Raw genomic sequence first — 59369 nt, forward strand, 5'->3', positions numbered from 1 at the left:
TTTGTCTCACTCTTGGAACGAACTTAAAATAAAGGCTGTTAAGCGAGGCTGGAAACAATTTTTTTAAGCAAAAGCAGGAGTTATATTCACCTTTTTGGAATTGTACAGATGTAACCTGTCTAGAGAATAAGAAGGATAGAAGGGGCGTCTGGGTGGCTCCGTAGGTTAAGCATCTGACTTTGGCTCAGGTCATGATCTCCCAGCACATGAGTTCGAGCCCCACCTCAGGCTCTGATCCTGCTTCAGATTCTGTGTCTCCCTCTCTCTCTGCTCCTCCCCAGCTTGTGCTTTGTCTCTTTCTGTCTCAAAAATAAATAAACATTAACAAAAATTAAAAAAAAAAAAAAAAGGATGGAAGAGTGTAGTAGATGACATTAGAAGAACTCATACAATGGCATTTTAAAAAAAAAATACTTTGGTCAGTTTAGCATTAAGAAAAACAAGGACACCTGGGTGGCTCAGTTGGTTAAGCATGCAAATCTTGATTTCAGCTCAGGTCTTGATCTCGTGATCCGTGAGTTCAAACCCCACATCGGGCTCTGGCCAACAGCACAGCCTGCTTGGGATTCTCTCTATCCCTGTCTCTCTGCTCCCCCCAAAAATAAATAAAATTTTAAAACTTAAAAAAAGAAAAGAAAAACAAAGGGTAAGCGTTTTGTGATTTGTGTATGCATGTCTGTGCGTGTAAATGATAAGTCTATTTCCGTAGGTCTTACTGTTTCTTATCTCATACACACACACCAGAGGACTTACCTATATAAGGTCCATACAGAAGTGGGTCTGACTAAAGATGGCAGAAACTTCCTCAGGGTCTACCACATCGTGCCTCTCCTTCCTGCCACTCACTAAACATGATTTACAAAATGGACGCTTTCAAAAATTCTTCCGTCCCTCCCTTTTATAGGAAATAGACAATTTTCCTAACACATAAACACCTCTTACCCCAAGTTTACAAGAACGTGGATCAGGAGTCTGACCTATCTCTTTTGAAAAGCTGCCCATCTTTCATATGGAGCGTAACAGATGAAGTGCAAAAATAGTAATGGAGACCACTCTAGGCGATCATTGATGCTATAAGGAGCGAGGAAAGGAGAACCTCTGTGAAGAGAGAATTGGAAGAAACAGTAGAATTCGCTCTGTTTTTAAATATCCTAAGTGAATATGGTCTAAAAACCACAAAGCATAGTTTTATCCTCAAAGGATGTAAAGGAAATAGAATCTTCAGAAAAGAAAGGCTGATTTGTGCTGGAGAGAAAGCTGAAAAGAACATTTTATAAGAAAGTCAAACTTCAGCCAAGCCCTTAGTTTTTTCAGCCTGAGGCCTGAACTATAAAAATTGGAAGGAACTCTCTCTTTAGGACTAGACCAAAGAGTTTATATTATGGATCCTAGCAGCTAACTTTGTGTTAACTACTTCTCTCCCGCTATGCTAAGCCTGGTAATGGGATTAGGATGCTTCTACTCTGGCTTCCTTCTTCCACTTTCCTCTCTGCTAGGAAAAACTAGGACTGTTGGGCATGGACGACGGCACTTGTTGGGATGAGCACTGAGTGTTGTATGGAAACTAATGTGACAATAAATTATATTTTTAAAAAATAAATAAAAATTTAAAAAATAAAAATAAAAATCTAGGACTATTATTAGCATCATTGCCTGATGATTGGTAACACAAATAATTATTGGCAAATAACCAAAACTGAAAAAAAAAAAAGTTTAGCAACAATATACGAGACATTGTTCTGTTCCATATATCCAGACGATTTTAAACTCAGTATCAGATAATTATAACGTGTGACCTGTAGAACTTGAACGTTTATGCTGAGCTTGTATCAAATTTATCCAAGTTGAAACAACTGAGTAATGATGTCAAAGATTCATACTTAATAGTTGAATTGTATTCCCTTTAAAACTTAAAGGTGAATTGAAAATTTAGGAAAAACTATGAAATTCTTTTTTTTTTTTTAATGTTTATTTTGAGACAAAGATAGACAGAGTGTGAGTGGGGGAGGGCCAGAGACAGAGGAAGACACAGAATCGGAAGCAGGCTCCAGGCTCTGAGCTGTCAGTACAGAGCCCAACACCGGGCTCAAACTCATGGACCATGAGATCATGACCTGAGCTGAAGTCGGACACTCAACTGACTGAGCTACCCAGGCTCCCCAAAAACTATGAGATTCTTAAAGCAGGACCTGTTTCTCCCTACGGTATTGCCATTCAAATTGAAGAACTGAACTAATATAAGTAATGATGCATCTGTCACTAGAGGGGGTTAAAGCATTTCTGTCCTCTGTTGCCCTGGGGAAAGAAAGGTTCTAGAGATTTGTCCTTCCTCCCCCTTGGTATGTGTGGGAGTATTAAACCCCAAATAGAAGAGTGCTAAACTTTTTTTTTCATATTTTGTTTTTCTATAAACAAACTTTATCTGTGGCCTTGTAGCAGACAGTCAGTTCCAGGAAACACACAGCAACAATGTCATTCCCCTTGCATTGCACATAATATAAAAACAGAGTTTAAGTAAATATTTGAATTAGGACAATTTGAAAAATTTGACTTTGGAGTATCCTTTCCCTGGCATGTATCGATCACTCCTTTGCAGAGTGGCTGTTTCGGTAGATTCAGTATGCAAGAGCTGCACCATTTAAATGAAGCTGGTTCAATGAAACATAGCAAATACTAGCAGGGTATCGTCTTAAAAACTCAGCATTTGCAGAACAGAACTCAAATTAGGAGGCTCAGCTCCCGCTGCGTATCAAAGAAATCTGACTTTAAATAGCGGTAGAGCAACACCTAGTGCTAAATGTAGATATAGCAGAAAGATCAGTGGTCACAACTGGCTTATTAAATTACGTTAAGGTTGCAGTTAGACAGCTTTCTGTATTGGTATTTTGACCATGGAATTAGTCTGTGAAATGACAGGCATGGACTGGCTGATCTCTCAGGTCCCATTCCATTCTGCAATTCTCTAGTTGGGTCATTACTATGTACTTTTCATTCCTATTGCCCCACATGTTTTTTAGTGAACTTGTCAGTTGGGTAAAGGAGGCTTGCTTAGGCCGAGCTTTTATCTTTAATGTCAATTAGCTTTGTGTGGATCATGAGGAAGAAATAGAAAGGCTTATGTACTGGGACAATGAGATGGGGCAGTATCTAGAAATGCCTTTTTCTCCTCTTTAAAATAAATATATAAATAAATAAAAACCAGGGCAGGGTATCTGCATTGTTGAAAAGAGAAAGGAAAGTGTGGGCCTTTGTGTACACAAATGATAGCATCATCTGGTAAAAGTAGGTGTTTATACTATGCTACCCAACTCCTTATGTCAAAAGGATGCACTTAGTTTACCAGTTGTCCTATCTCAGGAAAGATCACAATATCATCTGAATGGAAATATGCTACAAACATAAATTTGTATAATCCACTTCTCATGAGTACAAATTTTCATATCTTCACTATTTCATTTTTCTGTAGAGTAGGAGAAGACACTTGTTATCTATGAAAAGTAGCCAGATAAGTCGATGAAACCCTTGAATAGACAGAGATGCATAAAGATCATTCAATTAGATAGATCCCTGTGAATATGAGCCGCTTCCAAAGTTGGCATCACCGTGGATTAAAAGGCACATTCGAGCTTTCTCCCAGAGGCGGAAGTTCTTGCTAGACTCACGCGGTTCGTCTGTGGCCTTGTTTCTTCCTCTATTTAACACAGAGTCATGTGGATGTTTGTCACATGCTGGTAGAGCAAGGTTAAAATAATCCCAGGATGGGCACACCTCTCCTATATATTCACATACAATGCACATGTATCTGCAGTACGGTCTCACAGCTCAGAGAGTCAACCTGGAAGATTTTCTTCGTGTTTCTATGTGGATTTTCATGGAGAGGGAATGGAGAGATTTTAAGGTACCAAGATATTAAATGTTTCCAAATGAAGCCCTGAGGAGCCAGCTTTCTCAGCAAAATGGTCTAGATAACAGCAGTCATTCATTCATTCATTCATTCATTCATTCATTCATTCATCAGTACTTCCTAAGCATCTACTATGGGCCAGGTATTATTCTTGGCTCTGGAATGTAACAGGGAACAAAACAAAGTCTTTGCCTTCATGGAGCTTTCATTTTAGTCGAGAAGACACACAGCTAACAAATAAGGCAAGAGCTATGAAGAATAAAGTCAGGTGGTAAAAATTAAGCTCAATAGAGGGATGGGGGAAGAGATTGATGAGAAAGGTCTGTGATGAGGGGCTTTTTGAGCAAAGACCTGGATGAATTGTGGGAATGAATCAAGTGTTTGTACCATCCTTAGCTCACCTTGCTTTCTTGTATTATGCGCATACAGAAAAGTGAGGTTCCTGATATTTTAACCATTGCTTGGAGAGTAAAGTAAGGACTCTGTTTCCTGGCCAATCAGAAGCTGGTTTAGAGAGGTTAACCCTACCTAGCCGCTCTCAGCTAGTGGGTGGGGATTTATCTTTGAGTTCTCTGCATGTCCAGAGCCTCACTTAATTCTCATCAATCTGTTTATCTACACGAGGTACTCCATGGCTCCTAAGGGTACCAGTTGCCTCCCGGCTTTTCATCCCTTTTCAAGGAGCTGGAAAAGAAGAGCGATTTGGCTTTACGTTCCTTCAATCCTTTCCCTTCTTGGCCTCTGCTGTGTTGGTTGACAAGTTTTAATTATTTTATGACACAGTCACCAGGGCTGGGCTGAGATCACCAATTTGTTACTCAAAGGCTGTTAATTATCCAGCTAGCGGATGCTGGCTCAGGGCTGTCTATTGGTGTGCCAGGAGGGCAAAGTGAGGCCTCCGTAGAGGAACTCTAGGTGAAATCTCTCCAGCAAAAATCCAATTGGCCAATAGACAGTGTGCAGTGCTTGGTTTGTTCCCTTCGCTTATACCAGACAGAAGTGGATCTAGCTGGTGGTTCCCAGCCCTCAAGGAGATAGCATTTTTACTGATAAAGGCTTCTTAGAGACAGGCATTTGGGCCACGCAGGCAGTTTAGCTCCCTTGGGATTTCTTTCAAGTCACGGCATCTGAGATATGGAAGGAATCTTAAAAATTATCTAGTCTAACCTCCACATGTTGCCGAGAAGGACATCAAGATGGTGAGAGGTTTTGATTTACTCAAGGTCACACAGCCGTGGTCTTTCCCTACCGCATTATGCTGCTCCCCCATCTTATTCATTTGTTTTAGCCTCCACCCTTGGCCAGCCATTCGGGAACAATGCGTGCAACAGCCATCATCTCCACACTAAGGGCAAGAGCCCCCACGTGAAGCACTGAAAGATGGAAAACAAGGCACAGCAATGCTCTAGATAGAAATTCGGATTTCTACTTCAGTACATAGAAATGAAACTTTGGTTTCAGTTTTCCCCTTTGTTCTAATTTTATAAAATGAAATAACGAAGAATCTCTCGCTCCCTCCCTCTCTCTCTCTCTAACTGGGAGTAGAATCAGCAGTTCTAAAACTGTCTCCCCTGTGTATATGCGGCATCATCTACCTTCCTATTATGTTCTTGGTTTGAGTACAGCCCTGGTATACAGCTTTGGTATACTTCATGGTTCAATTTTCACATATGCATGTATGTTTTACAAGATGTAGTACATCTGTAAACTGACCTGGTGGTGAAGAACAAAAATTACCAGCTTCGGAGTCAAGCATCCCCAGATTCAAAGCCAGGATTCAATGCTGATTGGTTGTGTCACCTTTGTTATTTAACACCTCAGAACCTCAGCTTTGTCATCTGTAAAATGGGAAAAACAACGACAACGGTAGTGAAGCCATCCTCACCGTTCCTCCCTCTCTTTTGCTTATTGCATGGATATAATTGGATCCAAACGTGGGTTTAGTTTCTCACAGAGCAATTTGGTTCTTTCCTTTTTCAAAAATGCCAAGAGAAGGGACTAAATGAGTATACATTTCCTGTCTAAGAGGATTTCAAGGTCTGTCCCTGAAATCAACTTAAAAACAAGCATAATCTGAGAACATTTCAGGTTGCATAGAGTTCCTTCTCTCTCATTCTGCTCCTTTGCCCTTTCTCTCTATTTATTTCCCTTTTGTCCACCCTACAAATATCTTTTGTAAAATGTACATGAATGGCCCGTGGTTTCCATCGGTCCTCTGTCCTGGAATCAACTCTGTCCAGACCCAGGCTTTGGATCTGTGAGTGACGCAAGAAGCTGTTTTTGGCTTCGGGAATGTTTTCTTCTATGTTCTGACTCCCCTCTTGTTGTCCTTCTTTCCTCTCCATCTTCTCTCCACCTCTCTTCCCCAGACACCCCCACTGTTTCTCTCTTCCTGTTTTCTTAGTTTCTTCCCCGCTCCTTGGTGGCCAAAGCACCAATCAATCACAGCCGCTGCCACAATCTCAGTTCTATCTGTGGCTCCTCTGTCTCCATGATTAAACAAGATAGGAGCAGCCTTTCCAAGGACAGACCATCTCCACAGTAGCCTGTGGGAGCCTGCCTGGCGAGGTCAAGCCTGCCAATAAGAGCATTTCCTTGCAGCTGCAAGGCTCGGGAGAGCAAACTGACAGCGAGCTGCACAAGTTTGCCGCGACACACTTAAGTTGTTTTGCTCTGCAAAAACATGGGAAAATTCTGATAAATTCCAGATGATTTCAAAACACATTCGGGGGTCAGATATACAAAAGGCAGATAAAATCTAAATTAGGTAAGTACAAGTTGATGCACAAATCTCCATTTGGGTCCAAACATCTTGCAGATTGGAAGGCTTTAAATTTGACAATTCCCAGTTAGGGATGATAAAAATTGAACTTTGCTCTCCTTAAACCCCAAGCCATTATGAGAAGAGAGGGTTCACTCAAAGTTGAAGTCAAATGGTTAGTAAAAAGCAGAAGCAAATGAATGATCATTAGGAAGGTTTTTATGCTGTTAAGACACTTGAATAGCTGGAAAGACAAAAGAGTATATAGAAGATACTCATCACTGGGTCCTCATGAGCGATATATCTTCACAGTGTAAGCTAACACACCTGTTCCATTGTCCCTGTTCTAAGAAGACGGGCTCCATGTTGATGTTGAAGGCAGGCAGTGGATTTTTCCTTACAGTCCTTATACTGTGACCTGCATTCATCAATACTGTCAAGGATTATTGAGCCAGTTGTAGCCATATGTCTGAATAAAAGTTAGACCTTTCATTTTACGCAGTTAATAAATTTTCTTTTTTTTTCCTCACTGTTCAATTAAAAATTTTTGTACCTATAGAAAAGCTGAAAAAAGCATAAGAAACACTAAACTAGTTTCACCAATGGGACATTCTTTTATATAAGTATCATGCTATTCATACTACCAAGATACTCAGCATTGATACACTGCTATCCAATATTAAATGCGTATTTAAATTTTTCCAATTGTCTCAGAAATATTTTATTACCTTTCATGACATGGACATTTTTGAAGAGTCCAGGCTACTGCTTCGTAAATGTGCCCGTAACCCGAATTTGTCTGATTGTTTCTTTGTGATTAGATCCAGGCCAAACATTTTTGCCCAAAACACTATTCAGGTGACAGTGTAGACTTCCATTGCATCATATCAGGAGGCACTGATGTCAATTTCTCCTGGTATTGGTGATACAAAGTTTGATCACTTGGTTAAGGTGGTGACTGCCATATTTTCCACTGTAAAAGTATCCTTTTCCATTGTGCTTGAATCCCAAGCACAAGGGGGGGTGGGTAGCAGAGTGTTAATTTTCTAATTTTGTCATTCCTTTTGTACATATTAGATGGAATCTTTAGTATCAAACCCGGGTCTTTCTGATGTCAAAGTTCATGCTCTTTCTGCTACAGGAGCTACCTCTCCAATATGTAAACAAATGAAGCTAATCATCTGAAGCTGCTGGGACAATAAAGCATTTTAATTTCATCTCTTGTTTAGAGGTCTGTTTTCTTTTACCTTGACAAAAACAGTCCCCTTTCTGTAAGTTTGAGACCCACTTAAAAAAAAAAAAAAAGAACAAGATGCATGCAGAGCTATTTCTAGGGCTCACATGTAAAGAGGTAGAGAGTGTCCAAATCAGCTTCTCTCCTTCAGCATTGCTGACATTATCCCACCCTTTGGGGGGGATTTAGGTTACATTTCTTTCTTTCTTTTTTTTTTTCAGTGGCAAAGCTGGATTGAAGAGGAGTTTGGCACAACCTCTGCCATTCTTTCCTGAGCAAAGACCGCTGGATCCCCCTAGGTAAGGGGGAAGGTAGGGTCTGCAAAGCAGCCTCCAAGGAGGATTGATTGCACACCCCCTTCCTGTGGTGCCAAATGGGAGGCAGGGGGCGCTGGAGGGGGACAGGAGGTGGCAGGGGCCCTGTGAGCCTTGCTGGCTGCAGACACCGGGAACACAGAAGACATGGCCCATCTGAGAGGAAGCCCTGGTCACAAGCAGAATTACACTCTCTCCTTTCCAATTAGCTGCCTTCTCTGCAAGTCTCTTTGCTTTAAGGAAGCTGGTGCGGGTAGATTCCTGAGGAAACGTGTGGCTGGGAAAATACACAGCGAGAAATCCCTGGTTCTACCTCTGTCCCTTTTCTTCTTCACATTAAGGGGCAACAATTCTTCTAATCACGAATAAATTCAGGTTTATAAGTCACACTGGCAGTATCAGGGTTAGCCTGCCAGTGTTACAAACCCTAAAAAAGCCCCCCCAGATTAAAACAAAAAATATTCTCTTTGTTTGCCATCTTTGTACTGTTTAACATGAGTATTTCAACAGTCTTTATTTTCCAAACACGCAAACAGGGGAGAGTGATCTGACCCACAGTATATTGACATACCATGTAGCTATAACCTTGAGATAAAAAGTAAAGGAAAAAGTCAAAACAGCCCAAACCAGATACTAACACAAACAAGTCTTTCCTCAGTCCAGACCCCTTCCCTCTGTAGCAAGGGCAACACTAGGATTAGCACAGAGCGGCTAGCACTCTGTGGTTAGCACTATGTGTGGCATAGTGGACACACTTACCTCTATGCTGGGGCAGACGCTCAGGGCCCAAGTGCACAGCTACAAGGTCCAAAGTATTAGTTCATTTGTTCAACAAATGTGTATTAAGTATCTATTCTGGGCCAGACACAATTCTAGGTGTTGGGAACATCTTACACATCTAGGGCTTGTAAAAGACTTGGAAGGCCTCTGCCCTTGTGGAACTTACCTAGTGGCATTAGGAACAAAAGAGAGAGAGAATATCCTCCCACAATGTTGACAGAAGATGGAAAATAACGGCTATTGCAGAAAGCCTGTGCTGATTTCCTGGATCCTGTATATCCAAGAAAGCCACTACTTCAAAATCTGGGTTGCACTGTGGAATAGCTATAGAAGGCCAAAACATGGAAAGAAAAAGGCAGAGAATCAGAGAGAAGCTTCCCTCCTCACCATTCATGGAAGGATCCTTTAGGAGTTTTACCATATTGATCAGGAAGAGTCAAACCCAATGTCTGTAAGTTGATGCATAAAAGCAACAGTAATGACTGTGCCTCTGTCCCATGCTGAAAGAACCCCAAAGATGGACCGCCCAACGTAATAATAGGGAGATAACTAAGCTTCTTTGCTATACAGAGCTCGGTGCTGAGAATTTTACATGTATTGGCTCATTTACTTTTTTTAATCACCACTTGGCGAGATATACACTAATTTTATTCCCATGTGAAGAAAGACCCAGAAAGTTAAGTAAATTGCCCTTGCCCAAGGACACATACCTGGCAGATAATGGATCCTAACTCTGTCTCATACCAAAATCCATGTTCTAAACCACTGCATATCCATTCATAAAATTATTTTTCATCATCTCATTCAAAGGAAAGAGTATTCGTTGAAAAAAAAATAAAGGAAAGAGTATTAATATAGAACAGGAAAATTATTCAGCTATCTTCAGAAAACGGTCTGTATTTTCAGATTATTATCTTAGAAGAAACAAACGTGTCCTATTAGTCAAAAGCAAATACATACCACTTTCTCAAATACATGAGAAATTAAGAGATAAGCCTTTTACAATCGCTTCAATGTACATAAGCCCAACGTCTAATTATTGAATTGAATTATGATTCAAGAATGATTGGAGAGTAGGAGCCGTGGCGGCTGCGGTCATGGTGGTGGTTGTGAGGTGAGGCAGGCCGAGGGGGGGGCAGCCTGAGGAGGGGGAGCCCGAGGAGGGGAGGGCGGGGGCTGGTGGCAGCGGCGGGTGGACTCGCGATAAAAAAAAAATTAAGAAAAAAGAATGATTGGAGATTGGTATTTCATCCGACTAATAAGTTACTGCTCAAAGTGCATTTTACAACCGCATACACTTCCACCTTTGTCCTCTACTTGATAATTGAATTAATAATAAAACAACTAAAATGAAACTGGTTTCGAGAAAACAAGACAGAACTCCATGATGAAGCGTATGCCCCTTTGGGAATGAAACCGTGTCAAAAATCTTTATCAAAACTTCAAAAGTATGGTAATAGAACTGAACTTTGAACAATGGGGAGAGGTCTTGCGTTTGCTTGAAATCATTGAAATTAAATGTAATGAAAAGTGATCAGAGTGCTTATTTTTACTTTGTTTTGTGGGAAATTGTGCTGGGAATGTGGATCTATTGTGCACAAAGGATGTTGGCTTTATGCTGGAACTACCAGGCAGGTTGAGTTGAGAAACAATTAGCTCAGTCAGCAAGCCTTTGAATCTGATTAAGCCAGGAAGCGGGCCCTCCCCACGACAGGGCAGAATGAAGGGAATGGAGGCCGAAATCCAAAACAAGGAATGACTTCTCCCTCTCCCTCCCTCTCTCTCTCTCTCTTTTTCTCTTTCTCTCAGGAAACTAGTATTAGAATTAATTGTATCAAATTTATGTCAAGGATTACTTCATTACAATTCACTATCTTTGGTGAAACAAATGCAAGCTTGTTTCCAAGTAGATCAACAGTCCACATGCGTCATGGCTACTGTCTCCAAGAAACTTCTGTTTACTGAGGCCTGACATACCCTCATGTTTTGGTAACAAAATATCTTTGAGATCCAGGACCCAAGTCACAGAGGAAGATGCAGAGCCTATCCCAGGCTGCTGGCCGAATTCTCATTTCTCTGGGGACTCTCAGTGTATTCTCTGGAGTTATCGCTTTCTTCCCTGTCTTTTCTTACAAGCTTTGGTTCACAGGATGGAATGTCTGGATTGCTTGCCCCATCTGGAATGGAGCTTTGGTAGGAAAATATTTTATTACATATATTGAGAGAGTATAGAAAGAAGGGAGGGAAAGAAGAAAAAGAATGACGTGTCTTTTTGGGGGTGCTCCTGGGTGGCTCAGTCAGTTAGTTGAGTGTCCGACTCCGGCTCAGGTCATGATGTCATGGTTCACTAGTTCAAGAGCCCCACACGGGGTTCTGTGCTGACAGCTTGGAGCCTGGAACCTGCTTCAGATTCTGTGTCTCCCTCTCTCTCTGCCCCTCCCCCACTCATGCTCTGTCTTTCTCTCTCAAAAAATAGACATTAAAGGGGCACCTGGGTGGCTTGGTCGGTTAAGCGTCCGACTTCGGCTCAGGTCATGATCTCACGGTCCATGAGTTCAAGCCCCACATCAGGCTCTGTGCTGACCGCTCAGGGCCTGGAGCCTGTTTTGGATTCTGTGTCTCCCTCTCTCTCTGCCCCTCCCCTGTTCATGCTCTGTCTCTCTCTGTCTCAAAAATAAATAAATGTTAAAAAAAAAATTAAAAAAAATAGACATTAAAATAATTAATTAATTCATTTCAAAAAAAAAAAAAAGAATGACATGTCCTGTTTAAGTTTTGCAACAATACAAATTCTACAGAAAATTAGATGACTGTAGAACATATATTTCTATTAGTTGTCTCTTAAATGTACAATCTTTCTTAATATCAGTTTATCATATACACTATCACGTGTACTATAATGAAATGCTGTTCAAGAAATTCTTAAAAAGTTGTTTTAATCTTCTCACCTTGGTTTTCTGAGAAATTGGAATCTATCTTTTGAAATTTGAATTTTATTGTTTTAAGTGTTTTTTTTTTTGTTTTGTTTTGTTTTGTTTTTAATAATCTCTACCCTCAACGTGGGGCTCAAACTCACATCCCTGAGATCAAGAGTCACATGCTCTCATGACTGAACCAACCAGGTGCCACTAAAATCTAAATTTTAGAAAAAGAAATATGTAAACCATAAAAAATAATGTAAAAAAAGTGGAGAACCGAGTAAAACCATCTTCAGATGAATGCTTTCACTAGAAATACTCAGGTGTGTTGACATGATCCAAGGATTTGCAAGCCCCAAACCTTAGTTCTCCCACATCTTTCTTTGCACGCAACTGTTTGAACTGCAAATAATTCAAGAATTTAGGTGATGTACTTCACTAACTTCACAGTTCATTAGCAAGTGTGCATGTGCCAAATATAAGTAGGCACCAAGTAGCTGCTCCATGTCTATTTACTGAATGACTGTACAAAGGAAGGATTAGACCAGTACCCCAGCCCTCTGCGTCAGAGAAATGAACACACCTAGCCTTGTGAGTAGGTGTCTTCCATGGCGGTATGATTTCAGAGGAGTTACAGAGGCTTGCAACAAATCCTTCTCTCATTGTTTCCTGTGATGCATGACATTCACCATTGAAGACTAGACAATTAGACTTTAAAGCCTTTTGATCTGAAGGAGTTTTCTATTAAAATGTAGCCAGTCTTGGGAGAGGCAACACTTTAAATCTTAAAAAATCTAACTGTAACTAAGATATCACCTAAAAGCAAGACCCTATAAAATATCATTTTAATCTATTTATTAAGTAAATATGTATTGATAACCTACTACATGCTTGAGTTAACAATGGGGGAGAAAAAAAAAAAAAAAAACAAGGTCTCAATTTTTAAAAACTCCATCTAGTGGGACTTAATGATGGTGAGTAGATGGGAGAAAGCCAAATGGTGCGAGTGTGGGACTGAACAAGGAAACACTTTGATGATGTTTTCCTTTTTTCTTTTCTCTTCCTAATTTTTTAAATGTTCATTTATGTATTTTGAGAAAGAGAGAGCAAGTGGGGGGAGGGGCAGAGAGGGAGGGTGAGAGAGAATCCCAAGCAGGCTTTGCACCCTTAGCACAGAGCCTGATTGCAGGGCTCAAGCCCATGAACAGTGAGATCATGACCTGAGCCAAAATTAAGAGCCAGACGCTTAACCGACTGAGCCACCCAGGCATCCCCTCTTTTCTTTTTTAATACATTCTTTTACATCTACCTCCCAGTCTTGCCGGTCTGCTCTTTTCCCCCATCTCCTACCTGAAACCATACGTTCATTCAAAGAAGCAGTTATTAAACATTTACCAGAATGCAAAAATGACAGTGACATTTATTCAAGCAGCTTCCACACTTTTTGTTGATGACCCAGAGTAAGAAAAACATTTTACATCCAGCACCTAGAATGTACATAGTTGCATGTATATAGTTCTCTCTAGATAAGTAGTTAGATTTTGATACATATATAGAAATAGAACAAACAGCTTCAAAAAAAAAAAACAATATTTTACCTTCTGTGTAAAATGAATTGATATTTTCTATTCTATTAATTTTTTTTAATTCTGACTACAGAACTGACCCAGTGTTTAATAAAACCATAATTATAGTCCAACTCTGTATTCCTTTCTTGTAATTCTTTGCCTATCCCTGCAGCCTATCATAGAACATTCAGCAGACACTGAGAGTTGATTAGGATCACAAATTATTGAATATAGATTTGCTCTATGCCAATATCTGTTTTATCAATTACTCCCAGAGAAATGACAAGGTCTGTCTCCAGCATACAGCTAGTTGGTGGCTATTTGATTTTGAGACCAATGGCATAGGGAATTGGAATCCGAAAGGTAGGATTTGGGGAGACGGAGCCTATGTTCAAGTCCTGATTCTGACATTCTTGGTATATGGTCAAGAGCAGGACCCTCACTCAGCCAGTTATGCACTGCTTTACCTATAACATGAGGAATTTTGTAGGTAAAGAGAGTCCATGCAGAGCTGTCTAACCCTAAGATGCTCAGTGAGAATGACCAAATTTGAACAAAGACTGTGTAATAAAGAGCTTCCCCAGTTTTGAAGTTCTACACACATGCTAGTTAATACATGCCTTTCGTCTGTGCTGTGAGTGAGGAAAATTTCTACCCTCCAGGTGCTGGGAGGGTACCCTTCACATGGGGAATTCATTTCCTGATTTCAGGGGCACAGAGGAATGTTCTGGCACCAGTTGCTTAAGTAACTTTAATTCAAAGTAATCAATACACCAAAGTGGCGTATTTGGGGGCTGCCTGCCCTGAATCCCATCCGTGCCCAATATCTGTCCAAACGCTTTGATCCTAACCTCTTGCTGCCTGCTCACTTGCCCATTCCATTCCCTGCCGAGTGGCTGAATTCCCCATCCTGTTAGCTTTGGGACCTCATCTCCTACCACTCTTCCCTTAGCTTATTCCATTCCCTTAGTCATCACACTGGCTCCTTGTTGTTTTCAAATATTCCAAGGTGTGTTTTTGCCTCAGGGCCTTTGCACTATCTGTTCTCTGCCTGGAGCTTCCTCCCACACAAGGTTTATTCTCTAACTTCCTTTTAATTCTTTGAAGAAATATCACTTTCTCATTGATGCCTTCCTTCATTACCCTCATTTCCCTATTTAAAATTGTAAATCTCGGGGCGCCTGGGTGGTGCAGTCGGTTGAGCGTCCGACTTCAGCCAGGTCACGATCTCGTGGTCCGTGAGTTTGAGCCCCGCGTCGGGCTCTGGGCTGATGGCTCAGAGCCTGGAGCCTGTTTCCGATTCTGTGTCTCCCTCTCTCTCTGCCCCTCCCCCGTTCATGCTCTGTCTCTCTCTGTCCCAAAAATAAATAAAAACGTTGGAAAAAAAAATTAAAAAAAATAAAATAAAATTGTAAATCTCAGGGTGCCTGGGTGGTTCAGTCAGTTAAGCATCAGACCCTTGATTTTGGCTCAGGTCATGATCTTATGGTTCTTGAGATCTAGACCGGCATTGGGCCCTGCCCTTGACATCGCAGAACCTGCTTGGGATTCTTTCTCTCCCTCTCTCTCTCTCTGCCCCTCCCCTGCTTGCTTTTTCACTCTATCTCCCTCAAAATAAATAAATAAAACTTTAAAAATAAATAAATAAATAAAATAAAACTGTAAGTCTCTCCCACAACTGGCATCCCCAGTCTCTCATTCCCCACTCTATCCTTTTCCCGATGGTCCTTATCACCATCTAATATACTACATAATGTACTTATTTATTGTTTGTTAATACCCCTCCCAACAAAATGTATATTGTACAACGGTGGGGATTTTTTTTTTTTCTATTTTGTTTACTGCTGTGCCTCCAGCACTTGGAACAGAATGAGTCACATACTAGGTGTTCCATAAATACTGTTTGATAAATATGGTTGAATAAGGGAATGAGTCCGTGCTCAGGTGGTACAAAATGCATCATATCATTGAACTCTCATTAGGTTGCAAGGACTAAAAGTCAAGCCAGTATTCACACTAAAGCAGGACAAAATCGTCATGAAAAGGAAAGCAATAAGAGTGCTCACTCTTTCAGTAATGTCTAAGTTTGGAACAATGTGATTTTTTTTTTCTTTTTCTAGCGAGTTTCCTAGTGAAGCACAGCTCTGTCTGATCGGGGTCAACTACAAAAGGTCTCTGACTCGTGCCACAACTTTCCTTCCTTCCCACTTCTCAATGTGCCTGAAGAGTGAATCTTCCTTTGGTGGAAAGACAATGTGTGCATTTCAATCCTATTGACATTTCCTTTTGCAAATGACTCCATATCCCTTCGGAGACTTAGAAAAGATAGATTTTTACAAGCGGAACAGAACTTTGCATTTGTTCAGTGCCTTCATTTGAGACTTTCTGAATTCTTCAAAGTATCGGTCCTCAGAACTCTCCTCACTCTACTCTGATAGCCACAAGATAAGCAGTTTTCCTAGGATTTCTGAACTAGGTTATTTAAAGGCCATCAGCTGCCAGAAAGTATGCAGCAAGATCACAGTGCCTGATGGACTGGGCTCTACTTGAATCCTGGAAAACGTGGCTTGGCACCCTCCAGTGACTTAGTTAATGGCAAGCAACAGTGCTGTATCCGGAAGCCTACCTGGAGACAGGAACTTGGGGAAAGGTGGGCAAGATGTCCCGTGCAGGTCCCAGTTTCCTCCTCTGTCAGAGAAGGGACTTGATTGTACCATCATCACTCAAACCTCTTATAGCTTCAGTGGTCCTGACATTTCCAAACACCTGATGGCCAATTTCCACTTAGATATCCTAAACTTCTGTAAGCCCGGCTTGTTCCCCCAAAACCATCTCACCACCAAAAGCAGTGATTTCTTCTCCAGACTTTCCTGGCTTTGAACTAGATTTCAAACCCTAGAGTGACTTTTGATTTCAACCCTTCCCTCCAAACTAGTGCTTCTTAAACTGAAATGTACATATGAATCACCTGGGGATCTTGTTAAAATGTACACTCCGATTTAGGAAATCTGGGGTGAGGCCGGGCGCCTGGGTGGCTCAGTCGGCTCAGGTCATGTTAGAGGGTTCGAGCCCCATTTTGGGTTCTGCGCTGTGCTTGGAATTCTCTCTCTCTCCCTCTCTGCCCCTCCCCTGCTCGTGCTCCCTCTCTCTCTCTCTCTGTCTCTCTCTCTCTCTGTCTCTCTCTCTCAAAATAAATAAACATTTTTTAAATTTTATTTACAAAATCTGGGTGAGGCCTGAGACTCTGCCTGTCTCACAAGTTTCCAAGTGATGTCGATGGTGCTGGTCCTAAGACCACTCTGTGCCCTAAACCAACCCACCCTCAGCCTCACTCCTACCCCACCGTATCCAGTCAGTTGCTAGCTAACTTTTATTTTTCCCGTGAGGCATATCTTTATCCATTCTTTCCTCTCATGCTCACTGGGCACCACCTCCCCCTCAACTCCTTACCACTTCCCACCCCCACCCAGGTTTCCATGCCTACATGACTTTGATAGCCAAACTGTGGGAACCCATTCATTAATGAATCATAAAATCCATCTATTGCATAGCTAGCAGCATTTATAAAAGAATAGAATAGAATAGAATAGAATAGAATAGAATAGAATAGAACAGAAATGGGGCACCTGGGTGGCTCAGGTGGGTTGGTTAAGTGTCCAACTTTCGCTCAGGTCATGATCTCGCAGTCTGTGAGTTCGAGCCCCGTGTCGGGCTCTGTGCTGACAACTCAGAGCCTGGAGCCTGCTTCGGATTCTGTGTCTCCCTCTCTCTCTGCCCCTACCCTGCTCATGCTCTCTTTCTCTTACTCTCAAAAATGAATAAATGTTTAAAAAAAATTTTTTTTGAAGACCCAATTCTGACAGAGACGCCTAGGCCTCACCTCATTCCTACCCAGCACACACTTGAGCACAGGCTTGTCTTTCTAGACCTCTGCTGTGTCAGTCAAGCTCCTCCTTCAAAAACCTTCAGTGTTGCTTCATTGTCCAAACGAAGCTGAGATATGTTAGCCTGAATTTTGAGGCCCTTCTCAACCTAGCCTCATGTGGCTTTCAAGCCTGATTTCCTACTCTTTTCTACCAGGAACCAGAGCTCCTGCCCCTCTGGGCCCCTGTCTCACTGTTTCCCAAGGCTGGCTGCCACCTTCCCACCTTTACACACATTTCTCCCACTGCCCAGACTGCCCTTCCCTCTGCCATCTCCTGCTGAAATCACACCCATCCCTCAAACCTGCTTCGGGTCCCGTTTCCCCCATGCTGCTTTCTTCCACGATCGTTCCCCCTGGAAGCGGTATCTTGTCACTGGGCCCTTCTCACACGGAGTGTACTCACTCTTCCTGCCTCATTTTGTGGACTTCTTACACGCACATTACTTTCACATCTGGACTGCAAATTCCAATGAAAGTTGGAGCCACTGTGTGTATGATTATTACTTGGTGAGCTTGCTTGTCCTATTTATCCTCTCTGTTTCATCTTCTAAAAAGTAGGAGATGGGGCGCCTGGGTGGCGCAGTCGGTTGAGCGTCCAACTTCAGCCAGGTCACGATCTCGTGGTCTGGGAGTTCGAGCCCCGCGTCAGGCTGTGGGCTGATGGCTCGGAGCCTGGAGCCTGTTTCTGATTCTGTGTCTCCCTCTCTCTCTGCCCCTCCCCCGTTCATGCTCTGTCTCTCTCTGTCCCAAAAATAAATAAACGTTGAAAAAAAAATTTTTTTTTTAAATAAAAAATAAAAACTAGGAGAAGATCAGGGCACCTGGGTGGCTCAGTCGGTTAAGCTTCCAGCTCTTGGTTTGAGCTCAGGCCGTGGTCTCAGGTGGTGGTGAGATCAAGCCCCATGTCAGGCTCCATGCTGAGTGTGGAACCTGCTTCGGATTCTCTCTCTCTCCTTCTGCCCCTCTCTCCCGCTCATGCGCACTCCCTCTCTCTTTAAAATAATAAATAAATAAATAAATAAATAAATAAATAAATAAATAAACAAACTTTTTAAAGTCGGAGAAGATCTCCATCATTATAAGGATTAAATGAGTTATCACATGTAAAATGTTTAGTGTAGTGCCTGGCATACATACAGTAAGGGCTCAGTAAATGTTAATTTATGCTATTATGCCATCTGCAGAGTGCCTATCACATCCCTTGTTGGCAGTAGACTCACAACAGATGTTTATAAGTGAATAAATTAGCCCATATTAAAATGATTCCTCTAGGGGCACCTGGATGGCTCAGTCGGTTAAGCATCTGACTCTTGATTCCAGCTCAGGTCCTGGCCTTGTGGTTCGTGAGTTCGAGCTCCATGTCAGGCTCTGTGCTGTCAGGCTCTCTCTCCCTCCCTCTCTCTCTCAAAATAAATAAATAAAGTGATCCCTCTAAAAGTTTCTATTACTGTTGTGATGCCTCCCCACTTCCTTCAATTCATCTGCTTCTGGGAACCTTTAGTCCTTTACGTCCTTTACAGGGGGCAATTTAAAGATCCTGTGGGAGGGCCCACAATTATCATCCGACCAGAGTGTTAGTTGCTACCGTTGCAAACCCCAAGCAATCTCTCTGGAACTGCCTGTGGAGCAGAAAGCTAGCCTGCTAAGAAGAGTAGAGAGAGAGCAGAGTGCAGGACTGGGCCTTCTCTCCGGGCTCCTATCTCCCCAGGCACCTCCTCTGGGTCCTTTCTGAAACCTGACTGCCCTGTTGTGCCCAGCTCTTGCCTCTCAGACACCGCCTCTCACATTTCCTTTTCCCATTTGACTTCTCTCCCCTACCCTCAAAACTCTTCCTTTTTCTTTCTTCCCTCTTCCCTGTCTAAATACAAGAGTTTAAAAAAGAAAAGAAAGCAAGAAAACAGGAGGCTATGACTCAGGGGACACCCGCCCTCTGTCTCGCAGGCATGCTGGACAGGGGCACCAGGGAAGATGGGTGTGCTCGCCCCTGAGCCACCTCCGTCCACAGGGTGGGTTTCCCAAGTTACTGAATGGCATTCATACACCAGCCTACTCCATGAAAGATCTTTTCAAAGTTTTGTGTAAACAAAGCAAAATTCAAGCTGGCAGCTACAACCAAAATATCAGGCGACTGCAATTCGGCTGCATTTTTCAACTTTTGAAAGGAAAGAAACGGTTCATGCCAAAGTGGTTAAGGCAACCTGGAATCTAAGCGTCTAATAATGTCAGCTCTCTCCTTGGAGTTATACCAGGAGAGGAGTGTCCCCTTTGCTTTTCTCTTGTTTGCCCCTGTGTTTCTCGCCCGTAGAGGAGTAACGTGCCCATTGGATGCCTTTGCCTCTGAAAGCGTAGACTGGCCCCCGGCTCAGCATCAATGTTCAATTGCTCTTAATAATTCTGTTTTGTTGTGCTATTTATGCTGGCTCAACCTCCACAGGGTCCCTTGGAAACTTTCCTCTTGAGAATCAAGCCAACCTCTTTCGACTACAGATGGTTCTGTTTTTATCCACGGGAGTTTTATGGTGTGGCAATGCCACGTCCGGAATTTCAGCCTGAGCCACACGAGAAGTGTTGTGTGAACGTACATGTGCACACTTCTCCCCCACCTCTCTCAAATTCTCCAAGTCGGGCGTTCAAGATAAAATATGCCAGGAAAATGAAAAGCTGGATCTAAAAAAAAAAAAAAAAAAAAAACCAGGCTGGACACAGAAGCTACAAAAGCAGCATATCACAAAACCATATTGGTAGAAGCTCTGATTTCCACCCCCTTAAATTTGTTGATACTATATATACAGTCATGTTTATTTCTCTGTCAAAAACCTAATTCGTAACTGCTTTTACTCCTGCCCTCATTCTATATCTGGTTTCAGGCACGTCTCTTCCTGGTTGTCTCTCTCAACCTCAAAACATTCCCTGACCAGGAACAAATGATTTATGGGTCAGGAATAAGCAGTTTCCAGGCTCAGTGACCACAAAAGGTCTCCTTCACCAGACCCGGAGCTGAATCAAAGATGAGCCCAGAATTCTTTTTTCTTTTTCATTATATATTGCCCTGACACCATTCCCTCCTTTGTTGAACTATTTTCATTCTGCACTTTGGGTCTTTTTCCCTCAACGGAGGCTATTAAAAAAAACAAAACAAAACAAAACTTTTGAAAAGCTGAACACCAGTGCACCCAGAACAATTAATGTCCCACCATGCATTCACTCTAATTATAATCTTTGTTACTTGAGAAACGGAGATCACATATTTGCATCCCACCAGTAGGCTGAGGCTCCTGAATCTCAAAAGAAAAGCAAAGAGTAAAAGATAATGCTGTTGCTGGGCAAGTTTTCAGGGTTCTGTGACACATTTCCTTTCCGGTTCCTCCCATTTGTAATTTTAGCAATTTGTGGGAAAGATGAATGATAGACAATTAATCAAAATAAAACATATGGCAAGGGTTATAAAGCCAAGCTTTTATTGCAGTGACACCTTACAGTAGGGGAGGTTATAATTGCAATGGCAAAGGCAACACAGAAAATAAAAAAAAAAAAAAAATGAGCTTGTATGAATCATGTCTTTATGACACTGATGGCTTTTTTCTTCATTGTCATCCCAGATGAGGAAGAGATCAGAGCCATAAATCCATTTAGCCATTTGCTGTTCTTTCTAGTTCATAATAAAGTTGTCAAACCGTGAGACAGATTGAACTCTTTCCAGAGGTACATTCTATCATGGATATTATTTTTCCATTTTCCTTTCACAGGCCATCATGACCGGTATACTTCTGCTGGTGGCTCACAAAGAGTGGACCAAGAGATACCTGGTAAATATATAGACCTTGAGTAGGATGGTTGAATAGGTTGGAAGGTCAAACCTCTACCAGTTCAGGATGGAACATAGAGAATGTGATTTCCAATTACAATTGAGTTCCTTCTGATTGATGCCTTACTATGACGGATTTCAGTAATAAACTGGCTTTAAATGAATATTTTTTATTTTTATTTTAGAGAGAGAGAGAGCATGAGTGGGAGAGAGGGAGGGAGAGAGAGAGTCTCAAACAGGCTCCACTCTCAGCTTGGACAGAGCCCGATGCAGGGTTTGATCCCACAACCCTGGGATCATGACCTGAACTGAAATCAAGAGTCAGACGCTCAACCAACTGCCACCCAAGTGCCCCTTAAATGAATAATTTATATCTGATTTCTTCTCCAAACACTTTCTACAAGTTCCTGCGATTATTGTAAATATTTAAGTATTCCAATTTGGAGAGGACAGAACCAATGTTATGCTCCCAAATTTCATTCTGAATAAATGGATCTATAGGCTCCTCTGTTTTTAATAATGTATGTTTAAGTCTCAACTCCTCAGCTTGGGATGTCCTTCCGCTGTCTCTGTTACTTCTCCCCCCCCCCCCAAAAAAGGATGGGAAGTCTATGATATATTGCACTTCAATAGTAGGGAGCCAAGTAATCCCAGGATATAGAAAGACTACTTTGTTCTGATCATAGATCTTCCCATGGCTCAAATAAGTGTGAGTCACCTGGGAATCTGGTTAAAATGTAAATTCTGATACAGTAGATCTGGGGGAGGTATGAGATTCTACATTTCTAACAAACTTCCAGGGATGTCAGTGCTACTGGACCACGGACCATGCCCTGACTAGCAAGGTCCTAGGATAAGGCAGGGATTCTGGTATTCATCTTTTTCCCACCGTAAGCTGGCTCTTAACACATGATAGAAGATAAATAAACACATGTTTGTTGAATGGAATTCAATTAGTTTTTGGCTCAGTTGGCTGATATGTTATTCTCCCAGAGTGTAGATTCAAGAAGAGAATAAAAGGGCCTAAAGAGAAAATTGTAACCCATTTCTCCTTCACTTCCCAGTAAAAGAGATTAATATCCAACAACGCTTTCTTTCTCCACATCGCTGAGAAGCTTTTGAAGAATCTAGTTTCCAAAGTAACAATTTATTTTTGTTTTATTTTCAGTGGGAAGCTAGTTTCACCTTTGTGATTCTAAGCATTATGGGATGTCCACTTCATTTTGCGATAGCCTTGGAATCTGCTCTCCTTGGTCCATATTGCTTCTACTCGCTTTCAGGGATTGCGGGGACCGGTTACCTCGGTTATGCAGTTGCCTTCCCTTTTCCATATGCAAAATTCCCATCAGCTTGTGTGGACCCACCACACTATGAAGCGTACCACCTGACGCTTCAAGCCTTCGACCTGTGCCTGAGCTTCGCCATGTTCTGTGTGTCCCTGACAGTATTCATCAAGCTTTCTGCAGGACTTATCTGGAATAGACACATACATGTAAGTTTTCAGAAAGGGGGAACCAGTTTTTTCCATCCTGAATGCTAAAATGGAAAGTCTGCCATGTTAGTACCTGATCTGTCTCTCTTACTTATCACTGTATCTTTTATAATCAGACTTTTCCCACTATTTCTACTTCTACTCCAGCAAAGAGGCTGATATACACCAACAACAAATTTACCTTTCTAACTTTTTCTAAGATGGCTAATAAGAATATTAATAATATTTGGGGCATCTGGGTGGTTCAGTCGGTTGGGCGTCCGGCTTTGGCTCAGGTCATGGTGTCACGGTTCGTGGGCTCAAGCCCTGTGTCGGGCTTTGTGCTGACAGCTCAGAGCCTGGAGCCTGCTTCAGATTCTGTGTTTCCCTCTCTCTCTGCCCATCGCCAGCTCACATTGTCTCTCTCTCTCTCTCTCTCTCTCTCTCCCTATCTCTCTCAAAAATAAACATTAAAAAATTTTTTGAAGAATATTAACAATATGATAGTAATAGAAGTATGAACTGAATGTTTACTATGTTTCAGTGTACTTCCCATTTCACACATAGTAGACTATAGCTAAAAAATGATGTAATTTGAGGGCTCCTGAGTGGCTCCGTCGGTTATACTCCCAACTTCGGCTCAGGTCATGATCTCACGGCTTGTCTGTATGAGCCCCACGTCAAGCTCTATGCTGACAGCTTAGAGCCTGCTTCAGATTCTGTGTCTCCCTCTCTTTCTGCCCCTCCCCTGCTCATGATTTATTCCTGTATCTCAAAAACAAACAAATATTAAAGAAATAAAAAGAATTATGTAATTTGCCCAACATCACACAGCCACTGAGCAGGAGGACCAGATTCAGAACCCAGAGCTATTTTTCTTAACAGTTCAGATTTATCCTGGGCTTCTCGTCACCCACATTGTATCCTCTCTCCTTCGCTAGACATCAAGATGCATAATTCTGGCCTCCAGGAGGGTTAGAGCAGGATCAACTGGGAGAACAGTACAAGTGATTTCTGATTCCAAATTCCTACATCTGATATGGGTCACTCCATTGTGGGTTGAACAGCCTCCTCCTGGAAAGAGGTATTTCCCACTGCAAACTCTTATACTGGCTTGATGATTCAAGTTAGTTTTATATTAAGGTCAGGTGAATTTGAGTTATGTTAGCCATTTTTTTTCCCGGTTTGATCATATCAGCACAGATCAGCAAAGCTGGAAGACAAGAACTTGGCACTCTCAATACCTTTTGTGGTCAGTCTTGTCCTTTCAACTTCTACATAAGTCTGCAAAGGAAATCCTGTACATTCTTAGGAACAGAGTTGATTTTGCAAGGAGGCCCACTGAGAGTTGAGGCTAGTAGACCAAAATGACCTCCCCTGCTGTACTGCCAGTGCATCTAGAAGTTTAGTATTTGAAATTTCTCCCTTGTGGGGACTATCCCAACTTTCTAGAGCCCTTTTGTTAAAAAGAACATAAACCCAGGAGAACTACACATTAAAGTGTTAGCGACCCATAACTCCTTGGCATCAGACATCTGGCTGCCGTCTTTGGGCATGACACCTAAAGTTTAACAATGGATGGAGGTCAGCGAGAAAACTATGAAAAATTATGTCCAGAGCTTGGTAAGCCAGCCTCATGGAAACCCAATAGTGAAGCCACCTGAAGTTCCTGGAAAGAGAAAAAATTCATTGAGAACAAAGCAAAGTTCTCTAAGTTTAGAATTTTGCCTTTGCCCATCTTGCTCAAAACAAGTGATTTCTAAATTAAGTGTGTAATTTCTAAATTGGATGCAAGATCCAACACAACTACAACATGTTGCTCAATGTGGATCAATAACATCAAAATCACCCAGGGTTCTTATTAAATCAGATTTCTGGCTTTCATCCCGGCCCACTCTTGTGGCAGAAACTCAGGGGTTGGAGGCAGGGAATATGCATTTTTAGCACATGCCCCCAAGAGATTCTGCTAAAAATTCTCTTCCTAGCACAGGATTCTCTTAGTGTCACTTCTGGACAGAATCTCAGTTTTCCCATGTGCATAAAATGCAGCACGAGTTTGGGTGAAAGCTCTCGATAAATTTAACAAGCAGCAAATCTTTGGTGAGCGTTTTTGGATGATTTGACACCACTTAATCCATGGTGGTGGCATATCATGTTTCATTAGCAAGGATGAGTGGCTGACATAATGGGATATGAGGTTCTGTATTAATAAATACACCACCGCCTCCCCGAGCCCACAAGGAGCATGTGCAGCTTGAGCAAACCTTTGTTACCATGTTACCATGTAGAGATCTCAGTGATACTAGGCACAGTTTCCAGCAGTGAAATAATGTATTGTTTGTCAAAATTCTAGAAAACATATAACCTTCTCAGAAGAAATGGCAGATCACTGGTCAGGATATAGAATTCTACATGGTGATTCTGCATTTAATGAGCCTCCAGAGAGTTTTGATGTTAGGTTCCCTATGTGCTGGAAGAGACAAATCATATTTTTAAAATTTTATTAAAAATTATAAATTTATTAAAAGCTATATAAATACTGTAAAATATGCTGCTGATTTACTCTTCTTTCATAAATGTATCAACGTAAATATGCATATGTAAATACAGGAATATTTATGCATGTAAATGTATGTAAATATCAGGAAAATCAAAAGCTGTGAAAATTTGTAAGAAAGAAGAAAGTGATAGTTTAAAGGAAGATTTGGGGGAAATTGTATTGTGTTAGAGAATAAAATCCTTTTTTTTCATGTATGTAATAGTCAATCTCATGATAGAAAATATTCACTTCTAAGAGTTTTTCTGTAAGTCTGAAAACATGTTTTCAGAAATTTATCAAACAGTCCCTTAGGAATCACCATATTCATCATTTCTCTCTTCCCTGTGCCTTTTCACTTTAGGAGAATTGAAGTCACCTTGCATCCCAGGCAACTCAAACTATTATAACAAGATACCATAGACTTGGTGGCTTAACCAACACACATTTATTTCTCATGGTGTAGGAGACTGGAAGCCCAAGGTCAGATTTCCAGTAAGGTCGATCTTCACTGAGGCCTCTTTTCCTGGCTTGTGGATGTCACCTCACTGTCCTCCCTGGGCCCTGCTCCTGGACAGAGAACTCTGTCCTCTTCTTATGAGGACACTAATCCCTTCATGGGGGTCCCATCCTCATGACCTCATTTAAATTTAATTTTCTCCCGAATGACTCACGTCTATATACCATCGCAGTGGGAAGTAGGGCTTTAACATAGTGATTTGGGAGGAAGACGCTAACAGTAGATAGCATCTGGTTGAGGGTCACACAGTGTTGGTGTGTGTGCGTATGCAGTCAGTTGGTCCCCAACTAAAACCACAGTGAGAAATGCTTGAAAGAGGCATAAAAGGTTTTGCTTTATGATGATTTTGATAAAAGCATTATATGAGTGCTACAGACTGAATGTTTGTGTCTCTGAAAAATTCATGTTGAAGCCCTAACCCCCCTCCCCCCTCCCTCCCCCCCCTCACCCCCTGCACTGTGCTGGTATTAGGAGGCGGGGCCTTTGGGAGATAATTAAGTTTAGTAAGATCAGGAAGGTAGAGCTCCCATGATGGGATTAACTTCATGATGCCCTTATAAGAAGGTGAAGAGGCCAGAGTCCTCTCTCTCTCCACCACATAAGGATACAGCAAGAAGGTGGCCATCTGCCAAATAGGAAGAGGGTTCTCACCAGATGCTGAATCTGCTGACACCTTGATCTTGGTCTTCCAGCCTCTAGAACGGTGAGAAATGTTTGTTGTTTAAGCCACCCAGCCTATGGTAGTCTGTTACAGCGGCCCAAGCTAAGACCACAAGCCCTTCCAAATTTTCCAGGGCCTCATGGGAGGAGCTGGAGCTGGAAAAGGAGTAAGTCCCCGCTTCTGTGGCTACATGAAACACCATGAAGTGACCCTGTGGGCTTAGGACTCAGTGCAGGGGACAAAGGAGCACCGCATAAGATTAAGTTGAGACACTAAAACGCAAAACAACCATAGCCGAAATTGTCTACATTCTTGGTCCAGTAAGTAATAAAGTGATGGGAAAGGAAAGAATTGGGACGCCAGACGTGCTGCAGCTGTCCCCTGCAGCTACTCCGCCCCTCCCCCACGGAATGGAATGGCTCCCTGTGTTTTCCTTTCATTATTCATTGTTATGTTTGGGGTTTTGTTTTTTTGTTTTTTTTTAATGAAAGGGGAAAGAAAATATTTTCCCCCTTGACATGTGATACAATGGTTTTATTTTTTTTTTTCTCAATGAATTGAGAAATATTTGCTTCCCATAAAAGATGTAGGTAAGCCCTCGAAACAGTGAAAAAACATATGAGGACAGAATATTTATCAGTGGAGGACCATCTTCCTCCAAACACAAGACAAATCTGCAGAAATATATTGGCTTCAAATCTTCTAGCGGATGTACCCTGCATCATCAGCAATAGCAATGTGTTTTGCCATAAATTCATCCATGACTCTCATCCTAAAGGTCCGAGACCTCATGTTGGGCTACACCAAGGTCTTTCTGGTGCTTCTGGGAACTAAATCCCCTTGGGGAAATCCAAGTAAAACCTCAAGTAGGACCACACAGCAGTCAGAATGCACTGTATTTCTTCCTCACGAGTTCCTTTATGTGGTCTCCTCAACTTGGTCAATAGAAAAATCAGAATCTAGAAAAATAATTGCAATCCAGGGCATTAGCATTCCCTTGATCTCATTATGTTCTCTGGAATAATAATGCTGGTGAGTAGTAACAGAGTGATTGTAGGTGTATTTACTGGGCAGTGACTACTTGTCAGGGGCTTTACCTCCTTTCTTCCTCACAACACTGCAAAACTCATTCCCCCCCTTTCACAGATGAGGGCATTGAGCCTGCCATTTGGAGTCAGGATTCGTTCCTGGTCTCAAAGGGTCTGGAGGCCAGGCTCCACCCTGCTGAGCCACACCTTTTGGAGAGTGTATTCAGTTTTACAGACTCCGAGTGGCTTTGCATAGGCATGCATTTTGTGGACAGTCTTTCTTATGTTTCTCACAGACAAAAATTAACTCACATATCAGAAATGGAAGCTATTTTTTCCAGGATATTTTCATTTCATTTAATCAGCAAGACGATGCCAAGGGTGATAGCAACTTGCTAAGAGAGGAAATGAGAGGGAAGTGTCTATTGTGATGTATTAAAATAAGCTTGATATTTTGTCAAAGCAGAAGAAATAGATGAGGCAGTAACCTGAAAACTGCCTTTTGTCAATTTTTATTTTATAATCATTGTGAGTATCAACATATTTTCCTTTTGACAGTCAGTTTAATCTTTTAATATAAAATATCCTACTAGGGTTTTTTTTTTCCTTGTTCCTTACTTTTAATCTAAAATATTATTATGGGGACACTGGGGTGGCTCAGTAGTTAAGTACCTGACTTCTGCTCCAGTCAAGATCTCACAATTCGTGGGTTCAAGCCCCGCGTCAGGCTCTGTGCTGACAGCTCAGAGCCTGGAGCCTGCTTCAGATACTGTGTCTCCCACTCTCTCTGCCCCTCCCCTGATCATGCTCTGTCTCCTCTCTCTCTCTCTCTCCCTCTCTCTCACTCTCTCAAAGATACATAAACATTAAAAAAAAATTTTTAACGGGGGCGCCTGGGTGGCGCAGTCGGTTAAGCGTCCGACTTCAGCCAGGTCACGATCTCGCGGTCCGTGAGTTCGAGCCCCGCGTCAGGCTCTGGGCTGATGGCTCAGAGCCTGGAGCCTGTTTCCGATTCTGTGTCTCCCTCTCTCTCTGACCCTCCCCCGTTCATGCTCTGTCTCTCTCTGTCCCAAAAAAAATAAATAAACATTGAAAAAAAAAAATTAAAAAAAAAAATTTTTAATGTTATTATTATGAATATATTTTTCAACAAACTTTAAATGCTGTATTTAAAACAAATAAGATATATATTTAAACCACAGAAGAAAGTTTTGCTTTCTAAAAGAGCAGAAACTTGAGCAGAAGTCAGAAACCTCCATTCTCTATAATCATATGGTGCCAATATGTGAGCACAAAGCCATTTAGGGAGGTAACAATGTTGGCTGGACACTTTGCATTGTATTAATTAACGAAGAGAATATGCAGTGGCTGTTACTGGGCACCTGAGTTCATTCCCCCAGGAAAGAAGAGAGAGACCCACGAGCAAAGTAATAGGGTGACACACAATCAAGGCTATGAGGATTGAGGAATGACACAACGTCACTTCCCTCCCAAACAGGCCCTACCAGCCAGCAGGGACAGTGGGTAAGGCAGCAGTTCACCCCTGCACACATCAGTAGTTGTGGACTTGAGCTTCCTCATCTCTAACACCACAGGGCTTGGCCAGCCACGTCCAAAGACCTTTCCAGATCGGTCTTGGTCTGTGATTTTCAAATAAAACTTTATTCCATTGGGGAAGATTAACACTCAGAAGGGAGGACTGTCAGCAACCAGGGGTGGCTCTTCACCTGTCCTAAGCCATGTTGATGTGTCGCTGGGGTACCCCACATAGCCCTTACCCTGCTAGCTCCAGAAGGAATATACACCAGGGACACCTGGGTGGCTCAGTCAGTTAAGTGTCCAACCTCGACTCAGGTCATGATCTCACAGTTCGTGGGTTCGAGCCCTGCATTGGGCTCTGTGCTGACAGCTTGGAGCCTGGAGCCTGCCTCAGACTCTGTGTCTCCCTCTCTTTCTGCCCCTACCCTGCTCTCTCTCTCCCTCTCTCAAGAATAAAATAAACATTAATTTTTTTTAAAAAAAAAAAAGAAGGAATATGCACTAGCAATGTTATCCAGTCAAGATGGATATGAGAGTTGTCACAGATTTATATATCGCTTTAACCACTTTGGGAAAACAACTTTCTTTGCTCAGTATTCGGTCTGTCATATCAAACCAACCAGAATTATCTTGTTGGTTGTCTTTTTTTATGATTCAGGTAAAAGTAATATATCGTGTTACATTAATTTTAGGTGTATGATATAATGTTTCAGCAATACTATGTATTTTCTCAGTGCTCATCAAGATAAGTATACTCTTTGTGCACTTGATCCCCTGTATTTATTTCACCCATTCCCCTACCCACCTTCCCCCTGGCAAGCCACCAGGCAGCCACCAGTTTGTTCTTGTGTTTAAAAGTCTGTTTTTCCATTTGTCCCTTTTTTAAATTTGTTTGTTCATTTTGTTTCTTAAACCCAACATAGGAGTGAAATTGTATGGTATGCGACTTTCTCTAATTGACCTATTTCACTCGGCATTATACCCTCTAGATCAATCTGTGTAGTTGCAGAACTTAACCATTGTTTTACCAAATAAGTAAGGAGTTTTAAACTCCAGTTTATGTGCAAAAAGGTTGTTCCAAATGTTTTTCTTCTCTTATTTCATATAACTAACCTAGTGTCATGGATAAGAAAGAAAGCTGCTAGTTAAAGCAATAGAATTGATAAGCACTGGATGGTAATTAGTACCTATCTGACAAGAGGAGTATCTTGTGTTCACTAGTATATGACTTCCCTCCTATCACGTGTTGAAGAATCTGATTCCAAAGCCCTAAATACAACACTCATTATTTATACTTGCCCCTCAACATTTAGTGAACGTATATTATTTGCCATATACCATGCTAAAAGCTGAAGGGTAGAGACAGAAGGATAAGCAAGACATATTCTGGTCCCCCATTGACTTACAGGGACTGAGGGGAAATGTCACCTGCACCAGAAGGACCAGGAGCCCACATGAGGAATAATGAGATTTGAATTAGGTAGTGTTAGTGGATATGGAGAAGAGGTGAAATATTTGAAAGATATTTAGAAGGTAGGATCAACAGAACTTATTATCAGTTAGCATGAGGAATAAGGGAAGAGCTCAGGAAGATGCAAAGGGGTTTCTTTTTTTTTTTTTTTTAATTTTTCTTTAATGTTTATTTTTCTTTTTGAAAGAGAGAGAAAGAGAAAGCGTGAGCAGGGGAGAAGTGGAGAGAGAAGGAGACACAGAATCTGAAGCAGGCTCCGGGCTCTGAGCTGTGAGCATAGAGCCCAATGAGGGGCTCAAACTCACAAACCATGAGATCATGACCTGAACCAAAGTCAGATACTTAGACTGAGTATCTGAGCCACCCAGTCACCCCATGGGATTTCTTGACCATGAGAGACAAGACAGAGTCCTTGGATTTAATGTGTGAGTCCTACTTTTATCACTTAGGGTTTCATAGCCCATCATTAATAAAAAGCCATTTTAAGAACCTAATAGAAGGCATCAAAAGGACTTCTTCCTGGGGTTCAACCCAATGAGGTACTGAAGCTTGCCACTGGACACTCCATGGCTTTCGTTGGTTACATACCAGATCCAAATGATGCCTTGCTTTGAGTTCATAATAAACCTAGTGCTGAAGAGCACGGGCTATAAGAACAGTTTCAATCTAGGCCATATTTAACAACTTATCTCTTCATTTCTTCTACTGACACTCTTATGGCAAAGGCTGCCAATGAGCAACCTGTACATAGCCAAGCCCAGTGGAGTCTTTTCAATCCACATTTTCCTTGACCTCTTCACAACCTTTGAAACTATTGACCACTTTCTCCATGAAATCCTCTCCCCTCTGACTTCCATGGACCATTTGCTTTGGTTTTCTTCCTTTCTCCTTGGTTTTTCCTTTTCAATCTATCTGATGGCTCCATTGCTCTGCTGAATCCTTAAAGGCTAGTGGCTTCAGTTATCACCTTTGGGCTGATACCTTACACATCCATGTCTATAGCCCAGTTCCTTCTCCTCCTCTAATGAGTTCCACATCTGACTATTCTCTGGACACTCTCCTGGGGGTCTCACAGACACATCAAACTCAAGATGTTTATAATGGTGCTGATCATCTCCTTGTCCCCAACACCTGCTCTTCTTCCTATAAATCCAGCTCAGTTGCCAGCAGTCCTGGTGACACTCAGGACAAGCCTGAGACTTGGAATCATCCTTGACTCCTCCCACCTGAGCTGATCACCATATCCTGGCAGCTACACCCCTTATTCACTGTGTCCCCCTTTCTCTGTACTGATCAAATGGCCCTGGCCCAGCCCTCCATCTTCTCTCACTCAGACATCTTTGCTTCCAATCTTGTCTTTCTTGAGAAGTATCCTCCACACAGGCTCTAGACTGAACCTTCTGAAGTTCCAATGTGCTCTTGTTACTTTCCTGCTTTACATCCTTCCGTGACTCCCCTTCACACTCAAGATACAGCCACGCTCCTCTATGTGACATTCATGTGTGTGTAGCTCCTTTCCAAGAATATGTGTTCCTTGAGAATGGAGACTGACTAAAGTGAGCTAAATGGTGGGACTGGGAGTATGAGACTCAGAAGACAGGAGAGTAGCAGGTGGCAATACCAGATGCCACGTTTACGTATTCCTAGCCGGAGCTAAAATCTTACCTCACTCTATGTCAGGAATATTTCAAATTTAAAAGCAATTCACACAACATGCAGGAATTTACTGTGGTCATGGACTCCAAAACCGAGCTCCAGGAAGGAATACAGAGGAAAAGTAGATATGAACTTCCATACCAAGGAAAAGTGCCTTATTGAAGAATTGCTTTCAGCATTATTTATGGTATGTGGAGATCCTGAGAAGTCATGTACTTTTGAAGTCAGACAGTTTGAGGTATAATTGTTTCCTCTGTCACCTACCATCTGATGAGCCTTGAGCAAATCAATATTGAACCTCTTTGAGCCCTAGAGATAACACCTACCCCACATGTTGCAAAGTGAAATGGTATAAATTACTACAAAGACCCTTACACGGACTTGGCCCTTGATAGTTGCTCAAGAAATGTTTGCTTTCTTCCTCTTACTTCTAATCAAATTTAAATTCTTGGCTCTCATTCAAAGATTTTAGAAAGAACCCTTTAACCTTCTGTTAATTTTCAAAATGCCCCAAGCCAATCCAAACCAGACAAAACAAATAACAAATGACCAAAAAAGATATTCAACAGAGAGATTCCTCACTTCCTTAGACAGTCCCTGCCCACAAAAGTAATGGTTCTTCTGAACTGTTTTATGCTTATGCCAGATATTTTATTACACATATATTTCTTTTTTATATCTTTCTGCCATCCCCCTTCACCAATATCACCAATATTGTTCTCTCTGGTGATTCCTTTTAAATCCTTAAGTGGTACCATGGTGCTGTTACTTGAGTCATCCTTCATTGGGTTCCTGTGACATAAAAAAGGCTAAATTAAATGTCAGAAGTGACACTCTATTTTCTTTGATAAATTGTAGAAATAAACACTACTTTATTTTTTTTCTTCTAGGGTCAAAAGAATGGACAATAAATTTGAAGCAGTGTTCCTCTTAAATTTGTTATATTTGTGGCCATTATTTTGAAATACAAAATAATTTTCATCTTCAAACAGTTTTTTCTGTGTTCTTATGAAATAAAAGTTGAGATAATTGTACATTTATGCCTTTTAGATTATTAACCTTGTTTTTTTCTGATTACATATTATGATTTTTAAAATGGAAATTGTATCATCATTGTCATAAAAATTTTTAAATCTGAAATACAAATTTGCAGTGAATGAATGTTTTCTTTAAATTCCTTTTGTCCCTGTTTAGTGTTTCATTAAACTATAATTCTATCTTACCTAAATTAAGCAACCATTTTGCTCAGCATTTCTTCATTGCCATTACCAAAGCAACTGCAGATCTTCAAACACAATTAAAACATAGAATAGTAGCCATAATGAGAAGGGTCTCCTGCAAGGGGAGAATGAGCCTCCCTCCTCGCTTCTCTATAAGTTGTCTATGGCACTCATGACAGTTTAATAGTCAGAAGGGACCATAGCTGGGGCGCCTTGGTGGCTCAATCTATTAAGCATCAACTCTTGATTTTGGGTCAGGTCATGATCTCACGGCTCATGAGTTCAAGCCCCGCATCGGGCTCTGTGCTGACAGTGTGGAGCCTGTTTGGGATTTTTCTCTCTCTCCCTCTCTCTCTGGCCCTCCCCCACTTGTACTCTCTGTCTCTCAAAATAAATTAATTAATTAAAAAAAATAAAATAAAATAAGAAGGGACCATAGCTGTCCTTTTGGCCAAGTTTTCACAAATGTCCCAAGGTCTAAATGCCCCTGACAGCTCAACCATTCCCAAGAGGCAACCCCATTCAGCAGTTGAGTGGCTCTCAATTGAGAAGACACAGCTTATTTGGGTGGCTGTAAGAGGTCTTGGGGCACCTGGCTGACTCAGTCAGTAGAGCATGCAACTCTGGATCCTGGGGTTGTGAGTTCGAGCCCCACACTGGGTATAGAGATTAGTCAACAATAAAATCATTTTTAAAAAATGTAAGAGGTCTCTTTTAATCTGGCCAAAGATTTGCTTCTTATATTCTCTATGTCATATATTCTTACATGTCTCTATGTCTCTATGCCCACAGGTCTTAATAATATAGCACAGTGGTTCTCAAATGTGATTCCTATGCCAGCAACAGCATCATCACTGGGAACTTGTATGAACTGAAAATTTGGGAGCTGGGTCCCAACAGTCTGCGTTGGGAAACCCTCCTCCAGGTGATTCTGATGCATGCTGAAGTTTGAGAAGCACCTGTGGAGCGTAATGGAAAGCAGGCAGGACTTCAGAATGAAAAACACCAGGATTCAGATCCTAGCCCTCTGGTCAGTTTAGGTAGGTAATGGGCTCGGTTCCTCCCTGGTCAAATGGAACTGATGAGGAGAGCTGATTCCTAGGCTTGTTGAGAGAATTCAGTGACACTATCTAGGTAAACCACATAGCAGAAAATCAAACACAAGAACAAAAACAGTGTCTAGTGTTGTTGATTCATTCAACACATTTATTAGATGCCTTTGAATATCAGTGTCTACGGAGTCCATTCATTTGAGAATGCACAAGTACAGAATGAAAATTTTAGACGTAATATTAAAAAATTTTTTAATGTTTATTTATTTTTGAGAGAGAGCCAGAGCATGAGTGGGAGAAGGGCGGAAAGAGAGGGAGACACAGAATCCGAAGCAGGCTCCAGGCTCTGAGCTGTCAGCACAGAGTCTGATGTGGGGCTCGAACCCGCCGACCACAAGATCATGACCTTACCTGAATAGACATAACATTTTAGACATATCATGGAAAAATATGATATTTAGAGAAGCTAAACAACATGTTCCAGAAGACACAACTGAATTGCTAGTGTCTGGAAGTCCTCTAGGTACCACTCAGACCTCAGCTCTGCAATCAACACATGTTCCTCTGTCACCTAAGAAGCTATAAGACGTCTAGCTCTGGGCCTGGGACTTATCAGTATAGAGGCTGAATTAATTTTAATATTATTTGAACATTTTGAGCCAGGACTGAGTGCCCTGGCTATTTATTTATTTACTTCCATTCTACTTTCTTATTTGCATCCCTCTCTGTTTTGAAAGGGTTTAAGGTGACTTTTGGGCATTTTATCAAGAATCAAAGTTTCAGCTGCTATGGCACCAACCGTGGGGCCAGTGAGGTCCAGTGATTGCTTCCTGGAACTTTGGTGCTCAGCAAAATCAGCACAGTTCTGAAGATCCCAAACTGATACACAAGTGAAAGAGTCTAATACCAAGTGCTTTAGGCTGACTGGAATCCCATGTAGAACGTGTTAAAAATTATATTCAGTTCTCAAGAAATATGTGGGGGGTATTTCTTGCCCTTGCTTTCACAAAGAAATGAGCAGACATTTTACTATGCCCTTGCCTGGGAGAACTAAATTTTTGGTTCATGCTTACCATCACATGCCAAAAAAAGTCTGCTTTACAGGCCTTCCGGAAGGAATAAGGCACCTTTACTTTAAAACAGCCTGTTTCCAGTTTTGTGTGGCTGATAATATTACTGGACTAGTGACAGAGGCCAAGGCAAGAAAATAGGCTGGGTTACTTATAACTCTTTGAATGTGGACACATCAGCTTGTGGGAAGGAAACTATTTAAAATGGGGCTTAGGGAAAGGGGGAAAAAAATCCCCTTTCCCCATATGAGATTCTTCCACAGTGTTGTCATGCAATCTTGAAAACCTCCATAGAACAGTGGATCACTCTCATTGGATATATGCAAATTATCTGAGACCCAGTGGTTTCCTGCCAGGCAAAAACTTATAATAACAGAGCAAGAATGCAATCTGAGCCCTTGCTCTCTGCAATCCCTGAAAGAACAGAGTCGTTCTTGACAGGGCAATTTCAGCCCTTGACATTCCAGGAAATAGCTTAATAATGTCATTTAGGCTGGGGTTGTAACCAATCCTAAGACATGGAGACACAAATGCCATATGTAAGATTTAAAATATCGGTTCAGGGACCATTATTCATTTTCACAGAGAGTTTAACAACAAAACACCGCCACAACAAAAACTAAGCCATGCATCCTAATTAAATTTAGCATTGTCCCCACTAATTAAACCCAATATGAGGAAACGGAAGGGTTCCCGTCCAGAAATTTCAGACACATCCTGAAGACTATTTCTTTTCCGTTGACTTTCCTAGGTACTAGGACCATGTCATGTCCAGGATGTGGTAACCAAACAAAACTGTTTTTTGATCATTAATGTATGTGCAGAAGTGAACCCCATCTTGGGGCCTCACAGGCCTTTATGAGACACGCTGGCCTTTACATTTCAATGTGTTTCATTTTCTCTGGGTGCTGTACAGCTGAAAAAGGTTACAAGACTCAGGTTAAAAGTCAGGAAGTAGATCAGGGCCCCATACTATGACATCACTTTCTTGCAATGCAATGATGCAATGACATTTCCTGCAGGAAAATGATTAGAGTTGACAGGCAGCCTCAGTTCCCTGCAGTGGAAGGTGTCGGGCCTCCCTCACTCCAGCTCCTGCCTCCCTCCCTCCTGTCCCTTGTCTGGGGCTTCTCAAGGCCAGAGAGAGAGAGAGAGAGAGAGAGAGAGAGAGATCCAAGCCACTTCCATTTTGTGAAAATCCTGATATATTTAAAATGAAGGTGTGCTAGAATTTAGCTACACAACTTGTGGAATATATTAATTGTTAAAGCAATTGACACTTTTAAACAAAATATATATACTTTTGCCATTTGCAAAACAGTTTCTAGATCTATTATTAAAGGTGACATAGGGGCACCTGGGTGGCTCAGGTAGTTGAGCGTCTGACTTCTGATCTCAGTCAGGTCATGATCTCAGGGTCATGGAATTGAGGCCCACATCAGGCTCTGCACTGAGTGTGGAACCTGCTTGAGATTCTCTCTCTTTCTCTCTCTCTCTCTCTCCCCTCTGTTCCTCTGTCCCGCTCTCTCTCTCTCTCTCTCTCTCTCAAATTAAAAATTTAAAACAAAATTTTTTTAAGTGACATATAGGCAGAGCCACAAGGGATTCTTGTACATGCTGGCCAAAGGGAAGAGCAGGGATTAAAATTGACTCACTCTCTGATCGTCAACCCATGCTTGCTGGAGCGGTATGAGATCTTTTTCTGATTTACACAAATGTCTCCCCACTCGCAATAGGAGGTCTTGTAACAGACACAGGTTTAAGTTGAATGACGAGTCATTCTTCTGCTTTCAGTCCCCGGTGTCTCTATACCTGTAGGTGTAACATCTTTCAGGGGCATCTCCAGAAGTGCACATTTTAGGACCTGCCTGATTATGAATGCTAGGCCAGTGAGTCACCTGCCAGAATCACCCCAGCATGTAGAGAGCCTTTTGGGGGGACTTATAAACAAGTGCTGCCCGTGAGCCCCCACAGGCTGTGTGGGGCACATGGCTTGGTGAGTAGAGGCTCTGAGCAAGGCTTCGCCCTGGCTAGGTACTTTTATGTTCAAATTGCAATGCTGTAATGGCATTAATGGCCCTCAATATGGTGGACGCTGCTCTCGACTCCATACTCAGACAGAACTGCCCGGGCCCTTAACACCAATTTAGAGACCCGAATCAAGGCAAGAAGAATCTAAGGGCTGGCACCAATACTGGGACTCCACATCAAACTGTCCTTGCTTGTCCATCTGTGGCCTCGTAACTCGGTTCCTGGATTTCTGCCTCTGTGTGAGCTCTAGTGGCTGGGTGCCTGGTGAGTGCTGCCTGGGACTAAGCGTTGATTCCCTTGATTTACCTTAGCATGCCTCTTCTGGAGACCTCAGGTCTGCCCCCATAAACAACAGAATGAGGACTCCAGACTTAGAAGCTTCTGTCATTTTTCTTCTGCTTGTCACCCTGCTTTGGGATCCTCTCAGGAGTTAATGGCATCTGCCGAGCAATGACTGCAGCTATGACGAGAGAACAGCTTCCTGGCGCATCTTTTGTCCGTTTCAAAACAAAACTAAGGCTAAGGCACTTTTATGTCAGAAGAGAGTCAGCAGAAGTTTCTACTCCAAAAAAAAAAAAAAAAAAAAGGTTATGACTTCAGAAATGTAAAGTCTTAGGATCCCTGATGGATTTACATGCTGGAAGCAATGTTTCTAGATAATGCACTGGGTTTGCCAGACAGGTTTAAGCTCTCTGTGGCAGTTGGATGGATACGTGTCAGGGATGCTATGAGGCACGGCTTACACAGAGCTCAAAAATTGGGAGTGCGTCTATAAATCATGACACAGTAACTGGATAGAGCTTGCAGTGACAATATGCTAGCTCTGGAAAAATTAGCAAATATCTCAAGGGCTAATGCATTTCTTTAGGATGAGTCAAAACACAAGCAGAGTTGTCACTCCTTTCCTTCACTACCCTCTGGGTGTTCTCTCAAAGGTGTAGGTCTTCATGAGTAACTGTTTCCACAGTCTCTCAAAGTAGCAGTGGCTACAACCCGGGAAGTATGACATGCCTAGAAGGACTATAAAACTTAGATCACGGGGGGCGCCTGGGTGGCGCAGTCGGTTAAGCGTCCGACTTCAGCCAGGTCACGATCTCGCGGTCCGTGAGTTCGAGCCCCGCGTCCGGCTCTGGGCTGATGGCTCAGAGCCTGGAGCCTGTTTCCGATTCTGTGTCTCCCTCTCTCTCTGCCCCTCCCCCATTCATGCTCTGTCTCTCTCTGTCCCAAAAATAAATAAACGTTGAAAAGAAAAATTTAAAAAAAAAAAAAAAAAAACTTAGATCACGGGCAAGAATGTAAAATGTCCGACATTACTGGGTTTTGATTACTGTGCCAAATTTGCATTCTTATGCTATCTAATCACTCCTGTGAAGGAAATTCATTATTTCCTAGAGTTGAACTTACGAGGAAAAAAAGAATTTATTTTACATTTGGTATTTTTGTAGAGTCACAAGGTCTGGAGCCTGTATTTTTCACCATTTGAGTAACCCTTCTGCTTGCCCATACGTGTTGAAAGTGTCATTTAACCTGAATACACAGATCAGACTTGCTGAAGACTTTACCCTTTCACCTTGCTGTAGGCAACAAGAAAGATCAAAGCTTCCTGTATGTTTTAGGGATGACCCCTTCTTTGTTCCGAACACTTTTCACATCTCCTGTTTGTGGAAGCTTCTGCAAAGACTGATTATTTCTCCATTCCATAAATCTGCTTATTATAAGCAAGACTGCCATTGCCCATTTGGCCTCTTAGAAGAAGGAATTTACTGATGTGGACAGATACTTTATCATAGCTTTTTAAAATCATAGTATTTAAGGGTACCTGGGTGGCTCAGTTGGTTAAGCCTCTGACTTCGGCTCAGTTCATGATCTCACGATTCGTGAGTTCAAGCCCCGCGATGGGCTCTGTGCTGACAGCTCAGGGCCTGGAGCCTGCTTCGGATTCTGTGCCTCCCTCTCTCTGCCCCTTCCCCACTCATGCTCTGTCTCTCTGTCTCTCTCTTTGTCTCCCAAAAATAAACATTAAAAAAATTAAAATCGAATTTCCTTATAAAAAAATTAAAATCATAGTATTTAAAACACATATTTTAGGAAAAAGAATTGTCAGAATTAGATTTTTTTTAAGTATTTATAATCAATATGCTATAATGATAAGGCTGAGATACAACAAGGAAAAAACTCATCAGTTGTCAATTCTGCCATGAAATAACCAAATGACTGACATACTTTATGTATTTTATTTCTACTTTAAATGACCTTAATTTATTTGTTAATTCATTAGTTCTTTTTGGTTGGAGTAGAATATAAAATGAACCATGATATATTATTTCACTTAGTTCGTTAATTTATTACTGATTAAGAATATGTAAAGTGACTACCAGAGGACAAGGGACAATGACTTGTAGATTGAAATCTTCTAGTTCACAAAACAGAGATGATACAGAAATAAACACCATGAAGGTTACACGGGTTCAATACTTTCCAGGCTAAGGGCTGAAAAGCAAATCTTTTCACCTTTTTTGGTCTTAGTTTTCTCGTCTATAAAACAAAGGAGCCAAAATTAATCGTATGGTCCCTTTAGCTCTAAAATTCTGGGACTAGGGGCACCTGGGTAGCCTAATCAGTTATGTGTCCAACTCTGGATTTTGGCTCAGGTCATGATCTCACAGTTGGTGAGATCAAGCCTAGCATTGTGTTCTGTGCTGACAGTGAGGGATTCTCCCTCCTTCTCTCTCTGCCCCTCCCCCACTCATGCTCTCTCTCCCTCTTTCAAAAATATATAAACATTTTTTAAAAAACTAAAAGAGGGGCGCCTGGGTGGCGCAGTCGGTTAAGCGTCCGACTTCAGCCAGGTCACGATCTCGCGGTCCGTGAGTTTGAGCCCCGCGTCAGGCTCTGGGCTGATGGCTCAGAGCCTGGAGCCTGTTTCCGATTCTGTGTCTCCCTCTCTCTCTGCCCCTCCCCCGTTCATGCTCTGTCTCTCTCTGTCCCAAAAATAAATAAACGTTGAAAAAAAAAAATCATTTAAAAAAAAATAAAAAAAAAACTAAAAGAAATACATGCCAGTGCTAAAAGCAAATTTAAGGGGTCCCTGAGTGGCTCAGTCAGTTTAAGCTTCCAACTTCGGCTCAGGTCATGATCTCATGGTTCGTGGGTTCAAGTTCTGCATCAAGTTCTGTGCTGACAGCTCAGAGCCTGGAGCCTGCTTCCAATCCTGTGTCTCCCTCTCTCTCTGCCCCTCCCCCACTTTCACTCTGTCTCTGTCTCTCTCTCTCTCTCTCAAAAATAAATAAACATTAAAAAAAAAAAAACTTAAAATGTTCAAACTCTCACAAGCTTTGTTTGTCAAATATCATAAAGAAGGTAAGCTCAAATCTGATTTACGACCACTGATGGGGAGGTGGACGCTATTACAGATATGGTGATCAATGAGAGGAAAAATATGGAGTTTGGCCAGAAGTAGGAGAAAATATCTCAATGGAATAGACACACTGGGAGGGAGAGAGCCACAGCAGAGAGCTGAACAGCAAGACTGGGCTGAGTGCACTGCAAGTCTCAGATCAATCAATCAACAAGGATTTTATTCTGCTCAGGTTACTTTATTTGTTAAGGGATTCTTAAGGGGGCGCCTGAGATAACATGGCCAAGGATTATAAGCCATACTAAGTATAGAAGACTGTAAAAATATCTTAGCATCTAACTCTATAAGACTAGTGGAAGAAGGACATCTGTAAGTAAAGAGGGCTTAGAAAATATTTTAAGAATGCTCTGAGGTTCAGCTTCAAACGGAGGGTCCTGGCTAAGGATTGTGAAGAAATAGCAGTTACAGACAGCCAGTGGATGATAACCAAAATGGAGTTACTCTCTCTCTAAGCAAAGACTGCAGACAACCACTATTTGGGGAGGATATTACCAAACTGTTGCAAGCAATTACTTTGGCTGCCAACCAAGGAAGCATCTTCACATGTCCCCAAGACATAAATGACACTTTAGTGACGTAGATAGATGGCCCGCATGACTCATTTCTCTCAGAGATAGAAAAATATGCGATGCCCTATAATGCTGTGTTCTCCACCATAATGAGAACTAGGTGAAGCCCACTGCATGGCCCTTTTTGCTCTGTTTGCCAGGAAGCTGGAGACAGAATTTAGACTCAATTTCAAGACCTACATTTAAATATCTAACCCACTGTTTTGAAATTTGTAACTTTTCACCTGATCTTTTGGGCTTCCCAATTTTGCTATCTTTGTATCTTTAATTACATGCTGCCTCATTCTTTCATTAATTTCACAGATTATTTATAAAGCATTTACTATGTGCCAGGCACATCAGGAGGGCAGGCGGAATGTGGCTCTGCCTGCCAGGCAGGAGACTCTGTCTCTGGCTTATGCTGTGTTTAGCTCTTAGGGCTTGGTGTTTATATTGGGGATACAGTTCAAGCATTTTCCAGATGAACAAGGGTTCTGGGACATATAGCTAGTTTTCCTAATAACTCACTCCATTTCATCTCAGTTAGGAGTGGATTTTTCCCCTGAGGGTCTTTGATCCTACAGCTGCAGACATTCTGGCACCAGGGAGCCTTAGAGGTCAAGGTTCCAGGACACACAGAGGTCAATGAAATCAGGGGACATCTTAGACACCGCTGACAACCAACAGGAGTGAGCACTGTGGCTTCCAAGATGGATGGATGATGTCATTTGTGGTATAAATAAGTGTGTGCTTACCACGCTCAGACTGGGATCCAACAGGTGTGTCCCAGAACAGTGCTGTTTGGAAGAGACCCTCTGAGGAGAAAAGAGTCAATAAACTTCGTGCTTCCCTTAATCTAGGAAGTCTCTTTTTTTATGTCAGACTCCCCAAAATTGAGCATCGTGGAGTACTTCAACTTGAATCTCAGTTTCCCCGTCTGTAGAATAAACGAGCTGGATTTGCTAGGCTTCTAGTCCCTTCTAGCTCTAATCATCTGTCACTTTATGACCCATTTCTCCTTCCAGCCCTTTGGCTACACTGCTCTGCAAAGATAGTCATCATTATCACTCTCTTCAAAAGCAATAAAACGCAATATGCAAATACAATGATAACACCTGTTTAATGGCAACACTGAAGGGCAAGCTTGAGACGTATTGAAAGATTATTGAGTTATAGCAAAGACTTGCTAGGTATGGTTGCTTTTCAAGATCATTTCCTTCATAGCGTATCCAAGGCAAATGCTTTACACCACGTCTTAATATACAGGTGTATACGCACCCACACTCACATATTAGTACAGTGATGTATATATAATAAATGTGAAAAGAATCTGAGTAACTTGTGAACTTAGGAAATAGGTTACAAACTTTTTTATTAGTTTACAGACATTTTCATTTCATATCAGTGATTTGTATGTAAAACAAACATCTGGGAGTATAACAGACACAAATAAAAGGAAGACACAGTTTCTGCCCCAAAGAATTTACGATTCAGCAGAAGTACTTAATTTGATATATTTGATATTTGTGATATTTGAAATATGGACATATGAAAGTTACACATTTATTTACAGTGAAATATCAATAGTGAGTACTACCCACTATGCTAAATGCTGATTGAAAATGGTAACTAAGGCCTCTGTGCTTTATACCCCTATCAGTTGGTTAAAAGGATACTTATTGGGCACCTGGGTGGCTCAATTAGTTAAGCGTCTGACTTTGGCTCAGGTCATCATCTCATGGTTCATGAATTCAAGCCCTGCATCGGACTCTCTGCTGTCAGCACTGAGCCTGCTTCGAATGCTCTGATCCCCCTTTCTCTCTGCCCCTCCCCCTCTCACACACTCTTTTTCTCACAAAAAGTAAGATTTTTTATTTCTCTTTATTTCTTTTTAATTTGTTTAATGTTTATTTATTTTTGAAAGAGAGAGAGACACAGAGCGGGAGCAGGGAAAGAGCAGAGAGAGAGGGAGACAAAGAACCCGCAGCAGCCTCCAGACTCTGAGCTGTCAGCATAGAGCCCAATGCGGGGCTCGAACCCACGAGCTGTGAGATCATGACCTAAGCCGAAGTCGGACGCCCAACCAACTGAGCCACCCAGATGCCCCAAAGTAAATTTTTTTTAAAAAAAGGATTCTTATTCACCCATCCATCCATCCATCCATTCATTCTGCAAACATTTATTAAATGCTTACTATGGCAAAAACACTGTAATAGGCACTTTGGAGGACAGAAGCATGATTTCTTAATGATTGCTGTCTTCAAGGATCTTAAAATTTAGGGGCAGTGAGCTAACAAAGCAGAATGGAAAAGAAGCATCAGTAAAGGGCCAGAGAACACTTGGAGGACAGAGTAATTAGTCCCAAAAGTTAGGACAGCTTCCTTAGTGGAGATGGTTCTGGGGCAAGAAAGAATGAAAGACATTTTAATGGTGGAGACAAGGGGGGAATTCATCTTCAGAAAAAGAGATCAGTGAGAACAGAGGCACAGAGGCATGAAAATGAATGCATGCTCTGGGAAGAGCAAGTAGCCTGGTATGGCTGGAGCATGGTGTCCAAAGAGAATAGGGAGAGATGAGGCCAGAAAGTTAGGATAGAGCCAGCACATGGAACATGTGCAATGGCACACTAAACCTACTGATTCTATTCAGCTAACAGTAGGCAGTCAATAAAGGTTGATAAGGATAAGAACAAATAGGAGGTGGATACATACGAGATACCGAACATGTAACTTCCATAATGAACTACTGCTAAAGAGTAATTAAGGAGGGTAGAAAAAAAGGGTCTTCTAAATTAGGAGATTTAGGGGCTGCAGAGCAACAGGAGGAAGTCTTGTGTGGGATATATTGATGCTCTTCATGAACACATTCTTTAGATATCAAAGTGAACATTTCTTCCTCATGAAGCCTCCCTTGTACCCTGATTGAACCAGAGCTCTCTGCTGTGGAACCGCAGAGATTCTTGCACTTTTCATTCATAGTACTTCACAGGGTTTGTAATTATACACTTGCCTGCATTTGATTAATGTGTGTGGCCTTCGTTGGACTACAAGCTCCATAAAGGCAGGGATTTTGTGTTTGTTTTGCCCTTCAATCTTACTGTAGGCTACTCAATATGTCTGACCCAGAGAAGGGACTAAAATATTTGATGAATGAATGAATGAATGAATGGAAGGAAAGAAGGAGGGAAGGAAGGAGAAAGAAAGAAAGAAAGAAAGAAAGAAAGAAAGAAAGAAAGAAAGAAAGAAAGAGAAATATGGGAATGGACACTCTGTTGGAGAAGAATACTGAGAAATAATATTTCGGAACTCATAACTAGGTGTGGTGGTTTTAAAATATGGCTGCAAAATTCTTTGACATTGCTCTCATCGAAAGGCGGGCTCTAGGGGCGCCTGGGTGGCTCAGGTCATGATCTCGTGGTCCGTGAGTTCGAGCCCCGCGTCGGGCTCTGTGCTGACAGCTCGGAGCCTGGAGCCTGTTTCGGATTCTGTGTCTCCCTCTCTCTGACCCTCCCCCATTCATGCTCTGTCTCTCTGTGTCTCAAAAATAAATAAACGTTAAAAAAAAAAAAATTTAAAAAAAAAAAAAAGGTGGGCTCTATAGCATTTGCCATTGAATCTGAACAGCCTTGTGACAAACAGAATGCAGTGAAGATGAGGGTATCTGATTTCCAAGGCTAGGTTGAAACTACTTGGTTCTCTTAACATGATCTCTCTGGGAGAAGCCAGCTACCATGTAAAAAAATTTAACCACCTTGAGACCACCAGGCTGAAGAATCGACCTTGCTGGACGTTACAGTTGATATCCTGAACTCATCTCTGCCAAAACATGTGACTCAACCTGTCTTCAACCTTTGGGACCTTCTCATCTGCCAGCTGAGTACCTTTGAGTGACCTTAATAATTTCTTGGAGAAGCAAAAGAATTGTCCAGCTGAGCCCAGCCTGAATTAGATAGAATCTGTTCGCACAATAAAATGGTTCTCGTTTTATGCCAGTCGATTTGGGATAATTTGTTACTAGCAGTAGTAACTGGCACATCAACCAAAGTCTCAATAGAATCCTCTCCAATCACCACCCGTAGTAGTTGAGGAAACTGAGATCCAGAGAGATTAGCTTGTTTAACCATGTTTCTAAATTGGCAGCGGTAAAAGAGAGGAGGCCTAGGAACTAATCTTCTGACCCTCAGGCCACTGCCTTTTCCTTTCTAATATATGATAATGCATCAAGAAAAACTTCTGTTTAATTATATGCAGGGTGCAGAGAACAACTCTTTGTCATGCCACAATTTTACCCCATTGATGCTTTCTTCCCATTGATAATTAAATGGATTAGTCAAACTCCTTGACATATAAACAAAAAAGCGAACTGTGGCCTCCCTTGTGTGAAGCTTACAAATGTCGATGATGTGGACATTTGAATGCAACTACCTCCCAATTAGAGGAAGAAGCATGCTCAAGTATATAAAACACAATAACATTTCTTCTCAAGTTTGTGGCATTCAAACTCTTCGCTGACTAGGTTTTCAAGGCTGTCAGTTCCAAATTCACTGAAAGATCTTTCCTGCTGAAAGAAAAATGCCGCCTCTATTAATATCAACCTTTTCCTCTGCAGAACACTTGCTTGCTGGTGATTTATTATGGACAAGCTGCTTCCTGTTCCTTTTGAAAGTTAAGATTCTTTTTTTTTTTTTTTTTTTTTTTTTTTTTAATTTTGCAAGTAGAAGAATTCCCCATCTCTTGTGCCCAGGGCAATTTAGTTAAGGCTAATCTTCAGGACAGAGTTTGGGTATTTACAACTCACAAATTGATGCTTCCCCATACCACACAAAAGAGAAAGGGTCTGCTGCTGTATCTGATGTCAACTGGGAACTAATCCAAAACACAAATAAGGAAGACCAACTCATGCAACGTTTACGGGAAAAGATTCTTTTGGATTTTGGAACTTTGCAATTATAAAGATGGAAAATTTTTCCCTTAAAAAGATCAGAGGTTAATTATCCTTTTGTTCGTGATAATTTCATTATTTTTAAAGAGACTCTGAGGAAAACAACTAAATAATCTGATGCGTATGCTCTCCATTAACTGTATCTCAAAGACAACTATGTACACGGATGACTCAAAAGTTCATGTTTATCTTATTACATTTTTCCTATTCCTACAGTGAAACCCATGAAAAGTCTAAAGAAAGACAAAGTCAAATTCAATTTTATTCAGAATTTTCATAATCACGGCTTCACGGGTTTTAATAAATGTTAATCTCTTTTAAATCCCACTCCTCCTGATGTAGAAGATACTGGAGTAGAGCGTGGCTTTAGGTAATGTTAGGTATTAGGACTCTCTCAGTTGCAGATGCCAGAACACCCAATTCAGACTAGTTTTAACAAAAAGTGGAATTGATTTGCTTACATAACAGAAAAGCACAGACTTAGAAGGCACCTTGGGCACAGCCAGAAGAGGGGGCACACTGGGGCTAGGCTTCCACCTCCAGACTGTCTCTTTCGCTCTGTTTTCCTCAGTGTTGGTTGGCACCTTTCTCAGGCTGAACCCATGTAATGGAAAAGATGACCACTGGCAGCTCTCAGCTCACATTCGGCCAGCTTCCAAGCTCAGCAGAAGAATTCTGGGTCACTTCAGACACAGGCCTGGGATTGATCCTGTCTGGTCCCTCTTGAGTCACGTGTCCACCCTCGTGGAATTCTCCTCGGCTGCACCTGTAAGGTACTGAGGATGGACTTACGGACTTACCACGAGTTGTAGTTGGATTTGAGCATAACTTATGTTTAAATAAAATCTTTGCCTTAAAGTAAGTGTATAAAATGGCATGCCAAGGGATACAGCTAAGCTTTCCAGAAACTCTGACTTTCTTTTAAGTGATTTTCCCATACATATCTCACCTCCTTTTCAATACCAAACTTATCAAAAGCTGAATCGATATTTGCTTCTTCCCCTTTCTTGCCCCAATCCTACTGCCATCTAATCTCACTTCTCTGCTCAAATGCCATCAACAGCCAAGTCCAATGGCGTCCTTTTGGACCTCCTCCTGCTTGTCCTCTTGGCAGCATTAGACATTCTGAGCCACTCCCCTTTTTCTTTTTTTTTTAATTTTTTTTTTAACGTTTATTTATTTTTGAGACAGAGAGAGACAGAGCATGAACGGGGGAGGGGCAGAGAGAGAGGGAGACACAGAATCGGAAACAGGCTCCAGGCTCTGAGCCATCAGCCCAGAGCCCGACGCGGGGCTCGAACTCACGGACCGCGAGATCATGACCTGAGCCGAAGTCGGACACTTAACCGACTGAGCCACCCAGGCGCCCCTTGGACCTCTCTATTCCTACAGCTCACGCTCCTTCTTTTTCTCTGATAGATTCTTCTTGGTTTTCTTCACTAGCTTCTGCTATGTTCCACATGCCCCCAAACGTACCTGTTCTCCAAAGTTGGGTCTGCAGCCTTCTTTTCCTCTAACCTTATCATCTCTCACTGGGGCCACTTCATTCAGTTCCATGGCCTCAACCTTCTCCTACCTGATGTAGACTTTAGGATCTAAGTTTAGTCTTCTGTCTGCTCTTAGGTGTGAGACAATAATTTCTGAGTGTTCCTCTACACTTTGATGTCTGTCTTAGTCTGTTCCGGCTACTGTAACAGAATACCATAGATGTAGTGGCTACAACCAATAGTTCTAGAAACTGGAAAGTCCAAGATTAAGGCACCAGAGGATTTGGTATCTGGTGAAGACCCACTTCCTGGTTCATAGCTGTCTTCTCACTGTGTCTTCACATAGCAGAAGGGGTGAAGTCACTCTCTGAGGTCTCTTTTATAAGGGTGTTAATCTGGAGCACCTGGGTGGTTCAGTCAGTTAAGACTTCGGCTCAGGTCATGATCTCGCAGTTCATGAGTTTGAGCCCCACATCAGGCTTGTTGCTATCAGTGCAGACCCTGATTGAGATCCTCTGTCTCCCTCTCTCTGCCCCCCGTCTGCTCGTGCTCTCTCTCTCTCTCTCTCTCTCTCTTAAAAATAAACATTTATAAGAATGTTAATCTTATTCATGAGGGCTCCATTCTCATGACCTAGTCACCTCCCAAAGACCCCCCCCCACCTCCTAATACCATCACCTTGGGCATTAGAATTTCAGCATATGAATTTGAGAGAGGTGAATCAGAAACTCAGTATTTCCAGAAGCAAATTTATTAATTGACTCCATGTAGTCCTCCATGCCCTACGAAGTGTCACAACCATTCTACCAGGTGATCATCCGGGATGGAAGAAAATGGAATAATTTTCACTATTCACTTTCACCTCATATCCAATTGGACCTCCAAAGACCCCAGCCTGCACTTTTCTATGACAACTGCCACTGTTCTAGTTCAGAGCTTCACCCACTCTTCCCTATTACAATAACTTCCCAGCATCTTATTTTTTATCTAAACCATCTTACTGAAAATACATATTGTTTACTCTCAAAATTGTTCATTCCATCCCATTCTCTAAGTTCAAAATACTTTATTTTCAAGGCTTTCTATCACTAAACTCAACCCTTCTTGTTAACCTCATCTCCCATATGTTCATTTTAGACATTCTCTCGTTGAGCCACACCACCCAACCGTTCACATCTCTGCTCATGTCATTTCTTCAGTTTCAATAATGTTCTTCCTTCACCTATCAATACTCTACTCATCCTTTTAAGATCTGCTTGGGTAGACAACACTGTGGTTCTCCTCCTGCTAAACACATAGTAGATTGCACTCTTCTCAGTCCTTCGCATCCAACAGTTATGTCACTTGATTTGGCCACTGAAATAGAAGTACAGTGCCATATGATACTTCTGGACAGAAGTAATATAATTTAGAGTGAGATGGGATATTTTTTTCTTTCTTCTATTTATTTCTTTTTCTCTTTCTTTCTGCTTTTCTTTCTTTCTTTCTTTCTTTCTTTCTTTCTTTCTTTCTTTCTTTCTTTCTTTCTTTCCACTAAAGTGATTGGCAATGTCCCTGATGATGACTGCTCTGACGGTCTAGAATAAAGATGTCATGGACCAAGCTCCCACTCAAACCATGATGAACAAGTAACATGAGCAAGAAATAAATGTAGGTTGTCTTCATGTAAAGTCTGACTCCATTTTTTGATGTTGGACTGCTGATATCTTTTAACCTCACCCCCCCCTTCCCTTCTGTTCCACATCTACACAAGCTGATTAAAAAACCCTGGGTGCACCTTTCTTTGATGCCGGTGGGCAGTTCAGACCATGTAAACCCCTTCTTGCATGAAGGAATACTCACTCTGGCCCATCTTCTAATTATTATAAAAATCTAAGGCTAATCTTCTTTTCTTGTTCCCTCAAGCCATTTTTAGACTTGCCTATTCCCCCCAAAAACTTCACTATGTGATAATTCTTCTCATATCATCTTGCTATATGTGTGGCATTATTAATCTTAACATCTGAACTAAATTTGGGGTGGGAAGCCCCATTCTACTTTTGAGAAATGACCATTATAATTTGGGGTTTGAGGTTTGGTTTCCTTTGCAGAGGCCATAGCTGGGGTGCTACAAAGTGCTATTTCTTGATCTGTGTGTTCAATATATGAGATTGTTCACTTTGTGAAAAATTATTAGTTTGTATGCTTATGATGTGTGTGCATATATATGTGTGTGTGTGTGTTCTACTACAGTAAAAGATTATTTTTAAACATTTATTGAGATTATCCTAAAATAATTTCAACCTTGTTTTCTTTATCATTATCTCAGTATATGTATTGAAATGAGGTAGTGTGTACGTATGTATATGATGAAAAGGTAGTTAATGATAGAAGAAGAAAACAAGCTTTTGAAAAGGAAGCTAATTGTTAAGAAAGGCAGAATGACATAAATTCTAAATAGAAGTACAAGCAATATTCCTTTGTAATTACAGAAGGAGAATATCATGTAAAGCTTCAGAGAGAAAGTGGAATTATTGGTAGTGCATCAGTCAGAGTGGGCAAGATTATGCTGCATAACCACTGTTTCCATTACCATCAGTGAGTCTTGCCTGTCTGTGAAGTTCATATAAATATAATTTTACAGTATAGTTTCTTTTGTGTCTAGCTTCTCTCACTCAGCACTACATTTACGAGATTCATTCCTTTTGCTGTATGTGTTGGCAATACATCCCTTTTTCTTGCTCTGTAGTATGAATATACCCACAATTCATTTCTCCATTTTCATGTTGATGGTCAGTTTTTGGCTGTCATAAATAATGCTGCTATGGACATGTCTTTTGTACATATATGAATTCATTTCCATTATGTATATATGCAGGGGGGAAATAATTTGGCATATGATATACATATGTCTTGTTTTAGGAGATACTGCTAAACTCTTGTCTAGTGTGATTATACCAACTTACATTTCTACCAGCAGTGTGTGTTACTCTGTATCTTTGTCAGCTCTTGGTATTGTCAGTCCTCTTAATTTTAGCCATTCTAGTAAAAGGGTAGTGAAATCACCTATGTTCCCTGATGGATAATATTTACTGGCCATTTGATTATCTTCATTTGTGACACCTCTGTTCCAGTCATTCGCACATTTTTCTACTGGATTGTCTGCTTCATTTCTTGTTGATCTTTAGAAGTTCTTTAAATATTCTGGCTCTGAGTCATTTGTGAGTTCTATGCATTGCAAATATATTCTTCTATTTTGAGCTCACCTTCTTATTCTCTTCATGGTAGCTTTTGATGACAAAAGCTCTTAGTTTTATCAATGTCTAATAAATACATCAATCTTTTCTTTTTTTGTTATTATTTTCTATGCTCCATGTAAGAAATAATTCTCTACTTCAAAATCACAAAAACATTTTCCTGTTATTTTCTAGAAGCTTTACTGTTTTTCCTTTTACATTTAGTTCTACAATCCATCTGGACTTGCTTTCTTAGTACGGTGTGAGGTAAGGGGTCAAGATTCATTTTTCTTTTTTTTTTAATTTTTTTTTTTTTAACGTTTATTTATTTTTTTGGGACAGAGAGAGACAGAGCAGAGAGGGGGAGGGGCAGAGAGAGAGGGAGACACAGAATCAGAAACAGGTTCCAGGCTCTGAGCCATCAGCCCAGAGCCCGACGCGGGGCTCGAACTCACGGACCGCGAGATCGTGACCTGGCTGAAGTCGGACGCTTAACCGACTGCGCCACCCAGGCGCCCCTCATTTTTCACATATATATACATATCCAATATATGTATGCACATTGACTCTTGGTATAATTTAATCCATTAAACACACCAATTATTTCTCAAATCTCAATTTCTATAAGGTTATTATATCATTCTTGAGGTTCCTGAAACACTGCCTATAAAGCAGCAACCTCTGTTAAAAACTCCTCATGGTTTCCTGAAATCATTTTATTGGTAGTGAGTGGGGAGAAACCATTATGCCTCCTTACCACTAGTCCTAGAGATTAGCAGGCTGGCACTTCCTCCCTAGCCAGCAATTTCAAGGCTTTCAGGAGATAGCAATAATTTTTGTCCACCAAAACAAAAATTGTTTGTCCTTCTCTCTTGGTCCTATCAGCCCACCAGCACACATATATACTTTATCATAAATTAAGTTCCATTCTCTGCCATGGTATTTTGGGAACATACTTTTTTTTTCTCGAGTTTATGAGTCCTAGTAGTCTACACAGAGTGAGTACTCAGAAAATAGTGGACCACCGCCTATCACCTATGGGAAGATGTTCTCTTACCTTCCCAGGTGATGACCCACAAGGAGCCACTAGATGTAGCTGTGGAAGGGCCACGGCCTGTCTCTGGATAAAACTGCCCAAGTTCCAACTCCAGGTCTATTTCCCAGGATCAGTGGGACCACATGCAATTCCCCTAACCATCCAAAGCTCAGTCTCATTCATCTGCTCACTCGGGTAGTAATACTCTTGTATTATCATGGGCTTTGTGTTAGTATATGATAGGGTTGTTGTGCAGAATATTACATGCAAAGTGGTTGTCTCACTGCCTCTCATATAGTCTGCACCTAATAAATGTCAACTACTATTATTTCCTGCTATTAATGCAGAAGCCCAACTAACTAATCCGCATCCTCAGGGCCCTTCACAAAATGAAGTTTAGAAAACTGTTACAAGGAGGTGAAATGCTGGTTTTTACTAGTGTGCATATAGCCAAATGCCCCACCATAGGTTCTCAGGTTTCTTCCTCACAACCCAGAGATACTTTGAAAAAAGAAAAAAACAAAACACTATCTTTAATGTCAAGTTTTTCCCAGAGATAGACAGACTGAAATAAATAGGTAATAAACATGCCAGCAATGAAATAAAAAGAAATGTATTCTTTGGTTACAGTCTCCTTGGATTATCATAGTGACATTGCTTTAGGGTGTCACTTCCAAAATGACTTTTTCACTTGACTCTAAATTTCCAGGGAAAAGAAAATGCTCCCTAATTGAATAGGCCCTTAATGGCATGTGGCGGGGCGTGGGGGTGGGGGGGCATGTGGGGCAAAAGAATAACTATAGTTATCAAAAATAAGTCAATATTAAGATTATAAAATCTCTTTAATTAGTATAATAACAGGGACTGAAGGCCATATCTCTAAAGACTTGGCTTTATGCAGGTATAAGATAAATTTAGCTATCAGAAAGCCAGAGACAACTTTCACTCTTTCTTCCACATAAATCCTAAGAATTATTGTGAACGTATTTGACTAAAGTAACCAAAAAATCTTTTCTCAGAGAATGAAGGAGACTGGCTACTTCAAATAAGAGCACTTTTTATCTCTTCCTTAGTAACTTTTAAAATACTGTGTTTTGCTCGATTTGATCCTTTTTCTCTCCAAATATATCCAGGGTTCCCAACATCTACCTGATGAACAGTTTCAGAGATGAGGCTAAGACTATCTGAGCTGGGGAGACTTTATTAAGGGTGCAAACTTCTCTCCCTCTTAAAACATTTCTTGATATATAGAGAAACAGAGGAAGGATAGGAGCTAACTCTCCATCCAGCTTTTCCAGAGCCCCACTAAAGAGGAGTTTCCTTTAAAACCTGGTCAATGTGATTCAGGGCTAGTGAACTTGAAAAAGGGTGGGATTTTTTTGCTATATTTGGCTTGTGGGCCAAGAATTTAAATACTGACAGGCTCAATATAATGCTTCATCAGTGATGTTGAAGTGAGAGTCATACAACCCTGATCCACATGCAGGTAAGCAACAACCTGAACAGCAGGCATATCTGAGCAGGGATAGTAATGAACTTGGATAAAAATCCATTTTCCTAACAGTTGCACCTCTCCAGGTGCAGTCCATCTCCCAAGAGGGAAACCAATCACAGCACAAGAGGCCAATCAGAGCAAAATAGCATTCCCAAGATGGATTTCTTTGGTGGCATGCAAAGAAGCATGTATGAATCACCTGGACAGATCTAGAGAAGAAAAAAACATCTAAGGCTCCAGGTCATTCCAGGTCACTTACTGAATTCAGGAGTGATAAGTCAATAGGATGGCGTCCTGGAGCTGGCCTCTGGAAACAGATTCGGGGAGAGCCGGTCACCTCACCAATACCCTCCGCACAGCACCAGTAGTCTGACCCCATCCCCCCTTGCCTCTCTCAAAGCATAAAATCATCTCACATAAAATAGAAACCATATCGCCTAAAAAATGCGTTTAGCAAAGGAGAGCTTTGTTCATTAGCTTTTTAAATGGAGGTTTGATTCTTTGGCTACTGTGCTGAAAAGTCTCACTGTAGCTTTATACGGGCCTCTCCACCACAAAATGATTTTCTTCACGCACTACGTTACTCAAAACTTCTTTGATCAGTATTATTTGATTAAAGTACCTTCTGATGTCTTAACAAATAAAAACCATGAACCGAATACTTCTCCCATCCTACAAATCAGTAGATAATGGTAGCTCTAGGATTGCTTTTTCTTCAAAATTAGAAAGGAAACATGGATAACATTGTCCCCTCAGGAATTGTGGAGCATTAATACTGGAGCAGTACTAGTAACATACTATTAAATTTCAGGCAAGCCACTTAACCTCTCTGCCCTTTCTCCATCTGGAAATTCAGAAGATAAGTGGCCTACATCAACAATGCTATTTCAAAGGCAAACTGGTAAAAGATTGGTAAGCACTTTACAAATATTAAGTGCTCCATAATTACTGCTTATTGTGACAAACTCTATTTTAAACTCATCCAGGATACAATATATATATATATATATATATATATATATATATATATATATATATATTTTTTTTTTTTTTTTCCCCCTGTCTTCTAGTCTAGGCTGAACGGTATGATCTGGACAAAAATATAGCAAAAAAGAAAATTAATCCTTACTAGATCTTTGGCTGCTATGAAGAAGGGTGCTCTTGAGAGAAATTTGAAGAAGCAAATTTTGATATATTGAAGGGGGATATGAAAGCACAAATAATGCTACTCCAGCAACTGATTCCTTCTTTCCCTGTAACCGGTTCAACACAGATCTCCAAATTTCTCTTCTGTTAAAATACGTAACTTGAAATAGATACTACAGCTAGGGTGGATACTTTGCCTATTAAGTGTAAGGCGTTATGCCAAGAGCAGAAGCAGAATTATCCTCAACCTGAAATCACACAAATTTGAACCTTGCAGGAGTTCTGTTCTCCTTAAAGAAAAATGTGGATGCATGAAGATTGTTAAACCTTCCTCTTCTTTGGGCCCACAAGGTGGTCTTGCAAAACATGTTCCTTTCACAAACTGTAATCAATTAATTAATTAATTTTTAATCAATTAACAAGTATTTATTGACCACCTATTACTATGTGTAAAGCACTGTGCTAAGCTCCCATGTATGATACAGTTTAAAACAAAACAAAACAAAAGAACAAAAGATAGTCTCTCTTGCTCTTAAGAGCTCTGAATCTAATTGGACAGATAAGATATACACATGGGGCAAGATAAGTGGCACCATGAGACTGTCGTTGATATGAGCCAAATGGCTAGTTCAAATAGTAAGTGAGAGACCAAGGGGGCAAACTGTCCTGGGCTGGGATGGTCAAGGCAGGCTTCTGAAGACAAGCAGGATTAAGCCTTGGATCTTAGTGTATTGAGTGGGGCGGGAGGCGGGGGATTGAGAAGACTTCATTTAAAGATGACCATGCGAAGTAAATGAAATGAAGGTTAAAATGTAAGCCAATTGTACCAGTTCTCTTCTGTCTCTCTTTTTCTTTCTCTTTCTCTATCTCTCTGTCTCCCTCTCAGGCACACGCACACATGCATGTAAAATATAAGGGGAGAAAGTGCTCAGAGGTAAGTATGCCATGCTTTTTGGCCTTTAAATATTAAACAGACTTCTATTGTACTTATTTTTCCTCCCTTCTCCCTCCTCCTCCTCTTTTCCTTCTTCTTTAGCCTTAGTCTACTTAGGAATTGGAGTACCAATCACTTTCAACTGTCCTGTGGCACTACGAAAAACTGTAGAAATTCTCATGGCTGCTTCTGGAGAATCCCAAGGCTCTAGGTCTCAGAACCACAGAATCCTACCCATAAAGGAGCTTTAAAGGCCACTTAGTTCGGGGCTCCTGGATGACTCACTTGGTTAAGCATCTGACTCTTGGTTTCAACTCAGGTCATGATCTTGCAGTTGGTGAGTTCAAGCCCGGCATCGGCCTCCAGGCACTGACAGTGGGGAGACTGCTTGGGATTCTCTCTCTCCTTCTATCTCTACCCTTCCCCCGCTCATGCTGTCTCTCATGCACACATGCACTCTTTCTCAAAATACATAAATAAACTTTAATTTTTTTAAAAAATAATAATAACATCCACTTAGTTCATGCTACTCTGAAACAAGCCTGACACTGAATCCTTGCAGCAATCACGATGACACTGTGGCCCATCCTGAATATGGTTTCAAAGCTGTTGGAAGAAAATACCTCTGGGGACCCTTCAAACTACGTTCTGCAGAAATTAAATCTAAGACTCTCAGATTGTGATCAATTTTTTTTGTTTTGGCCATTTATCATTTGCACGAACGCATTATAAATCAGTGAGTATTTTGGTAAAATGCTGATGACATCAGTTTGAAGATCTAATTTCAAATTCAAGACAGACTGCATGCAGGTCAGCCGAAACTAGTTGCATACATGGTAGTGTCCTGCTTGATTCTCGTCAGTGGACATCAAGGAAGAACAGGAAAGAAGGAGGGGAAAGAAGGAAGAGAATGCCTTTAATTAAGGGCTTCCCCTAGGAAATTACCCAAAGCGTGAGTTGAGGTGCCAAAGAGTCCACGTTGCATATTTAGATTCATCTTCTGTTAGACTTACCAATGACAGCCAAGTCAGCTTGCTTGCTGGGCATTTAAATTAGGGGAACAGCAGTTTGCTTTTCCAGGTTTAACTATCTCACAAGTTGTACTCAGAGTTGACTGACTGTGTCATATTCTCTCCAGCCACCCCCCCCAAACCCCCCCCCCCACACACACACACATCCACACAGAGGGAGACTCTTACCTCCACCACATATTATATCTAGGGGGATTCTAATCTAGAAAATGAAGAAACTGGGCCTCTTCCCTAGAATAACAGAAAACTAGCATTCACCAACAATAGACAAGTTACTTTTTATAAATCATTCTGTTGTAATAATTGTGTTCTCCTATGTAAGAGTTTTTCACAAAAATATGTCTTTTGCTCCTTAAGCAAAGCATTTCAATCCTCAATGGGGGATTTGTGGATCATTGTGGTTTTAAGCACAGTTTACAAACTGGCATAACCCTGGATACAAGTTTTGAACAAAACTCAGGGATGTTTAGGAGAAGCCTTTCAAGTTGAATTTTAGGCGCACCTGGGTGGCTCAGTTGGTTAAACGTCCAACTTCAGCTCAGGTCATGATCTCATGGTGCGTGAGTTTGAGCCCAGCATCTGACAGCTCAGAGCCTGGAGCCTACTTCCGATTCTGTGTCCCCCTCTCTTTGTGCCCCTCCTCCACTCGCACTCCCTCTCTCTCTCTCTTTCAAAAATGAATAAACATTAAAAAAATGTTTTTAATTGAATTTTAGCCATTTGTATTGCAACATTTGGAAAAGTAGTCTGTTAAAATCCAGAATTAGGCCTGGTCATTTCCATAACCTTTGGTAAAAACTAAGAACTTTACTATAAATGAATGTTTCTTTCTAACTATTAATTTATTGGAATTAGCAGTTGTTAGTCTTAGAAAAATTCAATACGTGAAACTAAACTAGAGAAACCAAGAGATGGTGTCATTCAATCAAGCAGGATCAAGCAGCGCTTTTCATTTTAAAAACCTGGTCAAAAATAATTGAAGGAATTGTCATTGTTATGTTACTAACATGTTCATTTCTGTATCAATCTTTTCTTTAATTCATTTATTTGCCAAAAAGTATACTCCTTATCTCACTGCAACACGGTGAGATTCTCCACACATCCAAAGAGTTTGTAAAAACGGTTTTTTCTTTTTTTTTCCTTTTTTTTTTTTTTTTTTTTTTTTGAGGCAACTCTCCTGAAATGCCTAAAATGAAAGGGAGTTATTGATGTCTTCCAGAACTTTAATTGCAAGAACGGCTTTATCTCCCAGGCAGACAGACACTACACAAATGTTTGGTTTACCCCGTATCACACAGTTAACAAGGCTCTTGTAGGTTCAAGGAAAACAGATTGTAAGGCTTTGCCAGGAGGACTTAACATTCTAGGGGGGAGAAAACTGACAGATAGTCCTGAAGACAGTGAATTTTAAAATAACCTCAACTTAGACATAATCCTCTAGGAAATGGTAGAGTGTGGAATGGGAGTTTTTAGAAAAGATGAGAATGGGTGTAAAAGGCAAGGAAAGAAATGTTTTGTTTGTTTGTTTGTTTAACTCCTGTACAACTAGTGCAAGCATTCTAAGAAGATGGTTTGTGCATTGTGAGGGCCCTCATTTCCGACCTAATAATCCAATCTTCCTTAATTCAAAATTGTTCAAACTGTAGAAAGAAAAAACCTGACGAAAATAGTCTTGCACCTAACTTGCCTGTTTCAGTTGAATGCTAAGTCTACCTTTCAACTAAGCTTTAAAAACGTAGTTTTCCTGTGCGTGCTGTGCAGGCGCGTTCCCCGCACTGTCCTTGCCCCACCACGGGACGGAAGGTAACAAAGTGTCTTCACATGCTTCATCCCGTCTGCGTTTACTAACTTACCAATGGGCTTTGTTTGTGAGGAAGTTACGAGACTGACATTTATGGCTCTCCAGGCAAAAGAGAACAAAAAGAGGAGATTCCGCATCTTAAATCTGTTTACCAGCTGCTGGAAAAGGTCAACTTTGGGCACCAACAGCTCATACAAAATCCAAAGGTATCCAAGCCGGCCCTTCCCCATTTCTCATGTGGGGCTGTAAAACACAAAAGCTGCACAATACCTGCCAATAGACTGGCTGCCAGACTAAATTAAGGCATGGTGAAGAAATTACATGTGCTTCTGTGAGAAATGGAGTCTTGAAAGACCAGTTCTTTGCTCACATCCCATGAGTTAAATTGCTTAAAAGCAGACATTGTGGTTATGGTTCCCCGCCATGTGGTATTTGCTAAGCTCTCACTGGATATCCTAAAACACTTAAGCCTAAAGGGTTTAGGATGTCTTTGGAGGCCATAATTTGGAGAGAACAACTTTATCTTTGTGGGAGACACAGGACACAACCCAAATGTTTGTTAGATCCCTTCTCTTTTTCTTGACGAGCTTATCACACAGTTCTCAAGCAAATGGTATGGGAAAGTAAATGATTTCGTGGAGAAGAATCACTGTGGTTTACCAATGCTAAGGCTAGAGGCTTCAGTCAGGTGACACTCTAGGTTCACAGAGAATTGAAGACAAGTTGAACATAGTTCCTCAAAAGTCAATAAGATACGGGTCATAGGGGCGCCTGGGTGGCGCAGTCGGTTAAGCGTCCGACTTCAGCCAGGTCACGATCTCGCGGTCCGGGAGTTCGAGCCCCGCGTCAGGCT

The 59369-nt window shown here is 41.3% G+C and overlaps 1 protein-coding gene across 2 annotated transcripts; it reads left to right on the forward strand.

The window, feature by feature from the left end:
- The first annotated feature begins 10181 nt into the window (after window positions 1–10181).
- On the forward strand, window positions 10182–35161 carry TMEM212 (transmembrane protein 212). Of its 2 annotated transcripts, none has more exons than XM_086674724.1 (4): window positions 10182–11186; window positions 21151–21210; window positions 22378–22701; window positions 34104–35161. In XM_086674724.1, the coding sequence occupies exons 1-4, from the start codon at window positions 11028–11030 to the stop codon at window positions 34116–34118; spliced, it is 558 nt and encodes a 185-aa protein (XP_086530850.1). In that variant the 5' UTR covers window positions 10182–11027; the 3' UTR covers window positions 34119–35161. The 2 variants fall into 2 exon arrangements, with proteins under 2 accessions (XP_086530850.1, XP_086530849.1); XM_086674723.1 differs by lacking the exon at window positions 34104–35161 and adding an exon at window positions 32982–33125.
- Window positions 35162–59369: the final 24208 nt, after the last annotated feature.

The sequence above is a fragment of the Puma concolor genome, chromosome C2 (assembly GCF_028749965.1).
Source record: "Puma concolor isolate L17-30 chromosome C2, mPumCon1.1.hap2, whole genome shotgun sequence".
Lineage (NCBI taxonomy): Eukaryota > Metazoa > Chordata > Mammalia > Carnivora > Felidae > Puma > Puma concolor.

Coding starts and splice junctions, on each gene's coding strand:
- TMEM212 (XM_086674723.1), top strand. CDS start 11,028: ATGCAGAGCCTATCCCAGGCTGCTGGCCGAATTCTCATTTCTCTGGGG. Junction 11,187..21,150: donor CCATCTGGAATGGAGCTTTG/GTAGGAAAATAT, acceptor TTCCTTTCACAG/GCCATCATGACCGGTATACT. Junction 21,211..22,377: donor AGTGGACCAAGAGATACCTG/GTAAATATATAG, acceptor TTTTATTTTCAG/TGGGAAGCTAGTTTCACCTT.